Source organism: Ranitomeya imitator, chromosome 8 (genome assembly GCF_032444005.1).
Source record: "Ranitomeya imitator isolate aRanImi1 chromosome 8, aRanImi1.pri, whole genome shotgun sequence".
NCBI lineage: Eukaryota > Metazoa > Chordata > Amphibia > Anura > Dendrobatidae > Ranitomeya > Ranitomeya imitator.
In genome coordinates this window covers 57,491,443-57,552,390 of record NC_091289.1, presented here as the reverse complement: position 1 = coordinate 57,552,390, position 60,948 = coordinate 57,491,443, and the positions used below count along the sequence as shown (strand labels likewise).

The following is a 60,948-nucleotide window of genomic DNA, read 5'->3' as shown; positions in this document are numbered from 1 at the left end:
CATTATGGGTATGCCATACCTTACACATAGATATGCCCGACATTATGGGTATGCCATACCTTACACATAGATATGCCCGACATTATGAGTATGTCATACCTTACACATAGATATGCCCGACATTATGAGTATGCCATACCTTACACATAGATATGCCCGACATTATGAGTATGTCATACCTTACACATAGATATGCCCGACATTATGAGTATGTCATACCTTACACATAGATATGCCCGACATTATGAGTATGCCATACCTTACACATAGATATGCCCGACATTATGAGTATGTCATACCTTACACATAGATATGCCCGACATTATGAGTATGCCATACCTTACACATAGATATTCACACTGCCGGTCTGTCTGCTCTCTGCATTTCAGACAGGACAGGGAAGAATGGGAGAGCAAAAATGGCTACAAAGTGTACGAACACCATGTGTCCACATCATGCGACACATCTACTATATAATTGTCTATGGGTCACTTCCGTCTGTCTGTCTGTCTGTCTGTCCCTCTGTCACGGTTATTCATTCGCTGATTGGTCTCGCCAGCTGCCTGCCTGTGCCAATCAGCGACGGGCACAGTCCGGAAGAAAATGGCCGCTCCTTACTCCCCGCAGTCAGTGCCTGTCGCCCGCATACTCCCCTCCGGTCACCGCTAACACAGGGTTAATGCCGGCGGTAACGGTCCGCGTTATGCCGCGGGTAACGCACTCCGTTACCGCCGCTATTAACCCTGTGTGTCCCCAACTTTTTACTATTGATGCTGCCTATGTGGCATCAATAGTAAAAAATGTAATGTTAAAAATAATAAAATTTAAAAAAAAAACCTGCTCTACTCACCCTCCGTTGCAGCTCGCGCCGGCCGCCATCTTCCGTTGCAGGTTCCGGTGGCAGAAGGACCTGCCATAACGTCACAGTCATGTGACCGCGACGTCATCACAGGTCCTGCGCTAATACCAACCCAGGGACCGGAACCTCCCTCGGAAAGGTGAGCATATGTTTATTTTTTATTTTTTCACCTGTGACAAACCTGCCTGGGCTATATACTACGTAGCTGGGCAATATACTACGTGACTGGCCAATATACTACATGGCTCTGTGCTGTATACTACTTCGCTGTGCAATATATTACGTGACTCTGTGCTGTATACTACGTCACTGGGCAATATACTACGTCACTAGGCAATATACTACGTGGGCTGTGCAATATACTACGTAGCTCGGCAATATACTACGTCACTGGGCAATATACTACGTCACTGGGCAATATACTACGTCACTAGGCAATATACTACGTGGGCTGTGCAATATACTACGTAGCTCGGCAATATACTACGTCACTGGGCAATATACTACGTCACTAGGCAATATACTACGTGGGCTGTGCAATATACTACGTAGCTCGGCAATATACTACGTCACTGGGCAATATACTACGTCACTAGGCAATATACTACGTGGGCTGTGCAATATACTACGTAGCTCGGCAATATACTACGTGACTGGGCAATATACTACGTAACTGGGCAATATACTACGTAACTGGGCAATATACTACGTAACTGGGCAATATACTACGTAACTGGGCAATATACTACGTAACTGGGCAATATATGCGGCTGGGCAATATACTATGTGGCTGGGCAATATACTACGTGACTGGGCAATATACTACTTGGCTGGGCAATATACTACGTGGGCTGTGCAATATACTACGTGGACATGCATATTCTAGAATACCCGATGCGTTAGAATCGGGCCACCATCTAGTAAATAAATAATAATATTTTTGCTTGTTGCAGGACTATGTAACTATCTCCTTAAGAACCTTTGGTGCATATTTATTACAGAAATATGTTTCTTTGTCTTCCTGTACTGATCATTCACTTACTCTCAATCCTATCCTATCAAATCTATCCTCCGTAACGACAGGTTTTTATTTACAGAGCTATAAGAGGTATAAAAAAACAAACAAACAGAAAATGGATCGGTATAGAAAATGTAAAATTCTAATTTTTATTCCATTGAATTAAAAAAATAGGATATCCATAGTGCAAAGTTAAAATCATGTTCGCTCTGATGTGTTTCTGGCCGAAGTATATATTTTTTATGATTTTTTTTGCCTACTTACTCATATTTACATTTTCTATTACGTCACCTAAGATGTAACCTTTAAATAGTGTTTCCTGTGGTATCCTGATGTATTCTATGACAAGGACTTAGGCCAGAAACGCGTCAGAGTGAACATGATTTTTACTTTGCACTATGGATATCTTATTTTTTTAATGGAATGAAGTGAAAATTTGAATTTAATATTCTATATCTATTCTCATCATACCTAACAGACCGGACATTCAGCGTCTCCCACTCACACACCACCTCCTCACCTCGCCCTCTATCTGTCGGAGTCCCACAAGGTTCAGTCCTTGGGCCCTTGCTCTTCTCCATTTACACCTTTGGCCTGGGACAGCTCATAGAATCTCATGGCTTTCAGTATCACCTCTATGCTGACGACACACAGATCTACATCTCTGGACCAGATATCACCTCCCTTCTAACCAGAATCCCTCAATGTCTGTCCACTATTTCATCCTTCTTCTCCGCTAGATTTTTGAAACTTAACATGGACAAAACAGAATTCATCATCTTTCCCCCATCTCACGCGACCCCCCCAACGAACCTATCCATTACAGTAAATGGCTGCCCACTCTCCCCAGTCCCACAAGCTCGCTGCCTCGGGGTAATCCTTGACGCTGATCTCTCCTTCAAACCACATATCCAAGCCCTTTCCACTTCCTGCCGACTGCAACTCAAAAATATTTCACGAATCCGTTCATTCCTCAACCATGAATCTGCAAAAACCCTAGTCCATGCCCTCATCATCTCTCGCCTTGACTACTGCAACCTCCTGCTCTGTGGCCTCCCCGCTAACACTCTCGCACCCCTCCAATCTATTCTAAACTCTGCTGCCTGACTAATCCACCTGTCCCCCCACTATTCCCCGGCCTCTCCCCTCTGTCAATCCCTGCACTGGATCCCCATTGCCCAGAGACTCCACTACAAAACCCTAACCATGACGTACAAAGCCATCCACAACCTGTCTCCTCCATATATCTGTGACCTCGTCTCCCGGTACTTACCTACCCGCAACCTCCGATCCTCACAAGATCTCCTACTCTACTCCCCTCTTATCTCCTCTTCCCACAATCGTATACAAGATTTCTCTCGCGTATCACCCCTACTCTGGAACCCTCTACCACAACACATCAGACTCTCGCCTACCATCGAAACCTTCAAAAAGAACCTGAAGACCCACCTCTTCAGACAAGCCTACAACCTGCAGCTACCACCGATCGACCAAACCGCTGCATGACCATCTCTACCCTCACCTACTGTATTCTCACCCATCCCTTGTAGATTGTGAGCCCTCGCGGGCAGGGTCCTCATTCCTCCTGTACCAGTTATGACTTGTATTGTTTAAGATTATTGTACTTGTTTTCATTATGTATACCCCTCCTCACATGTAAAGTGCCATGGAATAAATGGCGCTATAATAATAAATAATAATATATGCCGATCCATTTTCTCTTGTTTTTTTTTGTGTTTTTTTGCACAATTTACTGGTTGTCAGGGGTTGATGTACTGATGCAGTCATTTATAACAGCAACCAATTTGTTCATCCGTCTGCATCCAAACTGTATCGCTATCATTTTAATCTGGGGAGTGATAAATGGGTAAATTGTATTTTACATTGACAGGAATATTCCTGATTTAGAGTTATAGTCAGGTATAAAACTAATCGGTCATAAGCAAATCTTCAATATTAGTCAACTGCCACAGATTATGTTGATACTTTAGAAAAGTTTTTTTTATTATTTTGGTGTATACCAAACATTACATTACATGATTATTGTTCAAAATAGGCAATATATTTTGACTCCAAGTCACTGACTGTATACCCCGGCCATCCCAGCGTTGGGCTGCTGAGTTTCCATATCCTGATCATGTATTGATCCATAAAAATTAGTTGCACATGAGCTCTAGAAAAACACTTGGCAAATTTTTTTATAGAGGCAAAAAGCCATAAAAAGCATATAAGTGACCCAGTTTGTCTACAGAGCATCATTGTTGATTTTATTCATACAAAGATATTTACAAGTTTATATGCCAAATATATTGGATTATCAGGAAAGAGACCAAAATATAAAACAAAGAAAACCACACCTTATATCTAAACCAGATTTCCTGTCCGATTGTCAGGACCAGCAAATATTCTGCATACTTTCATCTTCTTTAAGAATTCGACTCATTGCACCCCCCCTTCCCCAGAAGAGCAATTTTAATGCACTCTTAGTTGGCCGTCTCACAGGCTTCACTCCTCACCCAATTCTGGAATGAGTTAATGGGCGTGTAGAGTAAATTCAGACTGAACCTGTCCTTCCCTTAGGTCACGGCTTGTTCAATGCGTCATTAGGGATGAGTCTTGGAGGCATGGCATTAAACTGGCATCGGGAGACTGAGCTTCTTGCCACGAAGAACTGTTTAGTGAGACAGAAACATTATTCATATTTATATACTTGAGCACTAAAATATATACAAATATATATTTCTCCTTCGCCTCATTGGGGGACACAGCCCATGGGTGTATGCTGCTGCTGCCACTAGGAGGCGACACTAAGTGATACAAAGAAAGTTCTCTCTTCCCCTGCAGGATACACCCTCCTGCTGGCTCCCAGCTAACCAGTTCTTGCTTAGTGTCCGTAGGAGGCACACGGACGGGTCTGCTATTCAGATCCCAAAAACTCTTTTTACCTTTACAACGGACGAATGAGGCGACGGATTCTTTCATGTTCCGATCTCCCCGAACCAACAACAGGCGAGCACGGGAGTTTTACCTCTCCGTATCCTCTCCTGCGACGTGGGATGCCACTACCTGAGCTGATTCTAGGGGCGACGGGTCCCTTCAAGGGCACCGATCTCCACCCTCCCTTATCAGACGAGCACTGGAGTGTCGCCTCCAGTATCCTCTTCTGCAGCCAGGCCTATTGCCGGACATGCAGCCCTGCCCACCAGGTTTTACCCTCGGCTGTTCAGAGGCACTTTCCAGCATGGCATCCGAGCAGCCCCCACTGCACCGAACTTGGTCACTCATCCCCTCATTCTGGGCTGGAATGGCCATCACGCAATTCTGGCAAATGCCAGAACGGCCTGTCTGGTCGTGGGCTATCTCTTCTGCTACGTCCTTAAAAGAAGCGGGTCCTCAAGACAGGGCTGAATTTCAGCACCAGTCCGTACCTGCCCTCATCCATCCGATTTGCTATGAGTATCCTTGGGTAGTTTTTTTCTGGAGATCCCAACGGTACCTCTGCGCCTACAGCAGGCCCAATGCTCTCTGGCAGGTCTCCTCATCCAAATTCAGTTGGATATTATCACGGCCGTGCAATACATCTATCATCTAGAAGGTACCCGCGGTCAGACACCTTGACCTATGTACCTCACCCTCTCTGATGGGCCGAGATCTATCATCCGGTGATCTCGGCAGTACTCATTCAAGGAGTACAGCTCTGGGCGGCAGCTTCTCAGCCGCCAAGGTCTCGCCTCAAGTGAGTGGGAAATTCATCCGGAAGTCTCCCAACATATCTGCCTTCACTGGAGCACTCCAGATGTAGATCGGATGGCGTCCAGCCTGAACGCCAATGTACTCGAGTTCATGATTCGGCTTCGACACCCAATAGCCATCGTAGTGCATGCTCTGGTTCTTCTGTGATACCAGCTCCTTCTCGCCTTTTCCACTAGTTCCAAGGGTCTTTAGGAAACGGGAAGGCTCCAGTGATCCTGGACATCCGCGTTGTCCAGGTCAATTCAGATGAGTCTTCGGAGCTGGCCGCTCTGTTCCTTCAGATCTTTTTTCCTTATTTCCATCAAGGCAAGGTTGTCCTTAGCCCGTCCCTGTCCCTTGTTTCCAAAGGGGTATCGTACTTCCACTGTTATGAGGGCATCGTTCTTCCTTCTTCTTTCAGCTCCAGTCCACAAAAGGGAATGGGTGCCCCATTCCCTGGACAATGTGAGAGCCCAGAATAAGTACTTGTCGAGGACGGCGTCCTACGAGAGGATGTACACCTCATTGTGGCTTCGTGGCGTTTTTTCAGGAAGGGCTTAGCCGTGTCTTCAGCCATGTTAGTCTGGTGGATTCTTTATACATCCTAAAGTCCTCGTGTTAGACGTCCGCCTATCTTCACTTCATTCGATTGATCGAGGTTCCTTGGGTTCTAGACACCAGGCGTCAGCAAAGCGCGTATGTCAACTTTGCGGGTTCATCCAGCCCGCATGCACCCTTGAAGCACCATAATTCCCAGACCTCCGCAGACGTGAGTCTGGGCAGACGGACTCTGCAGGCCACGGTGGCGCACTTGTAAGTAGCGTTACACAGGGTCTGATCTGATGTTGTTACCGCCCAGGGACTGCTTTGGGACGTCCCACAGTCTGTGTCCCCCAATGAGGCGAAGGAGAAATAGGGATTTTTGTGTACTCACCGTAAAATCCTTTTCTCCGAGCCATTCATTGGGGGACACAGCTCCCGCCCAGTTATTAGTTTGTGCTTGTTTTTTTTATAATTAACATGCTGTTCTCTCATATATAATTTCACATGCTATACTCATATATTTTTACATGCTATACTCTCATATATAATTTGATATAATATATTCTCATATGTTATTGATCTCCTACTGCTTTTGCACCGAACTGGTTAGCTGAGAGCCAATGTGAGGGTGTATACTGCAGGGGAGGAGCGACCTTTTTTTGTATCACTTAGTGTCAGCCTCCTAGTGGCAGCAGCATACACATGGTCTGTGTCCCCCAATGAATAGCTCGAAGAAAAGGATTTTAAGGGGAGTACACAAAAATCCCAATATGTATGTATGCGTGTGTATGTGTGTGTGTATATATATATATATATATATATATATATATATATATATATATTTATAATATATATAATTTTATGTAAATTAATTACATTTGTATCTGCCAACATAATTACCGTATATACTCGAGTATAAGCCGAGATTTTCAGCCCACTTTTTTGGGCTGAAAGTCCCCCTCCCGGCTTATACTCGAGTCATATACCCGGGGGTCGGCAGGTGAGGGGGAGCGGGGGCTGTGTAGTTATACTTACCTGCTGCGGCGCGGTCCCTGCAGTCCCTGGCTTCCCCGACGCTGCAGATTCTTCCTGTACTGAGTGGTCACATGGCACCGCTCATTACAGAAATGAATAGGCGGCTCCGCCTCCATAGAGGAGGAGCCGCATATTCATTGCTGTAAATGATCGGTAACTGTGACCGCTCAATTACAGGAAGAAGCTGCAGCGCCGGGGAAGCCAGGGACTGCAGGGACCGCGCCAGGAGCAGGTAAGGGGAGCGCAGCGCTGCGCTATATTTACCTGCTCCTCGCTCCGGTGCGGCTCCGTCTGCAGCGTCCTCTAGCAGTGACACTCAGGTTAGAGGGCGCGGTGACGTAGTCAGTGCGCGCCCTCTGCTGAGCGTCAGTGCTGGAGACGGAGCCGCACGAGGAGCAGGTAAATATTGAAAGCACCGGCGTCCTGAGCAAGAGAGGTGAGTATGTGATTTTTTTTTTTTATGGCAGCACCAGCAGCATTATATAAGGAGCATCTATGGGGCCAAAAAGTACGGTGCAGAGCATTATATATGGCACAGCATTATATAAGGAGCATCTATGGGGCCAATATGTACGGTGCAGAGCATTATATATGGCACAGCATTATATAAGGAGCATCTATGGGGCCATAAAGAACGGTGCAGAGCATTATATATGGCACAGCATTATATAAGGAGCATCTATGGGGCCAATATGTACGGTGCAGAGCATTATATAAGGCGCATCTATGGGGCCAAAAAGTACGGTGCAGAACATTATATATGGCACAGCATTATATAAGGAGCATCTATGGGGCCAATATGTACGGTGCAGAGCATTCTATATGGCACAGCATTATATAAGGAGCATCTATGGGGCCATAAAGAACGGTGCAGAGCATTATATATGGCACAGCTTTATATGGCACATCTATGGGGCCATAAAGTACGGTGCAGAGCATTCTATATGGCACAGCATTATATAAGGAGCATCTATGGGGCCAAAAAGTACGGTGCAGAGCATTATATATGGCACAGCTTTATATGGCACATCTATGGGGCCATAAAGTACGGTGCAGAGCATTCTATATGGCACAGCATTATATAAGGAGCATCTATGGGGCCAAAAAGTACGGTGCAGAGCATTATATATGGCACAGCTTTATATGGCACATCTATGGGGCCATAAAGTACGGTGCAGAGCATTCTATATGGCACAGCATTATACAGGTCCTTCTCAAAAAATTAGCATATAGTGTTAAATTTCATTATTTACCATAATGTAATGATTACAATTAAACTTTCATATATTATAGATTCATTATCCACCAACTGAAATTTGTCAGGTCTTTTATTGTTTTAATACTGATGATTTTGGCATACAACTCCTGATAACCCAAAAAACCTGTCTCAATAAATTAGCATATCAAGAAAAGGTTCTCTAAACGACCTATTACCCTAATCTTCTGAATCAACTAATTAACTCTAAACACATGCAAAAGATACCTGAGGCTTTTATAAACTCCCTGCCTGGTTCATTACTCAAAACCCCCATCATGGGTAAGACTAGCGACCTGACAGATGTCAAGAAGGCCATCATTGACACCCTCAAGCAAGAGGGTAAGACCCAGAAAGAAATTTCTCAACAAATAGGCTGTTCCCAGAGTGCTGTATCAAGGCACCTCAATGGTAAGTCTGTTGGAAGGAAACAATGTGGCAGAAAACGCTGTACAACGAGAAGAGGAGACCGGACCCTGAGGAAGATTGTGGAGAAGGACCGATTCCAGACCTTGGGGAACCTGAGGAAGCAGTGGACTGAGTCTGGTGTGGAAACATCCAGAGCCACCGTGCACAGGCGTGTGCAGGAAATGGGCTACAGGTGCCGCATTCCCCAGGTAAAGCCACTTTTGAACCATAAACAGCGGCAGAGGCGCCTGACCTGGGCTACAGAGAAGCAGCACTGGACTGTTGCTAAGTGGTCCTAAGTACTTTTTTCTGATGAAAGCAAATTTTGCATGTCATTCGGAAATCAAGGTGCCAGAGTCTGGAGGAAGACTGGGGAGAAGGAAATGCCAAAATGCCTGAAGTCCAGTGTCAAGTACCCACAGTCAGTGATGGTGTGGGGTGCCATGTCAGCTGCTGGTGTTGGTCCACTGTGTTTCATCAAGGGCAGGGTCAATGCAGCTAGCTATCAGGAGATTTTGGAGCACTTCATGCTTCCATCGGCTGAAATGCTTTATGGAGATGATTTCATTTTTCAGCACGACCTGGCACCTGCTCACAGTGCCAAAACCACTGGTAAATGGTTTACTGACCATGGTATTACTGTGCTCAATTGGCCTGCCAACTCTCCTGACCTGAACCCCATAGAGAATCTGTGGGATATTGTGAAGAGAAAGTTGAGAGACGCAAGACCCAACACTCTGGATGAGCTTAAGGCCGCTATTGAAGCATCCTGGGCCTCCATAACATCTCAGCAGTGTCACAGGCTGATTGCCTCCATGCCACGCCGCATTGAAGCAGTCATTTCTGCCAAAGGATTCCTGACCAAGTATTGAGTGCATAACTGAACATTATTATTTGTTGGTTTTTTTGTTTGTTATTAAAAAACACTTTTATTTGATTGGATGGGTGAAATATGCTAATTTATTGAGACAGGTTTTTTGGGTTATCAGGAGTTGTATGCCAAAATCATCAGTATTAAAACAATAAAAGACCTGACAAATTTCAGTTGGTGGATAATGAATCTATAATATATGAAAGTTTAATTGTAATCATTACATTATGGTAAATAATGAAATTTAACACTATATGCTAATTTTTTGAGAAGGACCTGTATAAGGAGCATCTATGGGGCCAAAAAGTACGGTGCAGAGCATTATATATGGCACAGCTTTATAAGGAGCATCTATGGGGAAATAATGAACGGTGCAGAGCAATATACCGTATATGGGGCACAGCTTTATAAGGAGCATCTATGGGGCCATAATCAACGGTGCAGAGCAATATATATATATGGCACAGCTTTATAAGGAGCATCTATGGGGCCATAATGAACGGTGCAGAGCATTATATGTGGCACAGCTTTATATGGAGCATCTATATGGCCATAATGAACGGTATAGAGCATTATATATAGCACAGTTGTATATGGAGCATCTATGGGGCAATAATGAATGGTATGGAGCATCTATTTTTATTTTTGAAATTTACGAGTAGCTGCTGCATTTTCCACCCTAGGCTTATACTCGAGTCAATAAGTTTTCCCAGTTTTTTGTGGCAAAATTAGGGGGGTCGGCTTATACTCGGGTCGGCTTATACTCGAGTATATACGGTAAATAGGAAGCAGATAGTTTCTATAATTTGATTTGATACAGTTTGCTATCATTTCGGCTTCATTCAGCCATCTGTTTTTTTTTCTTGTATGTGAAAAAAAAAGTGGGCCAATGTGCTAGACCAAATTTTGATTTCAAATTGTCATTTTATTTTCCACCATCAAAAAATTGACGAGCTTTTCCTATCTATTGCAATGTTAAAAATGAACAGCACACGGATATTGAGACTTGTATGGTCTATTTTTTATCTGTAACTCGCATCAAAAATGGTTTGCAAAAACACCGACCCATAGATTATTAGGGTATGTGCCCATGATCAGGAGCTGCTGCAGGTTTGACTCTGGGTATTTCTGCAGTGTCAATCCCGCAGTGGCCAGATGTTACAGAATAATGGATGGAATTTCTAGAAATCCATGTCCACTATGCTTTCACAGATACCCGCGATTCACCCGTGGAGACGGACATGTGGTGCATCTTTCCAGACCGCAGTATGTCAATTTCTTTTGCAGAGAAATGTATTGGATGCGGTGAATCTGCATGGTTCAGTGAACAAATGCGGATTTACATGCGTTCAATACACAGCAGCGCTATGGGCGCAGAGAACATGCGCTGAGTCCAAATCGCTGCTAGTTCCGGATGGAGGACACCCAGCCTCATAGGTACATGTTCTATCCATCAAAATCACAGAACATATACATGAAAAACGGACGTCTGATTGAGGTCTTGTAGGTTAGTTTGCTCCCCTCAATTTTGAATTCTTACCCTTCGTGATGTAGAGGTAGAAAAAGTCAAAGTAGAAGATGGTCTGCACCACTCCTGACACCACGGCTATCTGGTCATAGAACTTCTCTGTGTGGTAGCGCCAGATCCAGTTGGCCAAATAGAGCACACGATATAAGCCCAAACAGAAGAGGTAGTGGGTGGTGATGGATTCTGCTTCTCCCGTCTTACTGATCATAAAGAGCTGGGGCAGAATTGCCACAGATTCCAGGTAAATCGAAAAAGTCCAAAGTATCTAAAAGAAACATAAATATACTGTAACAAAAGATTGTGTCAGCAAATGCTTCCTGGAGACTACTCAAATGTCACATTTCTTCAGTGTAAGGTCTGATTTACTCTAAATTGATGTCTTGTTAGTAAAAAAAAATTTGAATAAAATATGATGAAAAAGTTTCATTTCCTCGCTTTGTGCCCATGTAATAGAGGGGGGAACTGAAAAGGCAAAGATCCCAGTGTGTTAATGTCTTTCCTCCCTGGGCGTGACAGCTGCATAAAACTACATGAAACCGTCCTGCTCGGGTCGGGCTTTTTACATGCACCCCTACCGCTGCTGCAGAGGGTGGTTACTTCTTTGAGCTATGTGCTCCTTGTCACATTTAAGGGGTCTTTGAGCAGTTACACATGTAATCCCCCTCCCCTCTGCACCTAATTCAGCCATTTGTTCACTTGGATGCTTGTTGGCATCTAGATTACATGGTTGCATGATGCCCATTGGGTGATATTTCTACAAAATGGCAAGTGTCTACTTTAAAGGGATAATCCGGGACTATTTTGCTGTTTCCTTATGAGCCTAAGAACTTACAGGCAGGTAGTTGCTAATTATCTGAATGCTATGCCCTACGCTGATTTCTGTCAGCTCAGAAAGGTCACAGACGGCTCCTGCCAGTGATTCAGAGCAGCTCTTCCTCTTCTGGGCTGCTCTGCTGATGGGGCGTGACAGATGATGTCATACTGATTGACAGCTGGCTACCCGCAGCATATCTGCAGGGACCCCACTGTCAATCAACATGACGTCGGCATTGCAGCCCGGAAGAGGAAGAGCTGCTCTATTGACGTGAAGCAGCAGAATCGCCGTCAGGAGCAGTGTGTGATTGCAATGAGCCAGCGCCGGGCAGAACAGGCTTGAAGTTAGCAACAACCTGCCTTTCATGTCTTAGGCTTATGAGAAAAAAATAAAATAGTCCCGGATAACCCTTTAACCCCTTCACCCCGAAGCTTTTTTCGTTTTTCTCTTCCCTTATTTCCAGAGCCATAACTTTTTTATTTTTTCCATCAATACGGCCATGTGAGGGCTTATTTTTTGCGGGACGAGTTGCACTTTTGAACGATACCATTGGTTTTACCATGTCGTGTAACAGAAAATGGGAACAAAATTCCAAGTGCAATGAAATTGCAAAAAAAAGTGCAATCTCACACTTGTTTTTTGTTTGGCTTTTTTGCTAGGTTAACTAAATGCTACAACTAACCTGCCATTATGATTCTCCAGCTCATTATGAGTTCATAGACACCAAACATGTCTAGGTTCTCTTTTATCTAAGTGGTGAAAAAAACTTCCAAAGTTTGCTAAAAAAAAATAAATTGCGCAATTTTCCGATAACGGTAGCGTCTCCATTTTTTGTGATCTGGGGACTTATTTTTTGCATGCCGAGCTGACGTTTTTAATGATACCATTTTGGTGCAGATACATTCTTTTAATCGCCCGTTATTGCATTTTAATGCAATTTTGCGGCGACCCAAAAAACGTAATTTTGGCGTTTCGATTTTTTTTCTCGCTACGCCATTTAGCGATCAGGTTAATCCTTTGTTTTTATTAATCGGGCGATTCTGAACACGGCGATACCAAATATGTGTAGGTTTGATTTTTTTTTTTTTTTTTTTATTTTGATTGGGGCGAAAGGGGGGTGATTTAAACTTTTATATATTTTTTATTTTTTTTTATGTTTTTAAACACTTTTTTTTTTTAAATTTTGGCATGCTTCAATAGCCTCCATAGGAGGCTAGAAGCATGCACTACACGATCGCCTCTGCTACATAGAGGTGAAGCACAGATCACCTCTATGTAGCAGAAATGCAGGGTTGCTTTGAACGCCGACCACAGGGTGGCGCTCAAAGCAATCGGCCATCAACAACCATAGAGGTCTCGAGACCTCGGGTTGTTATGGCAATGCACCGCTGACCCCCGATCATGTGACGAGTGCGAGCACTTCCGGCCGGGAGCACTAGTTAAATGCCGCTGTCAGCATTTGACAGCGGCATTTAACTAGTTAATGGGCGCGGGTGGATCGCGATTCTGCTCGCGCTCATTGTGCGCACATGTCAGCTGTACAAAACAGCTGACATGTTGCGGCTTTGAGGGGGGCTCACCGCCGGAGCCCACCTCAAAGCGGGGGTTCTGCCTGCTGACTTACTATCCCGTCAGCTGGCAGAAAAGGCGTTAAAGGGAATCTGTCATCCAGTTTTTACCACCTAATCTGAGACCAGCAGAAAGTAGAGTCAGAGACCCTGATTCCAGCGATGTATCTTACTGGTCTGCTTAGTGTAGTATTGATAAAACACAACTTTTTTTTTATCATGAAGAGGTTACCACTAGAGAACGAGTACACCTGCGGCCAGGTAGTTAATCATATATACATGATCTGTGCATAACTTTGCCCCCTCCAAAGAGTGACAGTTTTCTGCCTATGCAGTGTACACAGGAAGCAGCCAATTAGTGATGTGCGCGGGGTTATACAGCGCTCAGCAGCCAACGCTCTGCTAGATCTCCAGCAGAAAAAACAGTGATTTTATCAAAATGACAGCAAGCAGCCCACTAAGTGACACATCACTGGAATCGGGGACTCTGCACCTACAATATGTTACTCTCAGATGGAGCAAAAATTTGGTAACAAATTCCCTTTAAGAGAAAAGGATTCAAGGTTTTCGTTTATTGAGTAAAGCATTGATGTTTTTATCTTTGCAAATAAATTTCAATATTTAACAAAGGAAGTCTGACCCTGCTAATCATCACAACTAGGGGCAGTGGAGGGCCGTGGACCCTTTATTGATTACCCATGCACAGTGGCTTGCTCTCTGTAGGTTTGGCTATGCTTAGTATGACAATGCAGCCCCATTAAAATCAGTGGCGCTGAGCTGCAACCCCAGACACAGAGGCACATAAGGAAAAGACTAGGGGTAGACAAGCATCTGGGTGTTGTAGAGGCTTACATGGCATGGAGCACCTGCAGGATCCTAGGGGTACGTGTAAGCACAGCCATGACAGATGTGTGTGTATGAGCCCCAAGTTTTATTCCACAGACTGGAGGAGATAGTTCGGACTATATGGCTCATGAAAAGTCCCACACTGAAATATAGAAGGCCCTATAGGGATATAATAATGTACCTGAGACTTGGTTCTGCACCAATCCCACCTTCCAACTAGCAAACACCAGTAACACCTTAGGCTGGTTTCACATTTGCGTTTTAAAAGCAAACGCATTTGGTGAAAAAACGCGTTTAAACGCTGCTTTTTTTAGGCGCATGCGTTTTTGCATGTTTTAACACAAACGCAGTGTTTTGACGCGTTTACATGCATTTTTTCCTGCGTTTGCGTTTTTGAAACGCATGATGAGAAGTGTGTGACAGCTGCCAATCATCAAAATCAACTAGAAAACCCACTATAAACAAATACCTAGGGTTAGGGTTAGGATCCCTAGTAACCCTAGGGATCCTAACCCTAAAACACAAACTCTAACCCTAAAACACAAACTCTAACCCTAACCCTAAAACACAAACTCTAACCCAAACCCTAAAACACAAACTCTAACGCTAACCCAAACTCTAACCCTAACACAAACTCTAACACAAACTCTAACCCCAACCCTCGCCCTAACCCTAGGGATCCTAACCCTAACCCTAGGGATCCTAACCCTTAGGGTTAGGATCCCTAGGGTTAGGGTTGGGGGGTGGCTTTTCAGTGTGTATTCTTGTGTTTTTCTATAAAAACGCATGCAAACGCATGTGCTTAAAAACGCATGCGTTTACATAGACATCAATACGTTTTTTGTGCGGCAAAAAAAAAAAACGCCGCTAAAATTACTACATGTTGCATTTCTGCAACACAACGCATGCAGAGAAAAAACACATGCGTTGTCAAAACGAGTCAAAACGCATGCAAAAAAACGCATGCATTTTTAATGTTAAGTATGGGGGAAAAAACGCATGCGTTTTTTGCGCAAAAACGCAAAAAAAAAACGCAAATGTGAAACCAGCCTTAGTCAATATTAAAGTTCTCGAGTACGATACTTGCAGGATAATCACTGTACACTTTCCATAGTGTGGGATACTATTTAATGCAACTAAAATCTGAACACAATCAACACGATTAAAAAAAATTACAGAAGTTTTAAACTTTCAGAAAACTTTCTAATCCAGGTTCAGTTCCTTGTTAAGCAAGTCACACTATACTTGCCCTCCTTGGTGTCCGTAGCTGCCCCGATCTCTCTTGTTTGGCAGCAGGAATGACTTCACGTTGACAGCGCTGCAGCCAATCGGTGAACTCTGTGGCTTATGCTGTCTACATCAGCAGAGTGATTGGCTGCAGCGCTGTCGTCCTTAAGTAGATCTACTTTTTTACATTTCTTTATAATTCTATAGTACAGACAGACTGCATTCAGTGACATACTTGTGATACTATTTTTTCAGCTGTTTGTATGGAATACTAATGATGTGTTTCATTCACTTAAGAATTAAAAATGGACAATTTGTGTCAGATATGATATTAGACTATTGGAGACAGCGCTCCTGCATTCTAGAATTTCGTCTCTTACCTCCAATGGTGTAAATTCATAGTTTTCTAAGAAGGAAAGCCCAATAACGGGCACCAAGAGAAATTCCAGTCGGAAGGTATCGTTCTCACTGTCATACGTCTTTCGAAACCTTATGTAGATCAGATAAATTGTGATATATGCACAAAGCAAGAACACGATCTATGGAAAAATGAGATAATATGTGGTGTTACAGGCCGCAGTGGGCTGATAGGAGTTATCCACTGCTTAGATACTGGTGGCTCAGTCAGCAGCATCAGATTGGTGGGGGTCTCATATCTGGTACCCCCTGGTGGTGGCTGGATGTAAACACTACACATTGTTCGGGTAAATAAAATGTCCAATTTTATTGAAGAAATAAATCACATCCATAAAAACATGGTAAGTGCGGTTCTGGTCACAGTGGATACAACCGATGCGTTTCCGCTCCGAAGAACCTTATTCATTGTTGTTTAGACAGTGTGAACAAGCACAGTCCTGAGAATAAAACACAGTGGATACAGCCGACGCGTTTCAGCTCCGATGAGACTTATTCATTGTTGTTAAGACAGCGTGAACAAGCACAGTTCTGAGAACACAGTGGATACAACCGACGTGTTTCAGCTCCGATGAGACTTATTCATGGTTGTTAAGACAGCGTGAACAAGCACAGTTATGAGAACACAGTGGATACAACCGACGCGTTTCAGCTCCGATGAACCTCATGGTTGTTTAGACAGTGTGAACAAGCACAGTTCTGAGAACACAGTGGATATAACCGATGCGTTTCAGCTCCGATGAGACTTATTCATTGTTGTTAAGACAGCGTGAACAAGCACAGTTCTGAGAACACAGTGGATACAACCGACGCGTTTCAGCTCCGATGAGACTTATTCATGGTTGTGAAGACAGCATGAACAAGCACAGTTCTGAGAATAAAACACAGTGGATACAACCGACGCGTTTCAGCTCCGATGAGACTTATTCATGGTTGTTAAGACAGCGTGAACAAGCACAGTTCTGAGACTAAAACTTTTATTCTCAGAACTGTGCTTGTTCACACTATCTAAACAACCATGAATAGGGCTCATCGGAGGTGAAACACGTCGGTTGTATGAACTTTGACCAGAACTGCACTTACCATGTTTTTATGGATGTGATTTATTTCTTCATTAAAATTGTACATTTTATTTACCTGCTTCTATGTTGGATTTTCCTCTTCGTTTGCCAGGCTTTTCCGTGCGCTTCCCAGCAGGATTGTGGCTGCATCAACGGTGAGCTGACTCTCCTTTTTTCCCCTTCTCCACTTGTTTCCAATAAAATTAATATTTATAGTAGGAATAATTGGTAACTTTGCGGGGTGCAAACCTCTTCTTACCTTCATCACTGTGTTATAGGCAGATATGAATGTGGTCAGCAAATCCAAGTAGCGCGTTGTAAATACCAAAGCGAACAATAGCTGACTTTTCCCTGATATACCTGAAATACAAATAAATATTATGTCTAAACTCTTCTGCCTAAAGAGGTTTTCCCATATTCCACATTTATCACCCATTCATCCAGAATTTGTACATGGACAATGCGGCACTATTCAGGGTCTATAGGACTTTCGGGGACGGCACAGTACAACGAGTTATCTCCGCCAGTCCCATAGACTTTGATTTGAGCAGCATCACCCATTTATGATCATGCTCCATTTAAATGGCAGACACCGGACCTCCATTCTTGTGACCAGCAGTCTCCAACTTATACTTGGATAATTTAAAGGGGTTTTCCACTTTCAGAAAAGTGGATTCCTCGCTCTCTAAAATACCAACCGGAGCAGCTACTCGCCCTCCCGGGTCCAGCTCTGACTCCCCGATGCTGCTCACGTTTTGGTTGCACTGGTGACGTACTGGAGCACACATCACCGATGTAGCCAATGGTTGAGCTCAGCAGTTGTGCTGATTGAGCTGCTGACGTAACGTTACAAGGGTGCACAAAGTGCATGTGTGTGGGTTGAAGGGCCATTTTCTGCTGACAAACTCCCTTTTAATTGTGGTAGTGCAGCTCAGACCATATACACTTCAATGGGACTGAGGAGCGCGGGTGTTGTGTTGATAAGGAAAAACAGCCATGTGTATCTAATCCTGGACAACCCCTTTAAGGCTTACTTTCAATATTTCAGCTTATGTAAAAATAAAAAAAAAAACATTCAATCGCTTATGGTTCCATATTTCTAAGAGGGTTGAGTAAGTTATTACCCAACTTTTTATACCTACCTAGATAACCACTGGCTTTGAAAGTGCATTAACCCGTCTCAAAGAACTCCGACTAACAAGCCCATCTACAAATCTGCAGCACAAAATTGTCAAAGGGCAAAGGGGTTGCCGGAACTAACATATTGATGTCCTGTCCTTGGGATAAGTCATCAATATCAGATCAGTGGGGGTCCGACACTTGTCACCCCCACCAATGAGCCCTATTTACTATCGCAGGGGCTACATGTAATCAATGTATTGGGCTGGAACAGTGCGACTCTGTACATTGTTTAATACTGCAGATCAGATATTATTCAGTGGTGAAACAGCAGCAGTTCACAAAAGGCAGGAGCCGGCTGCTGCAGCTAACCCTTGTGCCCACTGTTAGAGAAATCAATATGCACTGCATTCCACGCCCATGTGAGTGGATAGCAGTGAATATTAAGTTCTCTTTAATAGCAAATACACTGTTAGCTGCAACCACCAGCTTCCTGCAGCTGCTGGGATCTGAAGTGTGTCCACAACTTAAAGGAATGAATATTCACTGCTCTCCACTCCCATTGGCGTGGAGAGCAGTGAAAATTAATTCCCTTAAGTAGCGGGCACATCTGATTACCTGGTCGCTGCAGCAAGCCAGCGGCTGAGGTTACTGTGCCGGCGGCTGAGATTACTGTGCCCGCTATTAAAGATCAATGAATATTCACTGATCCACACGCCCATAGTGCCAGCCCGGAGAGCAGTGAGTATTCCGGGAGCTGTTCTCTGCTTGTAAGCAGCGCATGATGTCACTGACCTGCACTGCTTACAAGCATAAAGCAGCTACTCACGTCAGAACAGGACGCTGCAGGAAGGTAACTATAATGGTTTATTTTTTTTAACGTTTTTCTGATGGGGGCATGTATACCAGGATGGGAATGAAGAGCCATGCAAACCAGGATGGGGATTGGAGGGCCATGTATATCAGGATAGGGATGATGAGGCCATGTATACCAGGTTTATACGCGAGTCAATACGTTTTCCCAGCTTTTTGCGGTAAAATTAGGTGTCTTGGCTTATATTCGGGTCAGCTTATACTCGAGTACATATGGTAATTGGAATGTATACATTTTTTTCCTGTTTGAATGTAAGCTTCCTTCCAGACTCCAAAAACTGTGGGGTAAGGCTGGTTTCAGACTTGCGTTCCTGTGCGCTGCGGATGGCAGAGTACTTCCTCCTTGCTTCCTCCGTGAAGCTCCGCCCAGGCTCCGCCTACTACCGGCTGTGTCCAGCGTTTCCCTGCGTACCTATCTTTTACATTGGGTATGCAGGGACATGCGTTGTATGCGGATGAGTCCGCATGCGGAGATTTGAGGTGTGGCCCCTTGAAATTGTTCCAGAAAAGTATTTCTCCCAGAAAATTACTGCAATTACACATGTTTTGTTATATACATGTTTATTTCCTTTGTATGTACTGGAATAACACAAAAAAAAAGCGAGGGAAAAAGGGTAAATTAGACATCATTTTACACAAAACCTCAAAAATGGGATAGATAAAATTGTTGGCACCTTTGACCAGCAGACTGAAACAGCAGCCCACAAGCTGCACCGTGCCCTCCCCCGCCCAACTGCCCGCTGTCACCACTGTCTCCGCTGTCTGCATCTGCGGTGAATGCATTGGTGGAGACGGGCCGCCGGCCCCTTCTTTCACCAATCATTTGTGCACTGTGGAGAGTCAGTGCATTGGAGACAGGAGCAGAGCCCTGGGGGTAACGGAGAGAGGTGAGTATGTGGGTATTTTTTTTCATGTGCACGGGATTTTTGGCTGGACAGGGGGAGGCTATGTTGGTCAATGCTATATATGGGAGGATCTGTGGGGCTTGTGATGGACATGGGAAAGCTATGGGGTCTCCTGCTGGACATGGGGAGGCTATGTTGGTCAATGCTATATATGGGAGGCTCTGTGGGGCTTGTGATGGACATGGGAAGGCTATGGGGTCTCCTGCTGGACATGGGAAGGCTATGTTGGTCAATGCTATATATGGGAGGATCTGTAAGGCTTGTGATGGACATGGGAAGACTATGGGGGTCTCCTGCTGGACATGGGAAGGCTATGTTGGTCAATGCTATATATGGGAGGATCTGTAAGGCTTGTGATGGACATGGGAAGACTATGGGGGTCTCCTGCTGGACATGGGAAGGCTATGGGGGTCTCCTGCTAGACATGGGGAGGCTATGTTGGTCAATGCAATATATGGGAGGCTCTGTGGGGCTTGTGACGGACATGGGAAGGCTATGGGGGTCTCCTGCTGGACATGGGAAGGCTATGGGGGTCTCCTGCTGGACATGGAGAGGCTATGGTGGTCTATGCTACACATGGGAGGCTCTGTGAGGCTCGTGATGGACATGGGAAGGCTATGGGGGTCTCCTGCTGGTCATGGGGAGGCTATGTTGGTCAATGCTATATATGGGAGGCTCTGTGAGGCTTGTGATGGACATGGGAAGGCTATGAGGGTCTCCTGCTGGACATGGGAAGGCTATGGGGGTCTCCTGCTGGACATGGGGACGCTATGGTGGTCAATGCTATACATGGGAGGCTCTGTGAGGCTTGTGATGGACATGGGAAGGCTATGGGGTCTCCTGCTGGACATCGGAAGGCTATGGGGGTCTCCTGCTGGACATGGGGAGGCTATGTTGGTTAATGCTATATATGGGAGGCTCTGTGGGGCTTGTGATGGACATAAGAAGGCTATGGGGGTCTCCTGCTGGACATGGAAAGGCTATGGGGGTCTCCTGGTGGACATGGGAAGGCTATGGGGGTCTCCTGCTGGACACAGGAAGGCTATGGTGGTTTGCTGGACATGGGGATGCTGCATGGGGGCTCTTACAGTATATAGAAGGGGCTGTGTGCTGGCTCAAACAGTATAGAGGGGTATGTCAGCATACTTAATTCTGCTCAATATTAAGTAATACTATTAATATAAAATAATTATTGTTAATATTAATATTGAGCAGAATTAATTTCAGCCTATTGGTTCGGCCTCCACAATAGTCATAACCTCTCATGTGGCCCCTTGGGAAAATTAATTGCCCATCCCTAGAAAATACGCTTCAGCATTCATCTTTAAAATCTAAGGGTGTGTTTCCACGGTCAGGAAACACTGCGTGCTTGACGCTGCGTAGAGCCGCAGGGTCCAGATGTTACAGCATAGTGGAGGGGATTTCCTGAAATCCCGTCTCCACTATGCGCTAAAACATGTATGCGGCAGACGCGCGTAAACGGACATGCGGCGCATCTTTTCAGAACGCAGCATGTCTGTTTACAATGCGGTGACGCTCCGTCGCCGCGCCGTAAATTTACCATAGACAATCATTAGATGCGGTAAAACCACATCTAATGATTAGTCACATGCGTAGTAACTGCGTAAAGGCAGCTTACTATGCATGTCTCCTAATTTACATGCGGGCTCACCTGTCCCGCCGCCGGAAGTCCGCGTCCAATGCAGTTCTCGCAATAACTTAGCTTATCGTGAGAACTGCCGTGCACGTGACCGGGGTTATCTCCGGTCACTAGCCTAGTTCTCATGGTCAGCTGATCAGCTGATTGTGATAACGCTGCAGTGTAGGTGATCGCTGGAGAGTTATCTCCAGCGATCATCTACAAGCTCTGCTATGTCTGGATGTCAGGCATCCAGATGTAGCAGAGCTGGACTCGTCGTGGGACACTTGTTATTAAGGACTACTTCGGACTCGGGGAGTATACTGTTGGTTTATTATTTTTCTTTTTTTCTAGGAGACGAGGGCTTCGCTTGGATTACCAGTACAATAAAAATATGGTCAAAACTGTGTGGTGTTTTATTTCATTAAAATACTTTATTCTGCATGTGTCTAACCTTGATCCAACTGCTATGTCCAGCTATTGCCCCATATCACTGCTCCTGTTTGCTTCCAAACTCCTTGAGCAGCATGTCCATGGTCAATTTTCCTCCCACCTCTCATCTAACTCTCTCCTTGACAACCTCCAATCTGGCTTCCGCCCCCACCACTCCACCGAAACTGCCCTGACCAAAATTACTAATGACTTACAGCCAAAGCTAACAGACAGTTCTCCATCCTCCTCCTTCTCGACCTGTCCTCTGCTTTCGACACAGTGGATCACTGCCTACTGCTGCAGATTCTTTGTTCCCTCGGCATCAAAGGCCTTGCCCTGTCCTGGATTGCCTCATACCTTTCCGATTGCACATTTAGCGTTTCCCACTCCCACACCACCTCCTCATCCCGCCCCCTCTCTGTTGGAGTCCCTCAAGGCTCTGTCCTAGGGCCTCTACATTTTCCATCTATACCCTTGGCCTAGGACAACTCATAAAGTCCCACGGCTTCCAGTACCACCTATATGAGGACGACACTCAGATCTACCTCTTTGGCTCAGATGTCGCCTCTCTTCTGTCCAGAATCCCGGATTGTCTGTCAGACATATCCTCCTTCTTCAACTCTTGCTTCCTAAAACTCAATGTAGACAAAACCGAACTCATCATCTTTCCCCCATCTCACGGTCCCCCCCTACCTGATCTATCTATTATGGTAAACGGCATCACGCTCTCTCCCGCACCTGCAATCCGCTGCCTCAGGGTAACTCTCGACTCTGCCCTTTCCTTCAAACTCTTGCCACCTCCTGTCGCCTCCAGCTCAAAAATATTGCCAGAATCCGTCCCTTCCTCAGCCCACAATCTACTAAAACTCTTGTGCATGCCCTCATCATCTCCCACCTCGACTACTGCAACACCCTCCTCTGTGGCCTCCCTGCTAACTCCCTTGCACCACTCCAGTCTGTCCTCAACTCTGCTGCTTGGCTAATCCACCTCTCTCCTCACTACTCCCCTGCTCCACCCCTCTGCAAATCCCTCCACTGGCTCACAATTCCCCAACGAATCCAGTTCAAACTACTAACACTGATCTACAAAGCCATCCACAACCTGTCCCCTTCCTATATCTCTGAACTAACCTCCCACTATTTTACCTTACGTAATCTTCGATCCTCCCAAGACCTCCTACTCTCCTCCACACTTATTCGTTCCTCACACAACCGCCTCCAAGATTTCTCCCAAATATCCCCCATCCTCTGGAATTCCACGCCTCAACACATCCGGTTATCCACCACCCTTGGATCCTTCAGACGGAACCTGAAAACCCATCTCTTCAGGAAAGCCTACAGCCTGCAATAACCATTCTGCCGCCTCACCAACCACCCGAGCTGCGGCCTCACCACCACCAGTGCTGCAGCACACCAACCTCCTGTCTCTTCCCCATTATCCCGAAGAATGTAAGTCCGCAAGGACAGGGTCCTCTCCCCTCTGTACCAGTCTGTCACTGTAAATTTGTTTACTGTTAACGATATCTATAACCCTGTATGTAACCCCTTATCACATGTACAGCACCATGGAATTGATGGTGCTATATAAATAAATAATAATAATTCTGCATGTGTGTGCGTTTTTTATTAACCCTTTCAGTACTATAGGATTAGTAATGGATAGGTGTCTTATCGACGCCTCTCCATTACTAAGCCGGCTTAATGTCACCTTACAAAGGTGACAATAACCCCTCATTACCCCATGTTCCAACGCTACAGGGGAGTGGGAAGCGAGAGGCTAAGCGCCAGAATTGCGCCATTTCTGGGGCGGCTGGTATTTGTAGCCGGGGGGGACTATATCCATGGCCCCTCTCTAGGCTATGAATATCAGCCCGCAGCTGTCTGCGTAGCCTTTCTGGCTATAAATTATAGGGGGACCCCACGTCATTTTTAGGGGGGGTCCCCCTATTTTAATAGCCAGTAAAGGCTAAATATACAGCTGCGGACTGATATTCATAGCCTCGGAAGATCCATGGTATTAACCCTTTCCCAGGCTACTAACATTGGCCCCCATTCACTGGCTTTCCCTCTCTGGCACAGAAAATTGCGCAGGAGCCGACGCCATTTTTTCAATTTTTTTTTTTTAATTAAACAGATATTGCTTTTAAGGCCGGGGTCACACTTGCGAGAAACTCACATGAGTCCTGCACCTCAATACCCGGCACTGCCGCCGGCACTCGGACTGGAGAGTTCAGCTATATAGGACCAGAGTGTGCGGCTGCATGTATTTCTGAGTGTCGGCGGCAGTGCCGGGTATTGAGGTGAGGGACTCGTGCGAGCTTCTTGCAAGTGTGACCCCGGCCTAACTCTTTATGTACCATTTTATTATATTTATTACTAAACATCGGGCTTGGTATTTATCTATCTATTATCTATCTATCTATTTATCTATCTATTATCTATCATCTATCTATTATCTATCGATATATCTAACTATCGATAGATATATCTATAGATAGATAAATTTATAGATAGATAGATACGATAGTTCTATCTATCTATCATCTATCAGTCTGTGTGTGTAAACATTATTCTTCAATGGAGTATGTAAATGAAGAGGTTGGACAAGAAATTACATCACAATTCTTTTTTTGGTATATCTTTATTTAGCTTACAAAAACACACAAATCCGCACACAGAACGCATGTAAAACGCATCAAAAACACAGGTGAACTGCCAGTGACCTCAGGTGCAGATTTGGTGCAGATTTTACCTGCGTCAAATCCTGATCAAATCCTGACCGTGGGCACATACCCTAATATGTAAAGCAGCTCATTTTGTGCAGTATGTCAGTAGTTTTTACAAGCTAAAAGTTTCAACTTGTCTTCCCTCAAGGAAATGTGAATGCAAATGTGGTTACATTATAGAACTAGGCCTGTTATTGGGGACCACATCTGCCCGCTGGGGCTATCACATAGGAATGGATTCAGTATAAGAACATAAACAAAATATCAAAAACTGATCTTGCAATGAACCACACAGGATATTGTCTACTGTCATCTGGAAAAACCTTGGCCCCTGGCTGCAGTTTGTATTTAAAAAGTGTGACCAGGCCCGTGCTGGAGGGGGTCCCCCTGACGCCAGTTTCACCTGGCTGTGCGTCTTTCCACGCACATTCAGGTGAAGTGTATGGCGGCACAGAGACCCGCAGGCTCCCTGCACTACAATACACGCCGCCAGCCAATCACAGGCTTGCAGCTGATGTTGGCTTACCAGTGACGTGTGGTGCATTGCAGTCAGGGGCGGATTATAATAGGGTCAATCTGGGCGGTAGCCCAGGGCCCAGTGATGTGAGGGGACCTGGGCTACCGCTCAGATTGACAGCCGCCATCAGGGCATTACTGCCCTGACTGGCGTATGGGCCCGGTGGGCAGAGGGCGCCCGCATCGGGCCCCGTCTCATCTGCTCACCGGGCCCCTACCGGCGCTGCGGCAGTTAAACGCTATCGATGTGCGGGCGCGCGCCCGCACCTCAATAGTTAACAGCCACCAGCCAATTGGAGGCTGGCAGCTAACGTCAGCCGCAGTGCGCACGTCGCCGGAGTCTGATGTCATTGTCAGTCGCCGGCGAGTGCGCGCTGCTGGAGGGAACTTCGCCGAAGGAGCCCGGACAGGTGAGAACTCTTTTTTTTTTTTTTTTGTTATTGCAATCCAGGGGGCCCAGGCCAGTATGCTGGATACACTGGGGGCAGAGGTGCTGGACACACTGGGGGCAGAAATGCTGGACACACTGGGGGCAGAGAGGCTGGACCCTGGGGGCGAAATGCTGGACACTGGGGGCAGGATGCTGGACACACTGGCAGCAGGACTGGAGACAGATGGGGCAGGATTGGAGACATGGGTAGAATGTAGATACAGGGCATGATTGGAGACACGGGGCAGAGTGAAAGACATGGGGCAGGATTGGAGACACTAGGGGCAGGATAGGAGACAGATCGTGCAGGATCATGGGGCAGGATGGATACGATGGGGAGATCATATGGGGCAGAATGGGAGAACATATGGCTGGAGCCAGGAATGAGATACACAGGGGCCAGGATGGGGGATATTATTATTACCATATGGGCTAATTAAGTGATATTATTACTGCAGTGATATATTTATTTTATTTTTTTTCTTCATGTGGTGTAATGTAGAAGTTCGGAAAAATTAAGTAATGTGTTCTGCAAGCGGAGCTCGAGATAACTGTGTATTAGCTGCAGAGACGAGTCCTGGCTGGATGAAGTGATGGCGGTCTGTGCTGGATGAAAGATGAAGGACTTCACCTAGAGACATCACTGGTGAGGCAGTGTTACCTATACACTGTCACTATACACTGTATACTATATACTGAACTGAAGGGTAAATTAATTAGATCAATGGATGTTTGACAGGTTATAGTTTCACACAGCATCTATTTTTCTGGAATAATCTGGTTCAGGTATATCATGACCCTGTCACATGACCGGGGGGCCCACAGTGTCTGAACAGCCCAGGGCCCTGGCTACCCTTAAAGGGACACTGTCACCTGAATTTGGAGGGAACAATCTTCAGCCATGGAGGCGGGGTTTTTGATTCACCCTTTCCTTACCCGCTGGCTGCATGCTGGCTGCAATATTGGATTGAAGTTCATTCTCTGTCCTCCGTAGTACACGCCTGCGCAAGGCAAGATTGCCTACTCTAGAACCCCCATGCAGTTTGGATATAGGATTACCATGGCCCAGTCCCCAGTACAGTCATTGTACATATCCCACCATTTCTAGATGCAAGTGCCATAGTTTTGAACCAGAGAAATTCACCGTGTCCGCGAATGAAAGTGATTTTAAAGGGTTATTCCTAAAATAGCAAGCTATCACATAATAAGGCATACGGAAATTTGCGGATGGCCGAAGGCCCGACCATTTCGATCCCCCGTTTTCCCAACAATGGGGAAGGCCGAGCATGTGCACCTCCGCTCCATTCAAGATCAGATCCTGCAAAGCCAATACTCAGGACCGAAGAGGGCCACAGAGGACTGACTCCCAGTAACGAGAAAGTTATTCCCTACTAGATGGTGGCCCGATTCTAATGCATCGGATATTCTAGAATATGTATGTATGTATATAGCAGTCACATAGTATATAGCACAGGCCACGACATATTCTTGAATACCCGATGCGTTAATCCAGGCCACGCAGTATATAACACTGCTCACGTAGTATATAACACAGGCCACACAGTATATAACACAGCCCACATAGTATATAACACAGCCCAAACAGTATATAACACAGCGCACACAGTATATAACACTGCCCAAGTAGTATATAGCAGCCATGTAGTATATAACGCAGCCCACGCAGTATCTAACACAGGCCACATAGTATATAGCGGCCCATGCAGTATATAACACAGCCCACGTAGTATATGGTAGTGTGGGCACCATATCCCTGTTAAAAAAAATAATTACAATAAAAAATAGTTATATACTCACCCGCCGGCGTCCAGCAAAGCTGTGTCGATGCCGCCAGCTTCGGTTCCCAGGATGCATTGCGAAATTACCCAGATGATGTTGCGGTCTCTGAGTAATTTTGCAATGCATCTCTGGGAACGGAAGCTGGCGGCAGCCGCGCTCGCCTCAGCAGACTATGAAAGGTGAGAATAGCAGGTTTTTTGTTTTTTTATTATTTTTAACATGAGATGCATAGGCAGCATCAATAGTAAAAAGTTGGTCACACTGGGTTAATAGCAACGTTAGCGGAGTGCGTTATCCGCGGCATAACGCGGTCCGTTAATGCTGTCATTAACCCTGTGTGAGCGGTGACTGGACGGGAGTATGGAGCGGGTGCTGGGCACTGACTGGACGGCAGTAGGGAGGGACTAATTCTCGGCCGGACTGTGCGCGTCGCTGATTGGTCGCGGCAGCCAGGACAGGCAGCTGGCAAGACCAATCAGCGACGCAGGATTTCCGTGACGGAAGTTGCAGACAGAAAGACGGAAGTACCCCTTAGACAATTATATATATAGATCTTAGGGTTGTTGGTCTGAGATTGGACCGCAATGCACAGACTGGCTGCGGCTTCCTCGACCCGAGTATGACAGCCTCATAGAAATACATGAACTATCATGCTTGGTTCAGGAGAGCAGCGGCCAGTCCGTGCATTCACGCTCGGTTCGGGAGAGCCGCGGCCAGTCCGTGCATTCACGCTCGGTTCGGGAGATCCACGGTCAGTCCATGCATTCATGCTTAGTTCAGGAGAGCCAAGGCCAGTCCGTGCATTCACGCTCAGTTCGGGAGAGCCGCAGCCAGTCGGTGCATTCACGCTCAGTTCAGGAGAGCCACGGTCAGTCGGTGCACTCATGCTTGGTTCGGGAGAGCCAAGGCCAGTCCATGCATTCATGCTTAGTTCAGGAGAGCCAAGGCCAATCCGTGCATTAACGCTCGGTTCGGTAGAGACGCGGCCAGTCCGTGCATTCACGCTCGGTTTGGGAGAGCCATGGCCAGTCCGTGCATTCACGCTCGGTTCGGGAGAGCCACGGTCAGTCCATGCATTCATGCTTAGTTCAGGAGATCCACGGTCAGTCGGTGCGCTCACGCTCGGTTCGGGAGAGCCACGGCCAGTCCGAGCATTCACGCTTGGTTCGGGAGAGCCACGGCCAGTCCGAGCATTCACGCTTGGTTCGGGAGAGTCACGACCAGTCCGAGCATTCACGCTCGGTTCGGGAGATCCACGGCGAGTCCGAGCATTCACACTCGGTTCGGGAGAGCCACGGCCAGTCCATGCATTCATGCTTAGTTCAGGAGAGTAAAGGCCAGTCTGAACATTCACGCTCGGTTCGGGAGAGCCACGGCCAGTCTGCGCATTCATGCTTAGTTCAGAAGAGCCAAAGCCAGTCTAAGAATTCACGCTTGGTTCAGGAGAGCCACGGCCAGTCCGAGCATTCATGCTTGTTTCTGGAGAGCCAAGGCCAGTCCGTGCATTCACGGCTGGTTCGGGAGAGGCACGGCCAGTCCGAGCATTCACGCCTGGTTCGGGAGAGCCACGGCCAGTCCGAGCATTCACGCTTGGTTCGGGAAAGCCACGGCCAGTCCGTGCATTCACGCCTAGTTCGGGAGCGCCACAGTCAGTCCGAGCATTCACACTTGGTTCAGGAGAGCCACAGCCAGTCCGTGCATTCACGCTCGGTTCGGGAGAGCTACGGTCAGTCGGTACGTTCACGCTTGATTTGGGAGAGCCACGGCCAGTCCATGCATTCATTATTAGTTCAGGAGAGCCAAGGCCAGTCCATGCATTCACGCCTGGTTCGGAAGAGCCACGGACAGTCCATGCATTCACGCTTGGTTCGGGAGAGCCACGGCCAGTCTGTGCATCCACGCTGAGTTCAGGAGAGCCACAGCCAGTCCGTGCATTCACGCCTGGTTCAGGAGAGCCACAGCCAGTCCGTGCATTCACGCCTGGTTCGGGAGACCCACGGCCAGTCCGTGTGCTCACACTTGGTTCACGGCTGGTCTGTGCATTGTGGTCCGATCTTGGACCGATTTACATAGACGTCTGAATGCTTGCTTACGGTTAGGGATTAACTAGCTATTTTGAAAATAATCAGTCGGCAATTTAGATTATTTATTTAACCCCTTACCGGCATCGGACGTACTATACCGTCCGATGCCGGCTCCCCTGCTTTGATGCAGGGCTCCGCGGTGAGCCCGCACCAAAGCCGGGACATGTCAGCTGTTTTGAACAGCTGACATGTGCCTGTAATAGGCGCGGGCAGAATCGCGATCTGCCCGCACCTATTAACTAGTTAAATGCCGCTGTCAAACGCAGACAGCGGCATTTAACTACCGCTTCCGGCCGGGCGGCCGGAAATGACGTCATCGCCGACCCCCGTCACATGTCCGGGGGTCGGCGATGCGTCTCCATTGTAGCCATAGAGGTCCTTGAGACCTCTATGGTTACTGATTGCCCGTCGCTGTGAGCGCCACCCTGTGGTCGGCGCTCACAGCACACGTGCAATTCTGCTACATAGCAGCGATCAGCAGATCGCTGCTATGTAGCAGAGCCGATCGTGCTGTCCCTGCTTCTAGCCTCCCATGGAGGCTATTGAAGCATGGCAAAAGTAAAAAAAAAAAGTTTAAAAAAATGTGAAAAAAATAAAAAAAACATAAAAGTTTAAATCACCCCCCTTTCGCCCCAATCAAAATAAATCAATAAAAAAAATATCAAATCTAGGCATATTTGGTATCGCCGCGCTCAGAATTGCCCGATCTATCAAATAAAAAAAAGTATTAACCTGATCGCTAAACAGCGTAGCGGGAAAAAAACTCGAAACGCCAGAATTACGTTTTTTTGGTCGCCGCGACATTGCATTAAAATGCAATAACGGGCGATCAAAAGAACGTATCTGCACCGAAATGCTATCATTAAAAACGTCATCTCGGCACGCAAAAAATAAGCCCTCAACCGACCCCAGATCACGAAAAATGGAGACGCTACGAGTATCGGAAAATGGCGCAATTTTTTTTTTTTTTTTTTTTAGCAAAGTTTGGAATTTTTTTTCACCACTTAGATAAAAAATAACCTAGTCATGTTTGGTGTCTATGAACTTGTAATGACCTGGAGAATCATAATGGCAGGTCAGTTTTAGCATTTAGTGAACCTAGCAAAAAAGCCAAACAAAAAACCAATGTGGGATTGCACTTTTTTTGCAATTTCACCGCACTTGGAATTTTTTTCCCGTTTTCTAGTACACGACATGCTAAAACCAATGATGTCGTTCAAAAGTACAACTCGTCCTGCAAAAAATAAGCCCTCACATGGCCAAATTGACGGAAAAATAAAAAAGTTATGGCTCTGGGAAGGAGGGGAGCGAAAAACGAACACGGAAAAACGAAAAATCCCCTGGTCATGAAGGGGTTAAGTAACAGTAGCTCCTCCCATTGTTTCCGTTCTACTGATCCTGGAATGGTTTTTCATTTTCTTCTGTGCCCCTCCGTTCCATAGTTATGCCCCTTGATAATAAAGATGCACACTTTCTCGTCAACCAACTAGGCTTCTCGGTGGGCGTGGCTGTGTATTGATTGGCTACTGCCACAGGAAATAAAGCAGACGCCCACAGAGAAGTTCTATGGGATACGCCCAGTTGGTTGACGGGAAAATTTGCATCTTTACTATCGAGGGGCCATAACTTTGGAATGGAAACGCACAGAAGAAAAGCGAAAACTGTTCCGAAATCAGTGGAGAAGTGACAATTAGGCTATGTGCACACATAAGCTATGTGCACACGTAGAAAAATCCGCTGCGGATTTGATAAATCTGCAGTGCAAAACCGCTGCGGTTTTTACTGCGGATTTATCGCGGTTTTTAATGAGGATTCTGCTGCGTTTTTACATCTGCATTTTTCTATTGGAGCAGATGGAAAACCGCTGCTGATTCCGCACAAAGAATTGACATGCTGCGGAAAATAATCTGCTGGCTTATTCCGCAGCATGGGCACTGCGTTTTTGGTTTCCCATAGGTTTATATTGTACTGTAAACTCATGAGAAACTGCTGGGAATCCGCAGCAAAATCCGCAACGTGTGCACATAGCTAAGAGGAGGGACTTGGTTTAAATAAAAAAAATCCAGTGTCAGGTCCCTTTAACACAAGAAGTGAGGAATCGTGTGACAGTGATGGATTGCCGGATGAGTCTGGACAGGAGATCACACAGAAAAACAAAGTTTTTACAAGATTACACATCCCCCATAGAGCAGCCAAACGTCCCCCCGACAGCCCAGAACTCACCGGCACAGGACTTGGTCTTCCACATCTTCATCAGCAGGATGATCATCGCCAGTAAATGGCACAAGTCTCCTAAAATCCTGAACACATTCATTGTTCCCAGCAAATTAGCAGACTGGTGACCAGTATAACCAGAGCCTGCAAGTTACTGGCCGGCCGGAAACTTGGCGCGGCCCGGGACAAAGCAGTGAGCGGGCGCAGAGCGGGGGGCGCGGGGTGCAGGGTGCCCGGAGAGCGGCGGCTCCACAGCAGGCGGGTGACGTGGCTGCTGTGTGCGGACACCGGGGCACGGCATGCTATGGGAGGAGGAGATGGGCTGGGAGGCTGCACATCACTCAGGACGGTTTAAAGGGGCTGCAGAGAGAGTACGCCGACCAAAACTGCTCTCCCCCCACACTGGGATATGCCACGTAAGGGCCGGGTGGCAGCACAAACACGCCAGGAAAGTTACCTCAGCACCCTGCAGTGCAGAGCCCAGACTCCCCAATATGGTGACATTGTAGCAAACTATCAAATACTTATTCCACTGAGGTGTAATATACGGCCATTATTCATGAGGGGAACAAGAGCCCCCCAAACCTCATCACTGAGTGTTATGCTGGTGCACGCTATACCTTTGTGCCTGCTACCTAGGTTTGCACTAATAAGGCTACGTTCACATTGTGCGATGCGCCCCCCATGTTAAATATAGGGGAGCATGACGCATGCGTCGCCGCGGCTGGGCCCGACGCAACCCCGCAAAACGCTAATGTGAACGTAGCCTAATATGGTCACCATAAGGCGCCGCTCTGGTTCCTACCAGAATATCGCACCTATCTGATACAGAATGTCACTAGTGGTTCCAATTTGACACATGAAATTCTCCCCATTTCTATTTTTATGGTATTCTAGAAACATTTGAGGCTTTGTCAACCAGGGCTGTGTCTTTTAGGCTGCGGTCACACGAGAGTATGTTGTCTCTTCCTAGAGAATTGGATCAATCATGTAAATGGCACTCTGATCAGCGCATCAATCATGTAAATGGCACTCTGATCAGCGTATCAGTCATGTAAATGGCACTCTGATCAGCGTATCAGTCATGTAAATGGCACTCTGATGAGCGTATCAGTCATGTAAATGGCACTCTGATCAGCGTATCAGTCATGTAAATGGCACTCTGATCAGCGCATCAATCATGTAAATGGCACTCTGATCAGCGTATCAGTCATGTAAATGGCACTCTGATCAGCGAATAAGTCATGTAAATGGCACTCTGATGAGCGTATCAGTCATGTAAATGGCACTCTGATCAGCGCATCAATCATGTAAATGGCACTCTGATCAGCGCATCAGTCATGTAAATGGCACTCTGATCAGCATATCAATCATGTAAATGGCACTTTGATCAGCGCATCAGTCATGTAAATGGCGCTCTGATCAGCACATCAATTATTTAAATGGCACTCTGATCAGCACATCAATCATGTAAATGGCACTCTGATCAGCACATCAATCATGTAAATGGCACTCTGATCAGCGTATAAGTCATGTAAATGGCACTCTGATCAGCGTATCAGTCATGTACATGGCACTCTGATCAGCGCATCAATCATGTAAATGGCACTCTGATCAGCGCATCAGTCATGTAAATGGCACTCTGATCAGCGCATCAGTCATGTAAATGGCACTCTGATCAGCATATCAATCATGTAAATGGCACTTTGATCAGTGCATCAGTCATGTAAATGGCGCTTTGATCAGCGCATCAATTATTTAAATGGCACTCTGATCAGCACATCAATCATGTAAATGGCACTCTGATCAGCACATCAATCATGTAAATGGCACTCTGATCAGCACATCAATCATGTAAATGGCACTCTGATCAGCATATCAATCATGTAAATGGCACTCTGATCAGCGCATCAATCATGTAAATGGCACTCTGATCAGTGCATCAATCATGTAAATGGCACTCTGATCAGTGCATCAACCATGTAAATGGCACTCTGATCAGTGCATCAACCATGTAAATGGCACTCTGATCAGCGCATCAATCATGTAAATGGCACTCCGATCAGCGCATCAATCATGTAAATGGCACTCTGATCAGCACATCAATCATGTAAATGGCACTCTGATCAGCGCATCAATCATGTAAATGGCACTCTGATCAGCATATCAATCATGTAAATGGCACTCTGATCAGCGCATCAGTCATGTAAATGGCACTCTGATCAGTGCATCAATTATTTAAATGGCACTCTGATCAGCGCATCAATCATGTAAATGGCACTCTGATCAGCGCATCAATCATGTAAATGGCACTCTGATCAGTGCATCAAACATGTAAATGGCACTCTGATCAGCGCATTAATCATGTAAATGGCACTCTGATCAGCACATCAATCATGTAAATGGCACTCTGATCAGCGTATAAGTCATGTAAATGGCACTCTGATCAGCGTATCAGTCATGTAAATGGCACTCTGATCAGCGCATCAATCATGTAAATGGAACTCTGATCAGCGCATCAGTCATGTAAATGGCACTCTGATCAGCGCATCAGTCATGTAAATGGCACTCTGATCAGCATATCAATCATGTAAATGGCACTTTGATCAGCGCATCAGTCATGTAAATGGCACTCTGATCAGCGCATCAGTCATGTAAATGGCACTCTGATCAGCATATCAATCATGTAAATGGCACTTTGATCAGCGCATCAGTCATGTAAATGGCGCTCTGATCAGCGCATCAATTATTTAAATGGCACTCTGATCAGCACATCAATCATGTAAATGGCACTCTGATCAGCACATCAATCATGTAAATGGCACTCTGATCAGCACATCAATCATGTAAATGGCACTCTGATCAGTGCATCAACCATGTAAATGGCACTCTGATCAGTGCATCAACCATGTAAATGGCACCCTGATCAGCGCATCAGTCATGTAAATGGCACTCTGATCAGCATATCAATCATGTAAATGGCACTTTGATCAGCGCATCAGTCATGTAAATGGCACTCTGATCAGCGCATCAGTCATGTAAATGGCACTCTGATCAGCATATCAATCATGTAAATGGCACTTTGATCAGCGCATCAGTCATGTAAATGGCGCTCTGATCAGCGCATCAATTATTTAAATGGCACTCTGATCAGCACATCAATCATGTAAATGGCACTCTGATCAGCACATCAATCATGTAAATGGCACTCTGATCAGCACATCAATCATGTAAATGGCACTCTGATCAGTGCATCAACCATGTAAATGGCACTCTGATCAGTGCATCAACCATGTAAATGGCACTCTGATCAGCGCATCAATCATGTAAATGGAACTCCGATCAGCACATCAATCATGTAAATGGCACTCTGATCAGCGCATCAATCATGTAAATGGCACTCTGATCAGCGCATCAATCATGTAAATGGCACTCTGATCAGCGCATCAGTCATGTAAATGGCACTCTGATCAGTGCATCAATTATTTAAATGGCACTCTGATCAGCGCATCAATCATGTAAATGGCACTCTGATCAGCGCATCAATCATGTAAATGGCACTCTGATCAGCATATCAATCATGTAAATGGAACTCTGATCAGCGCATCAATCATGTAAATGGCACTCTGATCAGCGCATCAATCATTTAAATGGCACTCTGATCAGCATATCAATCATGTAAATCGCACTCTGATCAGTGCATCAACCATGTAAATGGCACTCTGATCAGTGCATCAACCATGTAAATGGCACTCTGATCAGCGCATCAATCATGTAAATGGCACTCCGATCAGCGCATCAATCATGTAAATGGCACTCTGATCAGCGTATCGATTATTTAAATGGTACTCTGATCAGTGCATCAACCATGTAAATGGCACTCTGATCAGTGCATCAATCATGTAAATGCCACTCTGATCAGCGTATTAATCATGCAAATGGAATTCCGATCAGCTTATCAATCATCTAAATGGCAATCTGATCAGGGTATGAATCATGTAAATGGCACTCTGATCAATATTTGGTCCGAGTTTCAGCTTAGCGGGATCCGATTTGCTTAGGATGCAAGAATTGTATCACAGGTAAGAAGAAGATAGTGAACAACATTTTTCTATCTTCTCCATTTTTTGAGTCTGTGCAAATCAGACTGCACTCAGATGACATCCAAGTGCAGTCCGGTGATTTCCACGTGCATGTCATCCAATTTGCGCTGCAAAAAAATACTGGATCAGCACTGCCCCATAGTATAACATTGGTCCGAGTGCTATCCTACAACATGTCGGATAGCAGACAAGCCCTTAAGCTGTTTTGTACAAGATATTTTGGGACATATCCTATATAGATACCTGTGGAAGAAAATGGAGCACTTAAAGTAGTGTTTTGCAAACTGTAGTTCAAAACTACAACTCTCAGCATGTACAGACTCGACTCCTATAGGTACTTCCAGGCCCAAGAGCAAAATATAAATTCCCAAAACAAAAATGCTGTGTATATAGACCGATCACTGCTTAGTTATAAACTTTATCAATTGGAAGCAGCTTTTAATAAACTATAAGGCCGGCATCACACTAGAGAGCTTTACGGACGTATGAGAGGCGCAAAAACAACGCATTGCACACGGACCAATTATTCTCTATGGGGCAGCTCCTATCTGCCGTATATTTTGCAGCTGTATTTTACGGGCTGAGAAAATCCCAGCATGCTGCGTTTGTCACCGTATTGCGCAAAAAATCCACCAATGAAAGTCTTTGGGGGCGAGAAAAATACGGATTACACACGGACCAACTGTGTGACTTGCGAGAAATACGCAGCGGTGTTCTATAGAAAAGCTGGCAACTCAGTGCGGTGTACAGTAAAATCACACTGACAGGTTAGAATAGAATACCTAGATAGAATAAATGTCTACACATAGTATAGGTATATATATATATATATATATGTATATATATATATATATTGTATTTTCTGGCGTATAAGACTACTTTTTAACCCTTGAAAATCTTCTCAAAAGTCGGGTATCGTCTTATACGCCAGGTGTCGTCTTATAGGGCAGGTGCGGAGTAATCTGCGGTCATCGCATATTGTGGGGGGAGCGACCCCAATGACAAGGTGAGGGGGCACCTCACCGGGAAGGTGTAAGTGAAGCAGAGAAGGAGATAATAGGATACAAGGGTGAGTAAGATTAGTGAAAGAGGAGTGTTTTTCCAGGCACAGCATCGCTCTCTCTCTCTTATTTGCATACCCCTGGCATCCCAGACGCTGACAGTTTGCTTCACTTACACCTTCCTGGTGAGGCGCTCCCTCACCTCGTCATCGGGACCACTCCCCCCACTATATACTTCGACCGCAGATTGCTCCGCACCCATCCTATAAGACGACCCCCGACTTTTGAGAAGATTTTATATTTTAACTGGAAAATTGGGGGTCGTCTTATACGCCCAGTCGTCTTATACGCCGGAAAATACGGTATATATGTCATTGAGACACATATATGTATATATTTGTATTTAATACAGCGCTAGATAGGAAAAGCCGGCAATTGAATTACCAGCTTTTATGCTATCTCCTTATCAAACCCGACAGGATATGAGACATGGTTTACATACAGTAAACCATTTCATATCCCTTATTTTTTACATATTCCTCACTACTAATGTTAGAAGTGTCTGTGTGCAAAATTTGGTGGCTATAGCTGTTAAAATAATGGGTAAAATCACGGAAAAAAACTGGCGTGGGCTCCCACGCAAATTTCTCCGCCAGAGTGGGAAAGCCTCCCTGGCTAAAAACATCTGCCCAAAGTCACCCCAGAAAAGGCACATCTGTAAGATGCACCTATTCTGGCACTTGGCCACTCTCTTCCCACTCCTGAGTAGTGGTGTAATATGGGGTAATAAAGGGTTAATGTCACCTTGCTAATGTAAATGCATGTAAAGAAGCTGCGGAGACACCATCACATGTTTCTCGACGCAAGCAGTGAATAGCCAGGCCTTTCCCCGGGAAGGAACAACCACGGGAAGGGCAGCATCCTATGAAGGAAAGCCACCTATGCCAAGCATGGTATCCATCCACAGACAGCTGTTTCGGGGTTTTGCCCCTCATCAGTGTGGAGTAGGAATCTGGCTATTAGGAGCAGTGCCTAGTAAAAAGGCTATAAAGGCACAGATGATTGGCCTCGGGGAGACCAAAACATCCAACACCGCGGAGACACCATCACGTGTTTCTCAACGCAGTGATTCCAGAACACTGCCCCCATCCCTTATGGGAAATAAATGCCTTTATAGCCTTTTTACTAGGCACTGCTCCTAATAATTATATTATGTTAGCGCTATATAAAATAAAGATTATTATTATTATTATTATTATGCCAGGTTAATAATGGAGAGATGTCAATAAGACACCTATCCATTATTAATCCAATAGTAGAAAAGGGTTAATAATACACACACACATTATGAATAAAGTATTTTCATGAAATAATTACACATGGTGTTTTAAAATCTTTATTGTATGCTTAATCCTCCTGAAGACCCTTGTTCTGTTAAAAAAACAAAAACAAAGCAACAATATCCCATTCCTTTCCGGTGTTCAGTCATGTCCCACGCTGTTAATCCATCTGAAGGGGTCAAATAAATTTACAACCAGGAGCCTGCTAATGCAGCTGTTGCTCCTGGTTGTAAAAACTGGGAAATGAATGGAATGCAGGGGAACCTAGCATTGTAGACTTGCGGTGATGCACCCCCTGGTGGCATAAACTCATATGAACTCTAGCATGGGAATTTTTCTGAATATTTTCTCACGCTAGAGTTCATATGACTTTATGCCAGCAGGGGTGCATCACTGCAAGTCTAGTTCCCCTGCATTCCATTAATTCATATTTTTAGCCGGATGGGGGGGGGTGCAATAACCATGGTCCCTCTCTAGGCTATTAATATCTGCCCTCACTCACTGGCTTTCACACTCTGGCGAAGAATATTGCGCAGGAGCCCACGCCAGTTTTTTTTCCGTGATTTAACTCTTTATTTTAACAGCTAGCGCCCCCAAATTTTACACACAGATACTTCTAACATTAGTAGTGAGGAATATGTAAAAATATAAGCGATATGAAATGGTTTACTGTATGTAAACCATGTCTCTTATCCTGTCGGGTTTGATAAAGAGATAGCAAAAGCCAGCAATTGAATTACCAGCTTTTATGCTATCTAGCTCTGTATTAAATATAAATATATATATATACTAGATGGTGGCCCTATTCTAACGCATCGGGTATTCTAGAATATGTATGTAGTCTATTTACAGAGCGGTGTTTAAATCCCGCTGCGATATTGCTGATTGGTCGCGGCCGGCCAGGCGCGACCAATCAGCGAAGCATGGTTTAAATCCCACGCCAATTCGCGGCCGGACTGGGCCTGTTGCTGATTGGTCATGGGCGGCTGGCACGACCAATCAGTGACGCGGGATTTCCGTTACAGACAAACAGACCCTTAGACGATTATATATATAGACTAGATGGTGGCCCGATTCTAACGCATCGGGTATTCTAGAATATGTATGTAGGTTCGTCACGCTTAGCACAGCCACGTAATATATAGCACAGCCACTTAGTATATAACACAGCCACGTAGTATATAGCACAGGCACGTAGTATATAGCACAGCCACGTAGTATATAACACAGTCACGTAGTATATAACATAGCGACTTAGTACATAGCACAGGCACGTAGGATATAGCACAGCCACGTAGTATATAGCAGCCACATAGTATATAGCAGCCACGTAGTATATAGCACAGCCCACACAGTATATAACACAGGTCACGCAGTATAAAACACAGGCCATGCAGTATATAACACAGGTCACGCAGTATATAACACAGCCCATGCAGTATATAACACAGGCCACATAATATATAACACAGCCACGTAGTATATAGCACAGCCACGTAGTATATAACACAGCCACATAGTATATAATACAACCACATAGTATATAGCACAGGCACGTACTATATAGCACAGTCACGTAGTATATAGCAGCCACATAGTATATAGCAGCCACGTAGTATAAAGCATAGCACACGCAGTATATAACACAGGCCATGCAGTATATAACACAGCCTATGCAGTATATAACACAGGCCACGTAGTATATAACACAGCCCACGCAGTATATAACACAGGCCACGCAGTATATAACACAGCCCATGCAGTATATAACACAGGCCACGTAGTATATAGCAGTGTAGGCACCATATCCCTGTTAAAAAAAAAAAATTAAATAAAAAATAGTTATACACTCACCCTCCGGCGTCCAGCGAAGCTGTGCCGATGCTGCCGCCATCTTCCATTCGCAGTGATGCATTGCAAAATTACCCAGATGACTTAGCGGTCTTGCGAGTCCGCTAAGTCATCTGGGTAATTTCGCAATGCCTCACTGGGAACGGAAGCTGGCGGCAGTATCGCACGCATCGGTGGACGGCGGAAGGTGAGAATAGCATAATTTTTTATTTTTTTAATTATTTTTAACATGATATCTTTTTACTATTGATGCTGCATAGGCAGCATCAATAGTAAAAAGTTGGCCCGGGATGGGGCGACACACTGGTGCTGACTGGAGGGGAGTAGGGAGGGGGCACTGACTGGTGGAGAGTACGGAGGGGTCAATTCGCGGCCAGACTAAGGCTGCCTTCACACTAGCAGTATTTGGTCAGTATTTTACATCAGTATTTGTAGCCAAAACCAGGAGTGGAACAATTACAGGAAAAGTATAATAGAAACATATGCACCACTTCTGCATTTATCACCCATTCCTGGTTTTGGCTTATAAATACTGATGTAAAATACTGACCAAATACTGCTAGTGTGACGGCAGCCTAAGCCTGTCGCTGAGTAGTCGTGGCAATCAGCAACGCGGGATTTCCGTTACGGAAGTTGCAGACAGACAGACAAACAGACCGAAGTACCCCTTAGACAATTATATAGATAAATAGACTGTATATATGCTTTCACGAGTATTTGAGCCCATGGATCCACATGGATGTCCATTTTGCAAGCCGGCGAGAAAATCTCGCCGTACGGATGATATACGGATCATTTTTAGAGAAAAAAATCGCATCCTTGTGTTGAATACGGATCACTGTTCAGGAACTTTTCTTCGTATTACGCCTGTAAAAAAACAGACTGTATTTCCCTACGCCTAAGGCTGCCGTCACACTAGCAGTATTTGGTCAGTATTTTACATCAGTATTTGTAAGCCGAAACCAGGAGTGGGTGATAATTACAGGAGTGGTGCACATGTTTCTATTATACTTTTCCTCTATTTGTTCCACTCCTGGTTTTGGCTTACAAATACTGATGTAAAATACTGACCAAATACTGCTAGTGTGACGGCAGCCTAAGTCTGTAAGATAAAAACCAAAATGCCTGGATATGCTTTGTGTGAGTCAAGCCATAGACAAGTATGCAAGAGTAGATGTGTCCATGTAAGATGTCGGATGGATGGCCGAGGCACCAATGCTGACTGCCTTGTGTTGTGCAATCCAAGTCGTATCAATTATCATGCGGCAGCTGCAAATCTTCATATGGCTCTGTGCACACAGCAACTTTTTCAGGTGGATTCTGACCAGTCAGCCGCCTTATTACCAGGATAGGTGATCACTTACACAATAGAATTGTATGAACAATATTATTGTGTTCTTCACATTTCAAGGTGCCGTGCCCTTATGAGATCTTTTTCCTGAAGGTATGTGGCCCTCAGATTCCTTACCGCCATGCCATGTGAAGAGCCAATTTACAGTAGAGTGACCACCACTGGACGCACAACATGGGGCAGCAAGGGCGAGCAATGTGTCCCTCCAAGTGTGTGCGTACTGCATCTCGGTGCCTGAAGAATATTCCTCTGTGTTACTGTATTACTGCTGGTCCATGTTACAAGCACATGGCTCTCTAGAGATGGCACCTTGGGTACACCCACTTAGACTTGAATAGTAAAGGCCGCTGGTCCGGGACAGGACTCAGTTTGTGTAAGGTGATGGCGGCAGACATGGATTGTATCTACGTGTCTGTATGTAGTCAGGAAAGAATTTCAGTAGTGGCCTAATAACTGCAAGGACGATGGAGGTGATGGACAAAGGGAAACAAGTGGTTGCGGAACAGTTGGTGAATGTGGGCCGTTCCATGGGAACAGTGGCCACTGATGGCTGAGACCTCCCTCCTGGTTTGATTGCGGAACCTGTGTCTCCTGTATTCTGCTGCTCTGTGTCCTGGTCTTCAGTCTCTGTAGTATGTTGTGTAGGACGGACTGTATACAATGTTGGTGCCTCCATCACAGGCTGAGCCCTATAATAATTGTAATATGTTTTGGTCCCGGAGCTGACATTATGACATCTACTCTCTCTATATGGAGCCCCCTATACTTCCAGGTCTAGTTGTGGAATATTCAGGATAGTAATGATCATTCTCATGATTGTCACTGTGGAAAGTGAAATCCAGACAAAAACCACACAACACAATATAATTATATAGAATTTAGTTTTTTATTGGAATAGCAATAAGCAACATTGTAATGAAAATATTACTGGCCCTTTAAGAAATTAAACTATGGTCACAGTGACTCTCAGATTGGCCCCGGTGGAGACCACAGAACGAGCTGCGGTCATGGGGGACCACCTGAGAGCCACTGGGACCCAAAGATCCAGAGGAACGCAAGGAAACCCCCCGAAGAGTTCTACTTTAGGAGGAAAAAATTCCTTCCAGACCCCATTGCTGGTGATCGGATATTTCCCTGGATCTTCTGTCCGGCTGCATATTGCTGTATATAAGATTGGGCTACATAGTTACATAGTTAGTTACATAGTTATTAAGGTTGAAGGAAGACTATAAGTCCATCTGGTTCAACCCATAGCCTAACCTAACATGCCCTAACATGTTGATCCAGAGGAAGGCAAAAAAAAACCATGTGGCAAATAGTAAGCTCCACATTGGGGAAAAAAATGCCTTCCTGACGCCACATACGGCAATCAGACTAGTTCCCTGGATCAACGCCCTATCAAGGAATCTAGTGTATATACCCTGTAACATTATACTTTTCCAGAAAGGTATCCAGTCCCCTCTTAAATTTAAGTAATGAATCACTCATTACAACATCACACGGCAGAGAGTTCCAAATGTCATGTGAACAGCGGCCAAATAGCTGTTGGCTGAGCACTCGTCCTATATAATAATATCTGCGATGGAGGCTCCTGATACGGCTTCCAACGAAGAGGTGAAATTAGCCAAATGTGTATAATAGCTAGCGAGTGATAACGGGGAAAATGGCGGAAGGTAATAAATCATTACCCGTCTACCAATATCTTGTTCTGGAAGACTTCAAGATATCAAGTATTACATGGCAATCCATTCTATTGAAAGAGTACCAGGTAATACCACGTGTCCTGGAGAGGCCGCTACTTCTTCCAGCAATAAACCCCCCAGCTGATTGGTGAAGGTGTTCACTGTCCGCGACTATCAACTGATGGCCAGCAAGTCCTCATTTATGGACAGGAGATGTTCACACTTGGCATATATTGTGATTCGTCAGGACCTCGAAATAGACATTTTCGATACAGTCAGATTAAAGAGGTTTTACAGGAATGGTTTAAAAATATATAGGAGGTTACCATTGGTAGAAAAAAATGCACAGAGCTTTCTCCCTGCTGCTCCAGCTCTGGATCTTCAGCACTTCCTGTGGTCTATTTTGACAGGCAGCAGCGGTGATGGCTCAACTACAGCACAAATCACTGCTGCAGCCAATCACTAAGCTTAGAAACTCTGCCGACATGGGCCACTGAGCCAAGTGATTGGCTGCAGAACTGCTGACATAACATCACCCTTGAAGCCAGTGACTAAAGATCAGAGGCAGCAGTGAAGAGCCAGAACTGGAGCGGCGGAGGCAGTAAAGCTTCATTTGTTATTTTCACACATTACTGTAAAACCACTTTAACCCCTTAATGGCAGGTCAGTTTTAGCATTCAGTGAACCTAGCAAAAAAAGCCACACAAAAAACAAGTGTGGGATTGCACTTTTTTTGCAATTTCACCGCACTTTGATTTTTTCCCGCTTCATAGTACACAAAATAGTAAAACCAATGGTGCAATTCAAAAGTACAGCTCGTCCCGCAAAAAACAAGCCCCAACATGGCCGTATTGAAGGAAAAATAAAAAAGTTATGGCTCTGAGAAGGGGAGCAAAAAACTAAAACGCAAAACCAAAAAAAGCTCCAGGGGTTAAGCCTGGTTATTAACATAAGATATTATAATCCTAGATTAAAATGGATTCCAAATTATTTTTTTACAAATTTTTGTATCTATTGTGTCTATTTAATTATCACCATGGTGAAAATTATGAAAATCACATTTGGGTAATTCTTCATTGCAAATATTGATTTCTCTGAAGTTTGACCCATGTATTTATAGCAGTTGCACATTAATGGCACAAAATTGATATAATTAATAAACCAATTTAAGCCAGAATCATCGAGCAGTGACAGGGGAAACAGTGGCCTCCTGTGGCCGCTAATTACTACTGCAGGCAACAGATTTCTGAATGTATTCTCCATGTACATTACTAACAAAGTAGAACAGCAGCTGCAAATTTCGTGCAAACCGTTAATGGTAGGTGACGGTCAGAGGCATTTTCCCCGTCCCCTCACATGCCACCCCACTAGAAGTAGGCGTCCTCAACAATTCTTCCCATATAAATTCATCTTGCGCATAACGTTGTACACTCCCTGACAGAAGTTATGTCGCTTAGGCTACGTTCACATTAGCGTTGTGCGCCGCTGCGTCGGCGACGCAACGCACAATGCACGCAAAAACGCACCAAAACGCATGCAAAAACACTGCGTTTTGCGACGCATGCGTCGTTTTTTGCCGAAATTTGGACGCAAGAAAAATGCAACTTGTTGCGTTTTCTTGGTCCAACGCTTGCGGCAAAAAAGACGCATGCGTCGCACAACGCAACAAGCAAAAACGCATGCGTCCCCCATGTTAAATATAGGGGCGCATGACGCATGCGTCGCCGCTGCGTCGCCCGACGCTAACCCGACGCAAACTAGCATAACGCTAGTGTGAACGTAGCCTTACCCATGTTATGTAAATAAAAGCTTATAACCTGACGTTAAATTCATTCATTGGTTGCATAAATTATTGTTTTGAAAGCTGAAACCCTCTGAAATGTGGTTTAGATTCAGAAAATAAATTGGTATCAATGCAGAAATATTGATCAGTTAATGAACACAGAATGGTCAGATTTTGACAAGACAAAAGTTGTGTCGCCCACAGAAAGTAATGTGATGTTCAAACTAATAATTAGCTTAAAATACAAATATATGTTGCATAACATTGGTGAATGAAGTTGTGATGCTATTACTCATATTTAATATTTTGTGCGACTTCCATGAGCTTGAAGGACTGCATCCATGCAATTCAACAATGATTCATACAATTTATTAATGAAGTCATCAGAAATATCAGAGAATGCAGTCTTACATGCCTCCCAGAGTTCATCTAGATTCTTTGGTTTTGTCTTCCAAGCTTCCTCTTTCATCCTACCCCAAACATGCTCAATGATGTTCATGTATGGTGACTGGACTGGCCAGTCCTTGAGCACCTTGATCTTTTTTGCCTGGAGGAACTTTGTTGTAGAGATGGATGTATGAGATGGAGCACCATCCTGCTGCAGAATTTGACCCCTTATATACATAGTAACATAGTAACATAGTTAGTAAGGCCGAAAAAAGACATTTGTCCATCCAGTTCAGCCTATATTCCATCATAATAAATCCCCAGATCTACGTCCTTCTACAGAACCTAATAATTGTAAGATACAATATTGTTCTGCTCCAGGAAGACATCCAGGCCTCTCTTGAACCCCTCGACTGAGTTCGCCATCACCACCTCCTCAGGCAAGCAATTCCAGATTCTCACTGCCCTAACAGTAAAGAAACCTCTTCTATGTTGGTGGAAAAACCTTCTCTCCTCCAGATGCAAAGAATGTCCCCTTGTGCCCGTCACCTTCCTTGGTATAAACAGATCCTCAGCGAGATATTTGTATTGTCCCCTTATATACAGTACTTATACATAGTTATTAGATCGCCCCTCAGTCGTCTTTTTTCTAGACTAAATAATCCTAATTTCGCTAATCTATCTGGGCATTGTAGTTCTCCCATCCCCTTTATTAATTTTGTTGCCCTCCTTTGTACTCTCTCTAGTTCCATTATATCCTTCCTGAGCACCGGTGCCCAAAACTGGACACAGTACTCCATGTGCGGTCTAACTAGGGATTTGTACAGAGGCAGTATAATGCTCTCATCATGTGTATCCAGACCTCTCTTAATGCACCCCATGATCCTGTTTGCCTTGGCAGCTGCTGCCTGGCACTGGCTGCTCCAGGTAAGTTTATCATTGACTAGGATCCCCAAGTCCTTCTCCCTGTCAGATTGACCCAGTGGTTTCCCGTTCAATGTGTAATGGTGATATTGATTCCTTCTTCCCATGTGTATAACCTTACATTTATCATTGTTAAACCTCATCTGCCACCTTTCAGCCCAAGTTTCCAACTTATCCAGATCCATCTGTAGCAGAATACTATCTTCTCTTGTATTAACTGCTTTACATAGTTTTGTATCATCTGCAAATATCGATATTTTACTGTGTAAACCTTCTACCAGATCATTAATGAATATGTTGAAGAGAACAGGTCCCAATACTGACCCCTGCGGTACCCCACTGGTCACAGCGACCTAGTTAGAGACTATACCATTTATAACCACCCTCTGCTTTCTATCACTAAGCCAGTTACTAACCCATTTACACACATTTTCCCCCAGACCAAGCATTCTCATTTTGTGTACCAACCTCTTGTGTGGCACGGTATCAAACGCTTTGGAAAAATCGAGATATACCACGTCCAATGACTCACCGTGGTCCAGCCTATAGCTTACCTCTTCATAAAAACTGATTAGATTGGTTTGACAGGAGCGATTTCTCATAAACCCATGCTGATATGGAGTTAAACAGTTATTCTCATTGAGATAATCCAGAATAACATCCCTCAGAAACCCTTCAAATATTTTACCAACAATAGAGGTTAGACTTACTGGCCTATAATTTCCAGGTTCACTTTTAGAGCCCTTTTTGAATATTGGCACCACATTTGCTATGCGCCAATCCTGCGGAACAGACCCTGTCGCTATAGAGTCCCTAAAAATAAGAAATAATGGTTTATCTATTACATTACTTAGTTCTCTTAGTACTCGTGGGTGTATGCCATCCGGACCCGGAGATTTATCTATTTTAATCTTATTTAGCTGGTTTCGCACCTCTTCTTGGGTTAGATTGGTGACCCTTAACCCCTTTACCCCCAAGGGTGGTTTGCACGTTAATGACCGGGCCAATTTTTACAATTCTGACCACTGTCCCTTTATGAGGTTATAACTCTGGAACGCTTCAACGGATCCCAGTGATTCTGAGATTGTTTTCTTGTAACATATTGTACTTCATGATACTGGTAAAATTTCTTCGATATAACTTGCGTTTATTTGTGAAAAAAACGGAAATTTGGCGAAAATTTTGAAAATTTCGCAATTTTCCAACTTTGAATTTTTATTCTGTTAAACCAGAGAGTTAAGTGACACAATATAGTTAATAAATAACATTACCCACATGTCTACTTTACATCAGCACAATTTTGGAAACAAAATTTTTTTTTTCTAGGAAGTTACAAGGGTTAAAATTTGACCAGCAATTTCTCATTTTTACAACAAAATTTACAAAACCATTTTTTTTAGGGACCACCTCACATTTGAAGTCATTTTGAGGGGTCTATATGGCAGAAAATACCCAAAAGTGACACCATTCTAAAAACTGCACCCCTCAAGCTGCTCAAAACCACATTCAAGAAGTTTATTAACCCTTCAGGTGTTTCACAGCAGCAGAAGCAACATGGAAGGAAAAAATTAACATTTTACTTTTTAGTCACAAAAATGTTCTTTCAGCAATAATTTTTTTAATTTCCCAAGGGTAAAAAGAGAAAATGGACCTCAAGAGTTGTTGTCCAATTTGTCCTGAATACGCTGATACCCCACATTTGAGGGGGAACCACTTTTTGGGCGCATGGCAGGGCTTAGAAGGAAAGGAGTGCCGTTTGACATTTTCATTGGCTGGAATTGAGATCGGACGCCATGTCGCGTTTGGAGAGCCCCTGATGTGCCTAAACAGTGGAAACCCCCCACAAGTGACCCCATTTTGGAAACTAGACCCCCTAAGGAACTTATCTAGTTGTGTCGTGAGCACTTTTATCCCCCAAGTGCTTCACGAAAGTTTATAACGCCCGGGCGTGAAAATAAAAAATCCTATTTTTTCCACAAACATGATGGTTTAGTCCCCAATTTTTTATTTTCTCAAAGGTAAAAGGAGAAATTGGACCCCAATAGTTGTTGTCCAATTTGTCCTGAGTACGCTGATACCCCATATGTGGGGGGGAACCACTGTTTGGGCGCATGGCAGGGCTCGCAAGGAAAGGAGCGCCGTTTGACATTTTCAAGCTAAAATTGGCTGGAATTGAGATCGGACGCCATGTCGCGTTTGGACAGCCCCTGATGTGCCTAAACAGTGGAAACCCCCCACAAGCGACCCCATTTTGGAAACTAGACCCCCTAAGGAACTTATCTAGTTATGTCGTGAGCACTTTTATCCCCCAAGTGCTTCACGAAAGTTTATAACGCCCGGGCGTGAAAATAAAAAATCCTATTTTTTCCACAAACATGATGGTTTAGTCCCCAATTTTTTATTTTCTCAAAGGTAAAAGGAGAAATTGGACCCCAAAAGTTGTTTTCCAATTTGTCCTGAGTACGCTGATACCCCATATGTGGGGGGGAACCACTGTTTGGGCGCATGGCAGGGCTCAGAAGGAAAGGAGCGCCGCTTGACATTTTCAAGCTAAAATTGGCTGGAATTGAGATCGGACGCCATGTCGCGTTTGGACAGCCCCTGATGTGCCTAAACAGTGGAAACCCCCCACAAGTGACCCCATTTTGGAAACTAGACCCCCTAAGGAACTTATCTAGTTGTGTCGTGAGCACTTTTATCCCCCAAGTGCTTCACGAAAGTTTATAACGCCCGGGCGTGAAAATAAAAAATCCTATTTTTTCCACAAACATGATGGTTTAGTCCCCAATTTTTTATTTTCTCAAAGGTAAAAGGAGAAATTGGACCCCAAAAGTTGTTGTCCAATTTGTCCTGAGTACGCTGATACCCCATATGTGGGGGGGGGAACCACTGTTTGGGCGCATAGCAGGGCTCAGAAGGAAAGGAGCACCGTTTGACATTTTCAAGCTAAAATTGTCTGGAATTGAGATCGGACGCCATGTCGCGTTTGGACAGCCCCTGATGTGCCTAAACAGTGGAAACCCCCCACAAGTGACCCCATTTTGGAAACTAGACCCCCTAAGGAACTTATCTAGTTGTGTCGTGAGCACTTTTATCCCCCAAGTGCTTCACGAAAGTTTATAACGCCCGGGCGTGAAAATAAAAAATCCTATTTTTTCCACAAACATGATGGTTTAGTCCCCAATTTTTTATTTTCTCAAAGGTAAAAGGAGAAATTGGACCCCAAAAGTTGTTGTCCAATTTGTCCTGAGTACGCTGATACCCCATATGTGGGGGGGAACCACTGTTTGGGCGCATGGCAGGGCTCAGAAAGAAAGGAGCGCCGCTTGACATTTTCAAGCTAAAATTGTCTGGAATTGAGATCGGACGCCATGTCGCGTTTGGACAGCCCCTGATGTGCCTAAACAGTGGAAACCCCCCACAAGTGACCCCATTTTGGAAACTAGACTTATCTAGGTGTGTGGTGAGCACTTTTATCCCCCAAGTGCTTCACTAAAGTCTATGATGCCCGGTGTGAAAATAAAAAATTCTATTTTTTCCCCCACAAAAATGATCTTTCAGCCCCCAATTTTTTATTTTCCCAAGGGTAACAGGAGAAATTGGACCCCAAAAGTTGTTGTCCAATTTGTCCTGAGTACGCTGGTACCCCATATGTGGGAGAAAACTACTGTTTGGGCACACTTCGGGGCTCGGAAGGGAAGTAGTGACGTTTTGGAATGCAGACTTTGATGGAATTGTCTGCAGGCATCATGTGCCATTTGGTGAGCCCCTGATGTGCCTAAACAGTAGAATCTCCCCACAAGTGACCCCATTTTGGAAACTTGACCCCCTAAGGAACTTATCTAGGTGTGTCGTGAGAATTTTGAACCTCCAAGTGCTTCACTAAAGTCTATGATGCCCGGTGTGAAAATAAAAAATTCTATTTTTTCCCCCACAAAAATGATCTTTCAGCCCCCAATTTTTTATTTTCCCAAGGGTAACAGGAGAAATTGGACCCCAAAAGTTGTTGTTGAATTTGTCCTGAGTACGCTGGTACCCCATATGTGGGAGAAAACTACTGTTTGGGCACACTTCGGGGCTCAGAAGGGAAGTAGTGACGTCTTGGAATGCAGACTTTGATGGAATTGTCTGCAGGCATCATGTGCCATTTGGTGAGCCTCTGATGTGCCTAAACAGTAGAAACTCCCCACAAGTGACCCCATTTTGGAAACTTGACCCCCTAAGGAACTTATCTAGGTGTGTCGTGAGAATTTTGAACCTCCAAGTGCTTCACTAAAGTCTATGATGCCCGGTGTGAAAATAAAAAATTCTATTTTTTCCCCCACAAAAATGATCTTTCAGCCCCCAATTTTTTATTTTCCCAAGGGTAACAGGAGAAATTGGACCCCAAAAGTTGTTGTTGAATTTGTCCTGAGTACGCTGGTACCCCATATGTGGGAGAAAACTACTGTTTGGGCACACTTCGGGGCTCGGAAGGGAAGTAGTGACGTTTTGGAATGCAGACTTTGATGGAATTGTCTGCAGGCATCATGTGCCATTTGGTGAGCCCCTGATGTGCCTAAACAGTAGAAACTCCCCACAAGTGACCCCATTTTGGAAACTTGACCCCCTAAGGAACTTATCTAGGTGTGTCGTGAGAATTTTGAACCTCCAAGTGCTTCACTAAAGTCTATGATGCCCGGTGTGAAAATAAAAAATTCTATTTTTTCCCCCACAAAAATGATCTTTCAGCCCCCAATTTTTTATTTTCCCAAGGGTAACAGAAGAAATTGGACCCCAAAAGTTGTTGTCCAATTTGTTCTGAGTACGCTAGTACCCCATATGTGGGAAAAAACTGTTTGGGCACTTCGGGACTCAGAAGGGAAGCAGTGACGATTTGGAATGCAGACTTTGATGGACTAGTTCTGAGGGCGTCATGTTCCGTTTGCAAAGCCCCTGATGTGCCTAAACAGTAAAAAAAAACCACAAGTGACATCATTTTGGAACCTAGACCCCCAAGGAACTTACTTAGATGTGTCCCCTCTTTGGAACTAATCTACTGGTTCCTGTTAAGTAAATTAGTAGTGCATGGAGGTGTGGTACAATTTGAAGCAGTCCTTCATACACAGGCCAGGTTTGTCGGGGCAGGTGTCGCATTGATAGATGGTGTCCTTGCGTACTCCTCTTTTGTAGCACACTCGGCACCTTTTTTGCGGCTTACTTTTTCTATCAGTTGGCGGGACCACCCCCGGAAAATGCTGACCTGGTATGATACGAGCACCCTCAGTTCCGGAAGTACTGGGGCCCGCTCCTTCCCTCGTGCCAAATATCAGGGCCTTAACCACTACCTCCTGGAACTGAAGGTACGACGTATCAGAGTGTCGTGCACATCGTGACAGCAGGAAAGCGTTGAGCATTGCCATTTGTACGATGTACACGGACAGCTTTTTGTACCACACCTTGACCTTCCTCAAAGCACTGTACGGTTGGAGGAGTTGATCGGAGAGATAAACGCCCCCCATGTTTTTGTTGTACCCCAGTACACAGTCCGGTTTGCAGACCTGTGTTGAGGTACCCCGTACACTGCTGAGGGCACTGCCATCACCGTGTATGGTGGTCAAGAGAAGGACATCCCTCTTGTCCTTGTACTTGACCACCAGCAGGTGGTCGCTACATTGGGCTTTGCTCTCACCTTTTCTGAGCATCTGCCCAAGTAGCGTCTTCGGGAGGCCTCTCTGAATTTTGCGGACAGTACCGCAGGCTGCGGTACCTCGCGCAGAGAGGGATTTGTAGAGTGGGATGCTGGAATAAAAGTTATCGGTGTAGAGGTGATAACCTTTATCCAGCAGTGGGTGCACCAAATCCCACACAATTTTCCCACTCACTCCCAGGATGGAAGGACACTCAGGCGGTTCAATCCTGCTGTCCTTCCCTTCGTACACTCTAAAGCTGTAGGTGTACCCTGAGGTACTCTCACACAGCTTGTAGAGTTTGATTCCGTACCTGGCCCTTTTGCTGGGCAGGTATTGACGGAATCTGAGCCGCCCCTTAAAATGAACCAAAGACTCATCCACACAGATGTCCCTTTTGGGCACGTACACTTCAGCAAACTTTTTGCTGAAGTGTTCGATGACCGGCCGAACTTTGTACAGACGGTCAAAATTGGGGTCATCTCATGCGGGACACCGTGCATTATCGTTGTAATGCAAAAACTTATGGATGGCCTCAAAACGCGTCCGAACCATGACCATTCGGAACACTGGAGTGTTATATAAAATATCTACACTCCAATATTGCCGAATTTCTGGCTTTTTCACGATCCCCATATGGAGGACCAGGCCTCAAAACTGCATCATTTCAACTGCGTCCACAGGAGACCAGTTAGAAAATGATGAACGGGGGTTTTGCTCCAAAAATTGCCGAGCATACAAATTAGTTTGCTCCACCATGAGGTTAACGAAAGCCTCAGAGAAAAAGACTTTGAAAAAGTCTATTTCTGTGAGGCCGGTGGTGTCAAACTTGATTCCTGATTCTGCCACAAAATCAGGAATCAGTGGCGCGAGGTCCATATGGGGTCCGAAGAGGGTCGCGCTGGTTCATTTTCAGGAGTGGGCGCTGCCTGATCTTCTCTCCTGGGGCGTCTGCGTGGCGGTTCCGCAGGACCCAAGGAGGACGATGAGGAGGAGGAAGAGGATGAAGAATCTGAAGAGTAAAGGAATGTGGGATCCTCTCCCTCGCTATCAGTGTCGGAGGCAAGGAAAGCATATGCCTCCTCCAATGAATAGCGCTGCTGGGACGAACGGGACATTTTTTGTGTGATTATGGTGCTTGGGTGTAATATTTATTGATAACTGTGTACGTGTGGGGGGGGATAGTGTTTGGTGCAAACTATTCTGAAAGGAAAAAGCTAAAGGGAAAAAAAATACCTGTAAAAGGAAAAGTCTAAATCAGCGGGCCCTAGCTCTGATAAGTGAACTGCGTCACTTATCAAAGTTCGGCGGCTGCTGGGTGTGTGAACGGGGATGTGTAAAAAAAAAAAAAAAGAAATGAAAGGCACGGGTTCAGACGCAGCGGCGGGGTGCGTGGATGGGGATGTGGGAAAAAAAAAAAGAAATGAAAGGCACGGGTTCAGACGCAGCGGCGGAGTGCGTGGACGGGGATGTGGGAAAAAAAAAAAGAAATGAAAGGCACGGGTTCAGACGCAGCGGCGTAGTGCGTGGACGGGGATGTGGTAAAAAAAAAAAAGAAATGAAAGGCACGGGTTCAGACGCAGCGGCGGGGTGCGTGGACGGGGATGTGGGAAAAAAAAAAGAAATGAAAGGCACGGGTTCAGATGCAGCGGCGGGGTGCGTGGACAGGGATGTGGGAAAAAAAAAAAAGAAATGAAAGGCACAAGTTCAGACGCAGCAGCGGGGTGCGTGGACGGGGATGTGGGAAAAAAAAAAGAAATGAAAGGCACGGGTTCAGACGCAGCGGCGGGGTGCGTGGATGGGGATGTGGGAAAAAAAAAAAGAAATGAAAGGCACGGGTTCAGACGCAGCGGCGGGGTGCGTGGACGGGGATGTGGGAAAAAAAAAAAAGAAATGAAAGGCACGGGTTCAGACGCAGCGGCGGGGTGCGTGGACGGGGATGTGGGAAAAAAAAAAAAGAAATGAAAGGCACGGGTTCAGACGCAGCGGCGGGGTGCGTGGACGGGGATGTGGGAAAAAAAAAAAAGAAATGAAAGGCACGGGTTCAGACGCAGCGGCGGGGTGCGTGGACGGGGATGTGGGAAAAAAAAAAAGAAATGAAAGGCACGGGTTCAGACGCAGCGGCGGAGTGCGTGGACGGGGATGTGGGAAAAAAAAGAAAAGAAATGAAAGGCACGGGTTCAGACGCAGCGGCGGGGTGCGTGGACGGGGATGTGGGAAAAAAAAAAAAGAAATGAAAGGCACGGGTTCAGACGCAGCGGCGGGGTGCGTGGACGGGGATGTGGGAAAAAAAAAAAGAAATGAAAGGCACGGGTTCAGACGCAGCGGCGGAGTGCGTGGACGGGGATGTGGGAAAAAAAAGAAAAGAAATGAAAGGCACGGGTTCAGACGCAGCGGCGGGGTGCGTGGACGGGGATGTGGGAAAAAAAAAAAAGAAATGAAAGGCACGGGTTCAGACGCAGCGGCGGGGTGCGTGGACGGGGATGTGGGAAAAAAAAAAAAGAAATGAAAGGCATGGGTTCAGACGCAGCGGCGGAGTGCGTGGACGGGGATGTGGGAAAAAAAAAAAAGAAATGAAAGGCACGGGTTCAGACGCAGCGGCGGGGTGCGTGGACGGGGATGTGGGAAAGAAATGAAAGGCACGGGTTCAGACGCAGCGGCGGGGTGCGTGGACGGGGATGTGAGAAAAAAAAAAAAGAAATGAAAGGCACGGGTTCAGACGCAGCGGCGGAGTGCGTGGACGGGGATGTGGGAAAAAAAGAAAAAGAAATGAAAGGCACGGGTTCAGACGCAGCGGCGGGGTGCGTGGACGGGGATGTGGGAAAAAAAAAAAGAAATGAAAGGCACGGGTTCAGACGCAGCGGCGGGGTGCGTGGATGGGGATGTGGGAAAAAAAAAAAAAAGAAATGAAAGGCACGGGTTCAGACGCAGCGGCGGGGTGCGTGGACGGGGATGTGGGAAAGAAAAGCGAGCATGAGTGTTGATCGGTGAACTGCGTCACCAATCAACGCTCGGCGGCTGCTTAATTTGGGCATCGACGGACGCGGCGCAAAGTGGGGGTGGAGGGGGAAGGGAAAGGGGGGGGAGGGGTAAAGGGGGGGGGGGTGAAGTAAGATCGGGCCGGGATCGGGGATGAACACTTACGGTTGTAGTCTCTCTTCTTTCTTCTGTCTTCTTTCTTCTGTCTTCTTTCTTTAGCAAGAATTGTGGTGTCACAGGCTACTGTGGCACCACAAGTCTCAGCACAGGAGGGGATCTGTCAGCGTGACCGCTCTTCAGGAATCCTCACCAAGTGTGAGGATTCCTGAAGAGCAGTCAGACAGGTCAGGGACAGGTGAGACAGGTCACAGAGCGGTCACACCGCTGCTGTGACCTGTCATTGGTGGGATCGAATGATCACATCGATCCCACCAATCAGAGGTGGCCCTGGTGACGCCGGTGTCGCTAGGCACCAGCCTATGATCAGAGCTCACAGCTCCGATCATAGGCAGGTCACCGGCAGGTCACCAGCAAGTGACCGGCAGGTGACCGGCAGGTCACCGGCAGGGCACAGCGCGGGCACACCGCTGTTGTGCCCTGATTGGCAGAGCTGCAGAAGGTGGTGGGGGAGGTGGCAGGCAGATGAGGCTGGATTTCCAAGCAGGGCACAGCGCGGTAACACCGCCGCTGTGCCCTGCGATCGGCGCGATCGACGGCGATCGATGTGATCGTCGATCGCGCCGATCCGGCGGGACTGTTCCTGATTGGCGCGATCGACGATCACATCGATCGCACCAATCACAGCTGCAGGATCCGGAGCCTTCCTCAGCTGCCCTGCGGCTCCGGATCAGGCACTTTCAGGCAGGGCACAGCGCGGTAACACCGTCGCTATGCCCTGCGATTGGCGCGATCGATGTGATCGTTGATCGCGCCAATCCGGGGGTTTTGGCCGGTGCCTGGGTTGCCAGGCACTGGCCCCAGGATCGAGTACATCGGTACTCGATCCTAGCCTGGAACCTCACTGTTTCAGCCAAGCTGATTGGCTGAAACAATGAGAAAGGCTGTGATTGGCTGTTCAGAATTGAACAGCCAATCACAGCGATCGGGAGGCAGGGGAGGGGACGCCATACCCCAGGAAGCCGAGGCCATTTTCCCTGAGGTAAAATGGCGTCGGAATTTTAATGTGATCACCACGACTTAAGTCGCAGTGTCGCATTAAAGGGCATGACGTACTATCCCGTCCCTGGTCATGGGGGCCCACCCCACCTGGACGGGATAGTACGTCTGATGTCAGAAAGGGGTTAATATAGGGTTTTCATTGTTTTTTGGGATTTCACCTAGCATTTCATTTTCCACCGTGAATACCGTGGAGAAGAAGGTGTTTAATATGTTAGCTTTTTCCTCGTCATCTACAACCATTCTTTCCTCACTATTTTTTAAGGGGCCTTATGATTTGCAATATAAGAGGTAGCTAATACTTCTTGATATTTTAGGCTATTGATATTGCCTTCCGCCTTGCAAATGTTTTGCCCACCCCATACTGAATGTAACCCCAGACCATGATCTTTCCACCACCAAATTTAACTGTTTTCTGGTTGTATTTTGGATCCATACGGGCTCCAGTAGGTCTCATGCAGGATTTGTGGCAGTTGTGGTGTAATTCTACTGAAGATTCATCAGAGAAATCCACCTTCTGCCACTTTTCCAGCGTCCATCTGTTTAGCAGGCTGTGGGACTTTGCAAATGCCACACGGTTTTTTTATTTGCCTTTTGCTTAGTGCTGGGTTCTGGGCACTGATTCGACCATGGAGGCCATTTAGAGACAGAATCCTACAAACTGTTCCAGTTGACACAGGGACTTGAGGTGACCAGGCCTTTTGGAGCTCTGCTGCAGTGGAAGAGGGGCTTGATTTGGATTTTCTAACCAATAATCGTTCCTCCTGAGCAGTTGTCTTGTGGGGTCTGCCAGACCTGGGCTTGTCAAACACATCTCCAGTCTCTTCAAATCTTTTTTTTTAATTCTTTGTTCTTGATGCTGAGACACATTAAAGGTGGCAGCCACCTCTGCAGTGGATATGGTCTTCAGCCTCTTGATAATCCAGGCTTTGGTCGCAGGGTGGATTTTTGGCATATTGTCGGAGCTCAAGTTGCAGTTCAAGTGAAGGTCTGGGGTGCTGGGTTTCTTTTTATACACACACAGTAATTAACCGATCATTTACTGAGCACAGGTGAGGATGTAAACTAGGATTAGGTGCATTATATGACCAGGCGACAAAACTTTTGTCTTGACAAAATCTGACCATTCTTTGTCCATTAACTGATCAATATTTCTGCATTGATGCCAATTTATTTTCTTAATCTAAACCACATTTCGGAGGGTTTCAGCTTTCAAAAGAATAATTTACACAACCAATAGATGAATTTAACATCAGGTTATAAGCTTTTATTTACATAACATGGATAAGCGACATAACTTCTGTCAGGGAGTGTAGAGGAATACAAGCATTGGGCCTGACCTTCCTGCACAGAGTCATAGGACAAGGAACATTTGGTACATTTATTGGGGGAGGGGCTGCCGGCTACGCAACTCCCAGCTCAGGTGACCAGCCTGCCCCGGCCGTAGTCCCCGTTAGTGTCTGGACAGTGACAACCCCCCATTCCTCATTTAAGGGGAATTATACCGCACGCAATGTAGAGATAGGCATCTCGGCAGCAGCCAGGGGCTCTTCAAAAGTACGGCCTCTTAAGATTTTACAGTAAATGTTCCGCAAGGGTCCCTACTGGCTCCACCTTGTAAACCGGAATGGCAGGACCCACCCTCCTCTTCACCATATATGGAGCTGCCTCCCACTGCCCATCTAACTTTCCGGACGGCGTCTTAGCCTTGACCATCACTCGGTCACCTAGAGCATACTTGTCCTTCTGTACGGATCTCAGATTTGTCCGCACCACTCGCGTCGGGTGCTCTCCCACAACCTTGTGCACTGCCCTCAGCATGCGGCAGTGCTCTTGCACCCATGCAGTGGTATTTCTTGGCGATGGTCCTATTGGATCAGGCATATGAAGGTCCACGATTTCCCGGCCTGCCCTCCCAAACATAAGCATATGCTGTGAGTAAGTGTTAGTGCTGTGTACCCTGTTGTTTTAGGCAACGTCAGCCTGGAGCACCTTGGACCCACCAGAGAAAATCATTCTTGGGGCCCACTATGTAGCTACATAGAAATAAATACAAGACCACCGATTGTGCGGTAAAACACGCTAATATCAGGGTATAATATAAGGTAATACATGTCTTAATGATATAGCAGGGGGAGTGGCACCCACATTTTGGTGCAAACTAAATGATAAATGTTCCCTGGTGTTTATTAGGATTTTAGGACATCTCATCTATACGCTGAGAAAATCCACAGCGTGATTTCACATGAACAATGTGTCAATTCATACTGTGGATAGTCACCATCGATTTCATCCTTTGCAATACAAAGGATCAGGTCAGTGGTGAAGGTGTACCATTGTTTAGTAGTAAACGCAGCAATATCTGCACAATATCTCTGTAGATATTTCCGCTGTTAATTTGCTGTGGGATTTCCATTGTAGAAATTCTGCAGCAAATACATTATGTGAATGCCCCCTCTTCTAGTGGTGGGGGTCCTACATCACTTATGTATGACATTGGAGTAATTTTGAAAGAGCATTCCCTCACATCCTCCCATACACTTTTAACCCCTTCAAGACCCAGCCTATTTTGACCTTAAAGACTTTGCCGTTTTTTGCAATTCTGACCAGTGTCCCTTTATGAGGTAATAACTCAGGAACGCTTCAACGGATCCTAGCGGTTCTGAGATTGTTTTTTCGTGACATATTGGGCTTCATGTTAGTGGTAAATTTAGGTCAATAAATTCTGCATTTATTTGTGATAAACACGGAAATTTGGCGAAAATTTTGAAAATTTCGCAATTTTCACATTTTGAATTTTTATTCTGTTAAACCAGAGAGATATGTGACACAAAATAGTTAATAAATAACATTTCCCACATGTTTACTTTACATCAGCACAATTTTGGAAACAAAATTTTTTTTTGTTAGGAAGTTATAAGGGTTAAAATTCGACCAGCGATTTGTCATTTTTACAACGAAATTTACAAAACCATTTTTTTTAGGGACCACCTCACATTTGAAGTCAGTTTTAGGGGTCTATATGGCTGAAAATACCCAAAAGTGACACCATTCTAAAAACTGCACCCCTCAAGGTACTCAAAACCACATTCAAGAAGTTTATTAACCCTTCAGGTGCTTCACAGCAGCAGAAGCAACATGGAAGGAAAAAATGAACATTTAACTTTTTAGTCACAAAAATTATCTTTTAGCAACAATTTTTTTATTTTCCCAATGGTAAAAGGAGAAACTGAACCACGAAAGTTGTTGTCCAATTTGTCCTGAGTACGCTGATACCTCATATGTGGGGGTAAACCACTGTTTTGGCGCACGGCAGGGCTTGGAAGGGAAGGAGCGCCATTTGACTTTTTGAATCAAAAATTGGCTCCACTCTTTAGCGGACACCATGTCACGTTTGGAGAGCCCCCGTGTGCCTAAAAATTGGAGCTCCCCCACAAGTGACCCCATTTTGGAAACTAGACGCCCCAAGGAACTTATCTAGATGCATAGTGAGCACTTTGAACCCCCAGGTGCTTCACAAATTGATCCGTAAAAATGAAAAAGTACTTTTTTTTCACAAAAAAATTCTTTTAGCCTCAATTTTTTCATTTTCACATGGGCAACAGGATAAAATGGATCCTAAAATGTGTTGGGCAATTTCTCCTGAGTACACCAATACCTCACATGTGGAGGTAAACCACTGTTTGGGCACATGGTAAGGCTCGGAAGGGAAGGAGCGCCATTTGACTTTTTGAATGAAAAATTATTTCCATCGTTAGCGGACACCATGTCGCGTTTGGATAGCTCCTGTGTGCCTAAACATTGGCGCTCCCCCACAAGTGACGCCATTTTGGAAACTAGACCCCCCAAGGAACTAATTTAGATGCCTAGTGAGCACTTTAAACCCTCAGGTGCTTCACAAATTGATCTGTAAAAATGAAAAAGTAATTTTTTTTCACAAAAAAATTCTTTTCGCCTCAATTTTTTCATTTTCACATGGGCAGTAGGATAAAATGGATCATAAAATTTGTTGGGCAATTTCTCCCGAGTACGCCGATACCTCATATGTGGGGGTAAACCACTGTTTGGGCACTCGGCAGGGCTCGGAAGAGAAGGCGCGCCATTTGACTTTTTGAATGGAAAATTAGCTCCAATTGTTAGCGGACACCATGTCGCGTTTGGAGAGCCCCTGTGTGCCTAAACATTGGAGCTCCCGCACAAGTGACCCCATTTTGGAAACTAGACCCCCCAAGGAACTTATCTAGATGCATATTGAGCACTTTAAACCCCCAGGTGCTTCACAGAAGTTTATAACGCAGAGCCATGAAAATAAAAAATAATTTTTCTTTCCTCAAAAATGATTTTTTAGCCTGGAATTTCCTATTTTGCCAAGGATAATAGGAGAAATTGGACCCCAAATATTGTTGTCCAGTTTGTCCAGAGTACGCTGATACCCCATATGTGGGGGTAAACCACTGTTTGGGCGCACGGCAGGGCTCGGAAGGGATGGCACGCCATTTGGCTTTTTAAATGGAAAATTAGCTCCAATCATTAGCGGACACCATGTCACGTTTGGAGAGCCCCTGTGTGCCTAAACATTGGAGATCCCCCAGAAATGACACCATTTTAGAAACTAGACCCCCAAAGGAACTAATCTAGATGTGTGGTGAGGACTTTGAACCCCCAAGTGCTTCACAGAAGTTTATAACGCAGAGCCATGAAAATAAAAAAAAAAATTATTTTCTCAAAAATGATCTTTTAGCCTGCAATTTTTTATTTTCCCAAGGGTGACAGGAGAAATTTGAC

At 45.4% G+C, this 60,948-nt stretch overlaps 1 protein-coding gene across 1 annotated transcript; it reads right to left on the bottom strand.

Moving 5' to 3' along the window:
* Positions 1–3,851: 3,851 nt before the first annotated feature.
* On the bottom strand, positions 3,852–32,197 carry KDELR3 (KDEL endoplasmic reticulum protein retention receptor 3). Its single transcript, XM_069736974.1, has 5 exons — positions 31,927–32,197; positions 17,439–17,539; positions 16,085–16,243; positions 11,262–11,514; positions 3,852–4,548 (listed from the first exon to the last, which is right to left on the bottom strand). Exons 1-5 carry the CDS (start codon positions 32,015–32,017, stop codon positions 4,508–4,510), a joined length of 645 nt encoding a protein of 214 aa, XP_069593075.1. The 5' UTR covers positions 32,018–32,197; the 3' UTR covers positions 3,852–4,507.
* Positions 32,198–60,948: the final 28,751 nt, after the last annotated feature.

Coding starts and splice junctions, on each gene's coding strand:
- KDELR3 (XM_069736974.1), bottom strand. CDS start 32,017: ATGAATGTGTTCAGGATTTTAGGAGACTTGTGCCATTTACTGGCGATG. Junction 11,515..16,084: donor ATGAATTTACACCATTGGAG/GTAAGAGACGAA, acceptor TGTTTCTTTTAG/ATACTTTGGACTTTTTCGAT. Junction 4,549..11,261: donor CTACCTCTACATCACGAAGG/GTAAGAATTCAA, acceptor CTCACTAAACAG/TTCTTCGTGGCAAGAAGCTC.